The 72,089-nt window shown below is 41.4% G+C and overlaps 1 protein-coding gene across 1 annotated transcript; it reads right to left on the bottom strand.

Moving 5' to 3' along the window:
- Window positions 1-17,156: 17,156 nt before the first annotated feature.
- LOC118581722 lies at window positions 17,157-68,312 on the bottom strand. Its single transcript, XM_036184204.1, has 13 exons — window positions 68,177-68,312; window positions 66,919-67,005; window positions 65,488-65,607; window positions 64,259-64,401; window positions 63,569-63,763; window positions 62,781-63,099; window positions 35,919-36,040; window positions 33,716-34,179; window positions 32,553-32,640; window positions 29,696-29,787; window positions 25,803-25,970; window positions 21,700-21,794; window positions 17,157-17,325 (listed from the first exon to the last, which is right to left on the bottom strand). The coding sequence occupies exons 1-13, from the start codon at window positions 68,310-68,312 to the stop codon at window positions 17,249-17,251; spliced, it is 2,106 nt and encodes a 701-aa protein (XP_036040097.1). The 3' UTR covers window positions 17,157-17,248.
- Window positions 68,313-72,089: the final 3,777 nt, after the last annotated feature.

Here is a 72,089-nt window from a genome sequence, read left to right as displayed (position 1 = left end):
GCTTGGCTACCTCTTTTGCACCCTATGTCTGACTTGCTCCACATCTCACTGGTGTAATCTGTGCTCCTGGATTCCTTCTCTTCTCTCTCTCTCCAGAAATCCTGCCTGTCATCTCCTGCCTAGCTATTGGACATTCAGCTCTTTATTAAACCAATCAGAAGGTGCCTTGGCAAAGATACATCTTCACAGTATATAAAAAGATTATCTCACAACAGTGATTATGTTTCTCTTTTGATAGCATGCAGAGTACCATCCTATACCAAAGACACTAGAATGTAGCAGTGAAGGCTCTATGTAGGCACCAGCTGGACTTCTCCATGTTCAAAGATGTGTACAAGTATTGTCTTCAGCAATGGGCCTTGCTGTTTGTGTAGAACAACCTATTGTATTGGCACCAGCCTGAATTGTTGGGGATTCCCATGGGACCCCTTTGGCTAACAAGTCAATTAGATGGAACCCAATCTCAGTACTAGAGGTTTTATTTAGTGACAAGCCTTCATATATATACACACATTTCTACTGTATTAGGTTTCCATACTACCCATCAAAAGGCACTTAATTTTAGCTCTCTCTCCCATATTCTCCCTCATGCCCCTTCCCCCCCAAACTTATTCCATTTCAGCCCCACCATCCATTACTATCTATTCTATTTCCCTTTCCTAATGAAATCTGTTCCCTCTAGTCCCTTATTTTATACCTACCCTCTGTGGTTCTGTAGATTGTATCTTGGTCATCATTGACTTAATAGCTAATATCCACATATAAGTGAATATAGACCATATTTATCTTTCTGGGTCAAGGATACTTCACTCAAGATGCTTTTATTCTAGTTCCATTCATTTAACTCTCAAAGCAGTTTTGATTTGCATTTCCCTGATGGCTATGAATGTTGAACATTTAAGTGTTTCTCAACCATTTGAGATTCTTCTATTGAGAATTCTCTTTTTTGATCTGTATTCCATTTTTTAATTTGATTGTTTTCTTGATATCTACTTTGAATTCTTTATATATTTTAGAATATTAGCCCTCAATCAGAAGCGGAGTTGGTAAAAAAAATTTCCCATTCTGTAGGTTGCCCCTTTGTTGAAATGACAGTGGCCTTTGCCTTATAGAAAATTTTCAGTTTCACGAAGTCCCATTTATTAATTATTGGTTTTAATGCTGTGCTAATGGTGTTCTGTTCAGAAAGTCTTTTCCTGTACCAGTGAGTTGAAGGTTATTCCCCACTTTCTCTTCTGTCAGGTTCGGTGTATCTGGTTTTATATTGAGGGCTTTGATCCATTTGGAGTTGAGTTTTGGCAGGGTGATAAGTATGGATCTATTTGCATTCTTCTACTTGCAGCCATCCCGTTTGACCAGCACCATTTGTTAAAGATGCTGGCTCTTTTCTAGTGTGTATTTCCGGCTTCTTTCTAAAATCAGGTGGTCATACTTGTGTGGATGGTCTAGGTCTTCAATTCTATTCTATTGATCAATTTACCTGCTCTGAGGCAATACCATTATTATTATTATTATTATTATTATTATTATTATTATCATTCTCCACAGTACAACTTGGTGTGGTGATACCTGCAGTTTTTATTATTTGGGATTGTTTTAGATATCTTGCAGTTTTTGTATGTATGTGTGTTTCCATACGAAGCTGAAACTTGTCTGTTCAAGTAGAATTGTGTTGGAATTTTGATGGGTATTGTGTTGAATCTGTAGATTCTTTTTGGTAGAATGTCCATTTTTATTATGTTATCCTACCACTCCACAAGCATGGAAGATCGTTTCATCTTCTGATATCTTCAATTTCTTTCTTCAATGACTTGAAGTTTTTATTATTCAAGTCTTTTCCTTGTTTGATTAGAAATACCCTAAGATATTTTAGATAATTTGAGGCTATTATAAATGGTATTGTTTCCCTGATTTCTTTATTGAACCATTTCTTGTTTGCATATAGGAAGGATACTGATTTTCATGAGTTAATTTTGTATCCAGCTACTTTGCTGAAAGTTGGTTTTCATTTTCCAGGTGGAATGTTTAGGGTCACTTAGCCAGAGCATCATCTGAAAGTAAAGATACTTTGACTTATTTCTTTCCAATTTGTATCCCTTTGATCCTTCAGTTGTTTTATCATTACTCCAACTCAGACTTCAAGTACTATATTGAATAGGTATGGAGAAAGTGAACAATCTTGTCTTGTTTCTGATTTTGGTGGAATTGCTTTGACTTTCTCTCCATTTAAGTGGATGTTGGCTATGGGCTTGCTCTAAAATGCCTTTATTTTGTTGAGGTATGTCCCTTGCATCCCTAATCTCTCCAAGACTTTTATCATGAAGGAATGTTGGATTTGGCCAAATGCCTTTTCTACACTTAATAGGATGTTTCTGTTTTTGTCTTTCTGTTTATATGATGATTACTTATATCAATTTATGCATATTGATATGTCCCTGCCTCTCTGGGATGAAATCTGCTTGATCATGAATGATCTTTTTTTTTTAAATGTGTTATTGGATTCAGTTTGCAAGTATTTTATTGAGCATTCTTGCATCTATGTTAATATGGGAAATTGGTCTGTAATTCTTTGTTAGGTCTTTATGTGTTGGGTATCAGGGTAACTGTTAACTTCATAAAATGAATTGGGCAATGTTCCTTTCATTTCTATTTTGTGGAATAATTTAAGAGTACTGTCATTAGCTCTTCTTTGAAAGTCTGGTAGAATTCTGCACTTGAATCATCTGACCCTGGGCTTTGTTTTGGTTGGGAGAATTTTAATTACTGCTTCCATTTCATTAGGAATTATATGTATGTTTAAATTGCTTAGCTGGTTTTGATTTAACTTTGGCAAAGTAGTACCTATTGGGAAAATTTTTTCTTTTATATTTTCTAATTTGATGGAGCACAGGTTTTTTTAAGTATATCCTTATGACTCTCTGGATTTTCTGGTGTCTGCTGTTATGTCTCCCTTTTCATTCCTAATTTGATTGATTTGGATCTTCTTTCTCTGCCTTTTAATTTGAAAAAGCATTTATCAATTTTTCTCAAAGAACCAACTCTTTCATTGATCATTTGCATAATTTTGTTATTTCAGCCCCGATTTTCTTTTTTTTTTTAATCATCTACTCTTGGGTGTGCTTACTTTTGTTCTAGAACTTTCTGGTGTGTTATAAGTTGCTAGTATGAGATCTCTCCAATTGTTTTCCGTAGGCAATTAGTGCTAAGAACTTGCTTGTTAGAACAGCCGTCATTATATCACATAAGTTTGTGTATGTTGTATATCCATTTTCAGTCTAGAAAATCTTTATATCTGTCTTGACTATTTTTCACTTAGTAGAGAGTTGTTCAGTTTCCATGAATTTGTAAGCTTTCTGTTGTTTCTGTTTTTGTTGATATATAGCTTTAATCCGTGGTGGTCAGATAAGATGCAGGATATTATTTCAATTTCCTTGTATCTATTGAGACTTGCTTTGTGTCTGAGTATGTAGTCAGTTTTGGAGGAAGTTCCATTGGTTACTGAGAAGGTAAATTCTTTTAGTATTTTGATATAGTGTTCTGTAGATATGGTAGGTCCCTTAGATTTATAACTTTAATTGGCTCCAACATTTCTCTGTTTAGTTTTTGTCTGGGTGACCTGTCAATTGGTAAGAGTTGGGTACTAAAGTCTCCCATTTTTAGTGTGTGAGGGTCAATATGTTCATTTAATCTGTTGGAGTGCTTTTTATTCTTTTTTATAAACTTTGGGACTCTTGTGTTTGGGGCATAGATGTTAAGAATTGTAATTTCATCTTGGTGGATTTTTCCCTTGATGAGTATGTAGTGTCCTTCTCTATTTCTCCTGACTAGCTTTGGTTTGAAGTCAATTTTCAGATATTAAAAAGGCTATAACAGCTTGCTTCTTAAGTCCATTTGCTGGATCTTTTTTTCCAACCCTTTACCCTGAAATGATTTCTATCTTTGATGTTAAGAGGTGTTTCTTGGATGCAGCAGCTGGACAGATTCTGTTTTTGCATTCATTCTGCTAGTCTGTCTTTTTACTGAGGAATAGAAAACACTGATATTGAGAGAGACAAATGACTAATAGTTGCCAATTGTTGTTGTGGTAGTGGTGGTAGTGGTAATATGTGTATGTGCACATGCACATGCACATGTATGTACCCACTCCCTTTCTTTTGACATTGCTGGTCTAGAATTATTTCCCATGTGTCCTTGGATGTAATTAACCTTTTTAGGTTGGAATTTACATTCTAACACCTGCTGTAAGACTGGATTTGTAGATAGATATTTCTTATTTTTTTTAATCATGGAATCTTTTACTTTCTCTTTCTATGGTGTTTGAAAGTTTGCTAAGTATATATGTTAGTTTGAATGTAATTGGTCCCCATAAGCTCATAGCAAATGGTACTATTGGGAGGTGTGGCTTTGTTGGAGTAGATATAGCCTTGTTGGAGGAAGTATGTCACTGTGGAGGTAAGCTTTGAGGTCTCATATATGAGGTCTCAAGCCATGCCCAATATTTCATATCACTTCCTGTTGCCTGCATATCAAGATGTAGAACTCTCAGCTACCCCTCCAGCACCATATCTGCCTGCATGCTGTCATGTCCCACTATGAGGACAATGGACTGAATCTCTGAACTATAAGCCACCCCCAATTAAATGTTTTTCCTTTATAAGATTTGCCATGATCATGATGTTTCTTCACAGAAATAGAAACCCTAAGACAGTATGGTAGTCTGGGCTAGCATTTGTGGTCTCTTAGAGTCTGCACCACATCTGTCTAGGCCCTTCTGGCTTTCAGGGTCTTCATTGAGAAGTGTAACTCTAATAGGTCTGACTTTATGTTACTTAGTCTTTTTTTCCTTGCAGCCTTTAATATTATTTCTTTGTTCTACACATTGAGTGCCAACAGACTTTCTTTTTTGTTCTAATCTGTTTGGTGTTCTGTATGCTTCTTGTACTTTGACAGGCATTTCCTTTCGATTGGGGAAATTTTTTTCTATGGTTTTTCTAAAAATATTTTCTGGGCCTTTGGCCTGGGTTTCTTCTCCTTCATCTGTTCCTATTATTCTTAGGTTTTGTCTTTTCATAGTGTTCCAAATTTTCTGGATATTTTGTGTCAGGAGTTTTTTAGATTTAATATTTTCTTTGGCCAATGTATCCATTTCTTCTATTATGTCTTCAGTGTCTGAGATTCTCTCTTCCATCTCTTGTATCATATTGGTGAAGCTTGCTTCTGTGGTTGGTTCAAGTTCCTAAATTTTTCATTTCCAAATTTCCCTCAGTTTGAGTTTTCTTTGTTTATTCTATTTCCACTTTTAGGTCTTGAATAATTGTATGCATTTCCTTCCACTGCTCATTTATGTTTTCATAGATTTCTTAAAGAATATGCCTCCTCTTCATGGAGCTCTATCATATACATAATGGCTGTTTTAAGGTCTTTTATTTTTGCTTCAACTATGTTGGAATAATCAAGGCCTGCTGCGGTAGGGTTACTAGAGAGACCTTTGCCTAGTAAAGACCTATTGTCTAATGATGACATATTGTCCTGGCCACTGATAGTATTTTTGTGCTGGTGTCTAGGTATCTAGGATTGGGAAGATTGTAATTCTAGGTGCTGATATTTAGTACTGTCTTTGTTGGGTGCGTGTTTTCTTCCTTTGTTTCTGTTTCTTAACTCTTAGGAGAGTGTGGTAACTATATATTGCCTGTTGAAAAATCTTCTGGGGTCCTGATACTGGCAGGTAGGGGTGTGTGGGGGGGAAAGGGTTCCAAGTAAAATATGCTTCTGGCTATTGGACCTGAAACTTAGGAATGGGGATGGGCTGGAGGTGGTAGAGAAACTTCACAACAAGGAAGAAATCAGGGTGTTCCACCAAGATCTGCTTAATTAGTCCCTGGAAAATGGGGACAAAGAATGAGTAAAGACCACAGAAGAAGGTCTGCTACAGAGTTGGGGATGAGACTGTGGGTTGAACTTAGAAGAACAGAGGGATCTGTAGTTAGTCTACATGTTTCCATGGTCAGAGTAGTATGTGGGTTCCCAGAGAGTGCCTGCTGGAGTTGGGGGCTGGGATAAGGCAATGAGCTGGGAGAAGGAAGTTTGGAAGGGAAGATCTATGATCCACTGGATATGGATTCAGAATGAGGAAGGGAGTCTGCAGCAGGTGATCTTCTGCAGAGCTAGGATGAGACTGGAGGATTAATTTCAATGGGCAGAGGGAGAGGTGAAGATGTGCAGTTAGCCTGCCTGCTTCCCTGGCTGGAGTGGCTTGTGTGTTCCCAGAGAGTACCTGCTGGCGTTGAGGAAAGAGACAAAACATATAGCACAGGAATGGAGGTTAGGAGGGGAAGACCTGTGTGATTCACCAGAGACGAGGTGCGGGGGGGGGGGGGGGGGGCTGCCACAGGTATCCTGCTGCAGAACTGGAGTGAGAGCAGGGATTGGACTTAGAATGGAGGTAGAGGTGAAGATGTACAGTTAGCCTGCCTGCTTCCCTGGCAGGAGTGGCCTGTGTGTTCCCAGAGAGTTGGAGCTGGGATAAGTCAACACATGGGGAAAGGAAATTTGGATGGGAAGATCTGTGCGATCCACTGGAAATACAAGCAGGACGGGAAGGGAGGCTGCAACAGATGTTCACTGCAGAGCTGGCATGAGAGTAGGGGATTAATTTGGAGGAGCAGGTGATTAGTTTGGGAGCTGTTAAGATCTGCAACTAGCCTACCTGTTTCCCTGGCTGGAGTATGATAGTGGCTTTTTCATTTGACTGCGTTCAGGTTTGCAGAAATACTATCATACTATCTGAAGATTTAAAAAAAAAAAATGATTTAACTTTTTTTTTACTCTTATGTCTCTATATTATCAAGCATTAACTAAAGACTTCAACATAGCATTGCGTGATAGAATAGGGCCCCATGACAACTTCTAATTCATGCTGGTGACAGGCTTAAAATATCTCCTTCCTCTATTCTGCCCATGGCCCTGTGCTGTGTGTACATATGGTCCTGACTTCACCAGTCAAGGCAGCTTCACTTACCAGGTTGTAACAATGGGTGGTACTTCTGAGACCTCTTCTGGCAAAGGGTTTTTCATGTGCTTGTCCTGAGGAAATGAGCATGGGCATGCAAGGCATGGAGTGCCACCTTGTGGAAGTAAGAATTTAGTACATCTGAGCAGTGTCTTCCACCTTAGTTGCCTTGGTGTGGGTAGAGCTGAGTCATCCTCACCACAAGCACATTTCCTCTCCCAAACAGAACCCCAACCCCAGTCAAGGAAAGGCACACTCGCTATCCACTGAAATCCACACTCATGTCTAAACCTGAACCCTACAGAACTAAATGTCACTATGTTCTGTCTAGTCCAAAGGAACATTGAATTCCAAATACTGAGCTAAACGTTCTCACTCTACATGCCATGGTAGAATTTAGTCATTATCTTGAATCCCACAAATGAATGGTATATTATCTAATGAGCTAATATGAAACTTAATTGTTTATGGTTGTGGGACATCAAGAAGAAACTGCCTGACATGGTGGTGCAAGCTTTTAGTCCAAGTACTCATGGAGAAGGGAAAGGGCAGGCAGGTCTCTGGGAGCAGGAGACCAACCTGGTCTACATAAATAGCTCCACACTAAATACAAACAGAGAGAAATTCCTTCTGTTCCAGAATACATTTTTCTTTAGTAAAGAGGCACCCCAGAAGAACTTGTCATTGCAGATATTATGCAAGTGTTGTGCTCCTCCTGGGTGCAGAGTATAAGAACAAACTTCATCATTCCAAGAGAACATTCATTTCAGAAACCTAGCAACCAGTGTAGTACAGACAAAAACAGAAACAAATAAAACAGTATAAAAATGTAAAGCCCACACAAACTAAGTTTTACATGATATTCTGCAAGCCACACTAACTGAATAATGTAATATTGTTAGGAGAGTGAGCAGGTTAGAAAATTCTCACATATTTGGCTTAGAAACATAATTGTTCACATATACTGCAATATTATTTTATACTATTTTACAAAGATTGTCTATTTTTTAATTATATCATGTTAGGCATAATTATGACCTGGTTAAATACATAATATATTTGCATTTGTACATGAGATAGCTGTAAGGATCATGTCATTACATCACCAGCCTGCAATAGCATCCCAGCCTAAAAAGCGGGTATGCCCTCTCTGTGCCTCATCTCTCCATACTCTCTCCTTCCATACTCTCTGCCCTCCACGTGGTCTCTCTCTCTCTCCCCCTCTCCCTCTCCCTCTCCCTCCCTCTTCCTCCCTCTCCCTCCCTCTCTCTTCTAATAAAGCTCTAAATTATCATGGCTTGTAATTTTTCCACCACTGCAGCATCCAGTGCTCTCTTCTGTTGGCATGGCCACCATCTGGTGCCGTGACTTGGATAGATCACTGGGGACCTGCTGCCACTTGCTGCCGCCTCCTCCCCCATCCAGCAAGAGCAGGAGACACGAGTGCATGCGTCCCTCACCTCCGCTGGACCCCCACACAGTTACTGCTACTGCTACCGCCATGATTCTTCACCATAGTGAGTGAGTCCGCCATTCTTGCGCAGCTGTAGTCTGAGCTATATTCTTTGCGACTGACACCCCAGGTGTTGTCCTTGGGCTGCGCTGGCAATGGCAGACACATTTTCACTCCTGACAAGGGGGTCAATGCTGTCTTGCATCCACTGGTGGACCACCTGCAGTGCATGCCACAGTCCTTAGCATCCCTTGACAGAGAGGATGGCTAACTTGAGCTGATTCATAGACCTTTTTTCACTCCTCGGGGATGCCTGAGATTGGAGTCTGATTCCAATTTGTTATTTTAATTTTTTTTCTCTTGGCTACAGCCATGGGACAAAGGGGCAGATACATTTACCACTTACATTGGCGGATACCAGTAAATTTGGCCGCATAACAGCTTCACGGGAACTTCTGCCAGTGATCGGGCAAATAAAAGAGTTACTTTATCCCCAAGGGTTCTGCTAAAGCTCTGAACCCTTCTCCCTCTCCATTTCTGCCTCTGCCACATGTAACCTTTTCTGTCTGACTTCTGCTTGCAGTGGGTGGGCTCAAATGGGCGGGCTTGGATGGCTTTTACTGACTCTCACCCTAACTCACCTTAACTCCACCCACTCATTCTCAAACTGCTTTGGGAAACAGAGATGAATCTGTAAGCAGCTAAGATCCATACAAATAAATTTACAATAGTCAAGATGGCTCTTAAGCCAAAAATCAGCTAATAGCCTCAGGCAAGTCTTCCAAAAGGATCAGTTTATAGTCTGCCTCCAATCATTAAAAAAAAAAAAAAAAAAAAAAAAATTTCAGGACACAGAGCAAAATCTGTCTCTTGTTCTCCAGACCTCCCTGACTAAAACTTAAGCATCTAGACAGCAAGGTTCCTGACCCCACAGACAAAAGAGTCATCTGTGGCATTTAAGGTGTGCCAGGGAAGAGATAAAAGCCTGAAAACAAAATTGCCAAGTGCTGGCACTCTCTGACTCCTGAAAGCTGTTGGGTCCCTGTTTTAAGTGAGAAAAAAGGCCACAGGATAGCAAATGCCCTGCCAGGCCATCAACAGCCTTGTTAAAAGTGCCGCCTAGAAAGACAACCAGTCAGCTGACTGCCCCCAGGCACCAAGACGCATGGGTACACCAAGCTAAGACCTCCAGCAGACCTAGGCTTGGCTACAGACATGTCAGGGAACCCAGAACAAAGCAGGGAAGTAATCTGTTTCTTTCCTTCTGGACACCAAAACCACTGACTTGGTCCTGGGCGTTTGGGGATGTCACCTCTCCTTTCTCTATTGTCGGGTACAGAGGACAGCCTTACCCATCTCACCAGATTTAATTGCACTTTCAGAGTTACTTAATGAAAAAAGATTTTCAGCTAAAACAGGAGCTTTTACTTCATTGTCTCACTCCAGATCTACTGCCTATGTTTCTCATGTGCACACAGACAGGGCCATGATCTTTGCCTTGTCCCTAATTCAAAAAGTAAGTTTTCATGTACCACAAGCTTTTCTCTTCCCAGTTCCCTGTTCTAACTCACTGTTCAGCTAATGGTACAGGACCACCACAGAACTGGAGTCCAGAGATCATCAAATAGAAATGGTAACAGTTAAAAGGTATTTACACCCCCAGACCCAAAAGTGTCTGGGGGCTACAAAAAGACTTTAAGGTAAACATCTATTACTGTGAGATGCTTTTAACAGTTGATCACCTGTCTCCTGAATGCTGAACTAGTAAAGGAAACAGGTACCTTAAAATAATCTGTCTCTGATAAAGCTTAACATGTTTCAAAATCCACCTGGACAGACCAGATCTACCTCAGAGAAGTGCCAACATAAAATAATAATGATTATTTTCTCTCTAAGCTTTTTTCTGTATCACCAGGATCTTGTCAGACAGAAGGTTCCCAGCCACAACCAAGAGGGATACATGTCTCCAGAACAATGGATGGCAGACGTATCCCACAACATCTACCTACCTCAAAAGACTCCCCTTCCCCATTCCCCAAAGAGTCAACCATGTCCAACAGTCAGCTGGAAGCAGTTTTTGAGAGGAACGATGCCCCTATTCCCATCTACCTGCCTTTTTTTTTTTATTTTAATAATAAGCAAAAGTCTGGGATGTAAGGATTATGTCATTACATCACCAGCCTGTGATGGCGTCCTAGCCTAAAAAGCTGGCATACCCTCTCTGTGCCCCCTTTCTCCATACTCTCTCCTTCCATACTCTCTCCCCTCTGCACGGTCTGTCTGTCTCTGCCTCTGTCTGTCTGTCTGTCTTTCTCTTTCTCTTTCTCTCTGTCTCTCTGCCCCCCCATAATAAAGCTCTAAAAGGTAACCATGGCTCGTAATTCCTCTGCCTCCGCAGCATCTCTTCTGTCGGCATGGCCACTGCAGGTGGCAGCTAGCTACAAGCACTACCACATAACCAACAATAACTATATTATACGTAGGCATAATTATAACCTGGTTATTGTTTACATTTGAAAATTAATCATGGCATAAGGAGATATGATTGTGTGTCAAGTTGACAGGGGGTGGATTTGTAATGGCTATTCTTGGTTGTCAACTTGACTATGTCTAGAATTGACTAAAACCCAAAAGTGGAGAAACACACCTGTGTGGGATTTTTGATTAATTTGAAGTGGGAAGATTTGCTTCTAATCTGAATCTTTAAGGTAGGAAAACACATCTTAAATCAGATCTTTTGAGGTGGGAACACCCACCTCTAATCTGGAGCCCTCCTTTTGCTAGAAGCCTATATAAAGACATGGGAGAAGGAAGTTTTTGCACTTTACCTGATTGCTTTTGCCTCACTAGCAAAGCCATTCCTTCACTGGCATTAGAACTTACTTCTTCAGGATTCCAGCATATACTGATGGCCAGCTGAGGCATCCAGCCTCATGAACTGAACAACTACTGGCTCCTTGGACCTTCCACTCATAGGCAGTCATTGTTGGATTATCTGGACCACAGCCTGTAAGCCATTCTAATAAATTCCCTTTCTACAGATAGAATATTTTCTATAAACCTTGTTACTCTAGAGAACCTTGATTAATACAACCACTCTTGGTCATATACCCAAAGGATGCTTCATTCTACCACAAAGACACTTGCTTAACCATGCTTATTGCTGCTCTATTCATAATAGCCAAAAACTGGAAACCTAAATGTCCCTCAATAGAAGAAAGGATAAAGAAAATGTAGTACATTTACACAATGGAGTATTACTTGGCCATTAAAAAATGATATCATGAAATTTACAGGAACTAAAAAAATCATCCTTAGTGAGGAATCCAGACTCAGAAAGATTATATATATTCATTTATTTGTGTATATTTGTTGTTAAGTCAGTGATAACCAAACTATATTCCATAGAACCACAGAGGATAGGTATAGAATAAGGGACTGGAGAGAACAGATAGATCTCATTAATAAAGGGAAATAAAACAGATAGTTATGGATGTATGAGGGGCTGGAAGAGGATGATCAAGTGGGCAGGGGAAGGGGATGAGGGAAGGCGTATGGAGAGAGACAGCTAAAATGAAGGGCCATCTGAAGGGTTGTATATATTTATTATAAGTAATATATACTATATATATATATATATATATATATATATATATATATATAAATACAATATATACTACCCCTCAAATGGCCATAATATATATTATGGAGGCATATATATAATTAAAACAATAATATATCATAATATGTAATTATTATAAATGTATTGTATATTATTATATATAAATATTATATATATTATAAAGGCAATCTAAATGAAATTGCCAAATAATGGCAGAGACAGGGTTTCAACTGGCCACCTCTTGTCACTAAATGAAACCTCCAGTACTGGGATTGGGTTACATCTAATTGAGTTGTTGGCCAAAGGTGTCCCATGGGAATCTCCAAACAACTCAGGCTGGTACCAATACTATAAGCTGCTCTCCACAAACTGACAGCAAGGGCCCATTGCTGAAGATAACACCTGTACAAATAAATCATTGAACATGGAGAAGTCCAACTGGTGCCTATATAGAGCCTTCACCCCCCTACATTCTAGTGTCTTTGGTACAGGAAGGTGATCTGTACACTATCAAAAGAGAAACATAATCCCCAAGCCAACCACAAATCCTTTCATCTACAATGGTGCCCTGCCTGCAAGATATGCTAGGGAAATGGTGGCACAAGTCTTGTGGTAGTAACCAACCAGTATCGTATTTGACTTAAGGCCCACTACACAAGATGGAACCCATACTTGATACTGCTTGGGTAAACAAGAACCTGAAAGTATATAGCCCAGGGACCTAGGGGAAAACCAAACACTAAAAAATAAAAAGAAAAAAAATGTAGTGATAAAATGACTCCTAATGATATTCTTCTATACTCACAGATCAAGTGTCTTATTCAGCCATCATCAAAGAAGTTTCCTCCTTCAGTAGATTCATAGATACTCACAGGCAGACATTAAACAGAGAGTCAGAAACCTTGGAACACTCAGCCCTAAATAGGATGTATCCATCAAATCCTTCCCCTCAAAGCTCAGGGAACCCCTCAGAGAGGATGGAAGACACCAAGAAAACAAAGCCCTCTAAATGAACATGAGCAAAGCTTATATGAACTCATAGAATGAAACAGCATGTACAGGCCTGCACCAGGTATCACTTACTCTATATATACTTACATAAACACATATATATGTACATGCGTATACGTGTGCGTGTACGTGTTATGGCTTCCAGTTTAGTGTTTTTATGAGATTCCTGAGTGAGTGAATAAGTGGGTCTCTTGATTCTTGTTCTTCCTCTTGGGCTCCGTTCCTTCTGTTTGTCTTACCCAACTCCATGTGATAGCTTTTATATCTTTTGTTACATTTGATTATCCCTTAGAACCCTGTTCTAACTAGAGAAAGGAGGGAAGTAGATCTGGATGGAACGGGAGATGGAGAGTAGCTGGAAGGAGGAGGGGAACCATAATCAGAACCTGTGATTTGAGAAAAGAATCTATTTTCAGTAATAATGAAGAGGAAAAGGAAGGAGGGGAAGGAGGAAGAGGAGCAGGAGGAGGAGGAGGAGTCCTCTTTAGGTTGGGGTGAACAACTTTGTAGTCTCTTTTCCCAGCAAGCAACTCTTGCTATGTAAATGAGGGTATTTCTGTGGTTGCAGATTATTCTAATTGGCTACAGAACCTTCTGTGGCTCTTCTTGGATAGAAGTACATCTGGGGTTCTCTAAGGAATGCTTTTGGGACCATGGTGAAATTAGGACCTGTACCCCATCTGTATGCCGCACCTCAATTTTATGTCTATGTGTGTTCTGCCTGATTGTACTAGTGGGTACACCTCATGAGTTCTAGGTGCTGCCAGTGGAGACCAGAGGAGGGTGGTGTGTATCCTGGAACTGGAATTACAGGTAGCTGTTAGCCTCTCTGTGGGTGCTGGGAAGCAAACCCAGGACCTCTGGGAGAACAACCGGTGCTCTTAACTTCTGAGATCTTTCCAGCCTCCACCCCAAGCCCTCCCGGCTCTCTTATAACCATAGCTTTTCCTGCACACTTAGGCCTTACCATCACCTCTTTGCCATTTACTGTTGGCATTTCAACTGTAACCCTGTAACCCTGGAGCTACCTCAGACATTGCTACGGTTGTGAGTATCATTTTGTTTCATCCATGGTCTTCTCACTCCAAAAGGCAGAATAGAAGCAGCAGGGCTGTGGTGGGTTGAAAGATAATGCCCCCACAGGAAGTGGCACTATTAAGAGGTATGGCTTCGTGGGTGTAGGTGTGGCCTTATTGGAAGAAGTGTGTCACTGTGGGGGTGGGCCCTGAGATTCCCTATGCTCAAGCTACAGTGTGACATATAGTTGCTTCTGCTGCCTGTGGATGAAAATGTTGAACTCTCAGCTCCTTCTCCAGCACCAAGTCTGCCTGCATGCTGCCATTTCCCATCATGATAATGGACTAGACTTCTGAAACTGTAAGCCAGGCCCAATTAAATGTTTTCCTTTATAACATTTACAATGGCCATGGTGTCTCTTCACAGCAATAGAATAGTTACCTTGTAGGTTAGCAGATATCTATAAACCATTCTAATGTGTTTTTCTAAAGCATTGGATACAAACGACAGGTGGGTGGCCTGCCCAGCCTGTTATGCATTTCATTTCCTCAGGAAAAAATGCATGAAGACTCATTTACCACAAGAGGTCACCCAAACACCACCTTTAGTTTTTTATCCATTGAATTGGAATGGCACAGGGCTGTAGTCAGCCCGTTTCTGTGCTGGAGCTTCTTGATAAATTCATTAATTGGCTTTTTATGTATGAGGGGTGGAGAAGGTATTCCAGTGTATGTGAAGGTTAGAAAACAAATGCAGGTGTCTTTTCTAATATGTGGGGCCCATGCAACTTAGTCAGCCTCATTGTCAAGTAGATGGTGGGGTGGGGGATGCTGAGGGGGTGGTCTGGAAGTTATGGGGAGAGTTAAAGAGGCCTGGAGAGGCACCTGGGTCCCAGGTGGATTATAAAGGCCTTGGCATGGATTCTGAGAGCCCAGAGTGAGGACTCAGTGCCCTCCAGAGGCAAGACTGTAACACCTGCTGAGTCACACAGTGGGATGCCTCTGTGTTTTTCAAAGCATAGTAATAGGGTATCTCAAGCATTCTATTCTCTGTATAAGGTGTAGAATGGAACAAGAGAATTACTCATTTTATTTGCTAAAGATACTCTTAAGTTTGGATAAAACTGCAGGAAGCAAAGTTGGAGAGTTTTCAATCTCAGAACTAGTTTGTAGTTTGGCTCACCTTCCTCATTTGCTGTAGGATTTGGAGAAAACCCCTTAACCTCTGCCTGACATTCACCCAGTTGTGGATATAATTGCAGTATCTCCATAATGTACAAAGGGTTAATACAAAAAAGCCTAACACTTTACAAACAGCAGTGAAAAATGTACCAAAGATGCAAATCAAAGTTGTAGATTTTTGAAATCTGGTTTAAATAGATCATGCCTTCTATGTAGCCTGTGCTTCCACAATCCCAAACCTGCTGTGGCAACCTCCTAGGCAAAGGGATTACAGGCATGTATCACCAACAAAGCCTGAAAACTGAGTTCTAGTGGCCTTTGTCCTTCCCTACCCTCTGTGCCATGCTTTAAGGGAATATGGACTTGACTCCTCTAAGTTTCTTTAGAGAGAGGGTTTATATCAGATTGTTGGATATGTCTCTAAACCATTGTGGAGACTAGAGAAGTAGAGCTGTAGGTCCAGTTGAACCAATGATTCTTAAGGATTCTTAAGGCTGTCCAGTGATGAAAGCTCTAAATTCTCTCCAATGGAGACTTCTCCCCCAAGTCACACACCTTTGCTCAGAGCTGCCTCCTAGGATATTTTCCATGTATTCCACCTGAAGAATTAAGTCTACCTTTGTAACCAGACATTTTATGTCCCCAGCATTTGTTCCCAAATACCTGGCAGTTGCTTCCCCAATTACCATACAGAGGCTTAATTATAAATGCTTGGCCAATAGCTCAGGCTTATCACTAGCTAACTCTTACACTTAAATTAACCCATAATTCTTATCTATGTTTAGTCATGTGACTTGGTACCTTTTCTTAGTATGGCATTTTCATCTTATTTCTCTACATTGGCTGACAACTCTCCAACTCCATCTTCCTCTTCCCAGAATTCCCCTAGTCTGGCTCTTACTCTCAATTTCTTCCTGTCCAGCTATCTTTTTATTAGCAAATGAGAGTAATACATATAGTTTACAGAAGGACTGTTCCATAGCAACTTTAGAAAAGATAATATCTGTAGCCATGTAGGGCCTAGAGCCTGAATCACAAGAGCAGGTTACCTGTCAATCTTCCCATGTCCATCATCAAATGCTGGTGACCACAACCTAGCTAGATCTTTGGCCTGAACTTGTTGCTCCTTCTCTGAGGTTTGTTCTAATACAATCAAGTAGTATTAGAAAAATAATCAAAAAAGCCCAAATTACCTATATTATTTTCCAAATAGATTTCCCTAAACCAGAACAATTCCTGAAAACCCAACAAACACACACAATGCGATTAGCACAATAACAGGATAACTAAGGCTGGTGGAGGTGGAGAACAACTTCACAGGGTCATTTCAAACACAGGATTTTAAGGTCTAGGGAATTTCATTGACTCTCCCAAGGCGATTTTCACAGTATCTATTACTAAAGGGTCTGGATTCTGTCCTTCTATACTTTAAATGGAAAAATAACAACAAAAAATCTAAACATGATTTTCCATTGATAGCTATAGTATTACAGATAGTACCCAAATATGCAGTCCCTTGAAATTTCTATGTATCACTGTCTTCAGAGAATACATTTTAATACATGACATATTTAAAAATAGAGCATGGGCTTAATGCCTCAGTCTAGCAAGGCCTGGAATGTTTCAAATTCTGAAATAAGTTTATTTGTTCTTGTTTTTTATAATTAAATAACATACAACAGTCATTTTTGAGTATGAAATTTCCATTTCTTAGTCATGATTATTCACATATAATCACCTTGTAATAAATCAAACTGCACTTTAGGCTATACAGCAGACCCAGTTTCCAAACCAAAGCAAAAATCAAACAAAAAAATTAACTATTAGCATAGTAACAGGGACTGCTAGAAAGCATGGGAGGCTTCTACAGTCACATGTAGAAGAAACCTGTTCTTTCTCTGCTGTGCTTAAGCACATATACAGATCACTACAATATGAGAAGCCCAATGATACACTCAGGTTTTCTTAAAACTTTCTAGAATAGGATACATGTTTTCAAATGCTTCGTAGATCTCAGAACGCTCTTTGGCACCTATAAAGAAATCCAAGTATATATAAAGTTTAACACAACAACAACAACATCTTTAATACTAAAATTGCATTTCACCATGTTCAATTACTGTTTATTTTGGGAAATGGTCTAGCTAAACAGCCCAGGGTGGCCTCAGAATAGATCCATCTCTGTCTGCCTCCCCAGTACTGGGATTACAGGATGTGCAGTTTTGTGATGGTTTCTACATGATGCCTCTTCAGTAGTTCACAATAAGTGGCATTTCTTTCTAATAAAGAAAAGTATTGGAGGAAAGGCACTATAGCCACAGTCTCTCAAAAATACATGCCATAGGGCAAAGATTCCTTTAGTATTTCTCTTCTCTGTGGATATTGTCTTCAGTCATACAGGGCTCAGTGAAAATATAGATAACAATGTTGTGCAAGTGTGCTACAACATTACATAAAAATGACATCCTCAGCACTTGTGACCTTAGCTAGTAGCAAAAAATGACTTCCTTGTATCCACTCATTTTTTGGTTAGTGTCTTGTTTTCCTAGTATCAGACAGGGTAGAATCATTCTGAGTTTCTAATTTTGATACATAGGGAGAAATTAGAGGGAGGATTTATTCCATTTTCATCCTTAGAGTCTTAGCTGTCAGCAACTGTTAACCAGGGTATTACTGACAAGGACTTAACAGCACTAAAAACAGATTAGACACTCTCCCTTGAGAAATATCAGCCAGTTCCCACTTGTCTCTCACCAACAACCATCAATCATCACTCTCTCCACCTTCAAAAGTTGATAGAGACAACCCAAAGAGTGTTTTGGATTGGTTCTTATGTGAATTTAGGGCTTCAGCTAAATAGGAATTAGTATCTGACATATCTGTGGGCAGTAAGCAAAGAAAGGAGGTTAATGGAAGAAACAATAAAAACTGTTAGCACCAGGTGTGGTGATACATGCCTATAAGCTATCACTCGGGAGGCTGAAGCAGGAGGACCATGCCCTCCTGAGCTACACAGCTGACCCTGTTTCAAAAACAACCTTTTGGTATGTGAGTAACTTGGAGTATCTGGAGTCATAGGAGTCTTCCTTCAGAGAGGCAAAGCTTGAAAGAAAGGAGGAAATCTGAGAGTGGGTATCTGGCTCAGCTCCAGGCCTAATGAGGGCGAAGATCCAAAAAGAGGACCGACTAGAATTCAGATCAGGGATGAGCTGTAATACCTTTATTAAAGGAAAAATCAGCTGATAGTCCAGACATGGGAATTCAGCAACCTCTGCGCTGCTAGAGGGAATGTAAGCTGGGTTCAGCTCCCAAGTTGGGGTGTTCCTCTAAAGTTAAGGAATCACCACACAACCCAGCAATTCCACACAAGTAAACTCTTCACAAAACCAAAAGCAGGTATACAGTGCAGTTATAACAACAAAGAGAGACAGCCTCAGTGGCCATCAGTGGATAAAAACCCAGTGTGTGTACACAATAGAGTATGGCTCAACCATAAACAGGACAAAATTTGGACATGCCTCAACACTTGAAACAAATCTAGGCACACACCCCTCCCACAAAAGTGGCAGGAATGGTTACATTTAGATGAAACATTCAAAATAGGTAAATCCATGAAGACAACAGACACAGGTGCCTGGCTGCTGGAGAACATGGAAAACTGTTCAGTGATATGGGGATTTATTTGGAGCCATAGAATGTTTTAGAACTGGAGGTAATGGTATAGTCACACTGCATTACAGAACTCTAAATGTTCTAAATGCCCACTTTCCAGTGGTTAAGTTTGTTAGATAAATTCCATTTTTAAAAACCTTAAAGAAGTAAGGAGGAAGTCCTTATAAGTCTAATTTTTTTTTTTTTTGGTTGCCAATGGCAAAATTGTATTTATTCCTTGCTAAGAAGTTTGCAATTTGTAGGTCTGCATCCTGAAAGATGAAAAAATGAAGATGAAGGTTACTAATAGAGGAGAGAAACTCTGCACCTTTGGGGTGGGAAAGCCCCCAAAGTCTCATCAAAGTTAGAATATTGAAGTTTCCCTTTCTAAAGGGATCAGTTTTATGTAAACCAAACAGTGAGATGGGGACAGCAAAAGTATAAGGCTACTGACAAAGAACTTGCCTCTGCTTTGTGAACACCTCTATCTGGAAGAGGCCTCTTGCCATCAGAAAATGGCATGTGATAAGTGATACAAGCATGCACAGCAAGGCAAACCCCATGGCAAGACATTCTTTTTACAGTTCTTTGAGGAACAGGGCATCCAGGTCTAGCATTTGAGATAAACACTGATTTGCTTTTTCCATAAGGTTTTATATAAAATACTGTATCTAAGAACACTTCATTCAAAGATGAATAACATACCATCTGGAGACCTCTGAGAAGCAGGAACTCAGCCAGTATTTTACATTAGCAACATCTGATTTCTGACAACAATTTCAACAAATGATTTCTAACACAATGGAGTATACAGTTCCCTTATTTCATAAATGGGGGAAGCAAGGCCCAAGAAATTAAAGTTACCTAAATCATAAAGCAGCAATGAGGGAGGCATGCAACCAATGTTCCCTTCTTTACACCAGAAGCCATCAAGCTCATTGCCACTTGTTAAAACAAGATTTTCTCAAGTTAGTACTTGATCTGGTGCTGGGTATCAGACCCAGGGCCTTTTACATTCTAGGCAAACCCTTTTCTCTCTGACTGTGTCCCAGACCTCATCCAACATTTCCTCACTAAAGTATAAACATTAAAGGAAAAATAATTAGTCTCATAATCCAATTAACAATAATAAAAGCCCCTACCTTATTGCAGCAACAGCACCAACAGGGTGACCTCAGCATTTTAAGTGGTTTACCATGACTTTTCTGTGTGCTTCAATGACTGCCCCTTTGGGATACACACCATTCCTAACCCTGACCATTGAGGCAGCAAGTGTGCCTGATAATACCAGGAAAGGACCAGCTTTGAAATTCTGTAAGAGCCCAAATGGCAGCTGTACCACTAACTTTGCAATCATAAGCATCTCACCTGACCTCTAAGTTTCAGGTTCCTTACCAGAAAGACAGCAACCCTTCTCTTAGAATAGTGAGGGGATTATGTGCACTAATGTTTGTGCAAAGTCCTTTGAAAAATCATAACATTTCACAAAAATCTAGGCAACTTTATTGTCCTTGAAGAGCATACGGCACACTGGATGGTTGGTCTAAGAACATATGGCTTATCCTCTGGTCCAGTGAAATCCAGTGCAACATAATTCCACCACCTGTCTCCATAGGGCTAGATTGCTGCCAGATGGGTATTTGCATGCACCTGGTAGGTACCCAAAATTAAGGGACCGTCACTTAGACATCAGATTTATGAAAACATCTCCATATTTTAGCAAGATGATACACCAACCAGCAATACAATGACTTGAACTAGCCAAGTTGTGGGAGCAGGGAGGGGGCTGTCTTGCTAGCTAATGCTAGTTGGTGGCCTGGAACTATGTAGACCAGGCTGACCTCTTTCTCAGAGATTTGCCTGCCTCTGCTACCCAAGCACCGGGACTAAAGGCAATACCCACCATACCCAGCCTTCTGTGCAATTTTTAAAATGCTGCTGGAAGTTTAGTCAAAAGATGTTTCAGACACACTATTGGAAGGAGGGCTTGATATAGAATATATTGTAGATGCCTTTCAAAGAACTTGGAAATTTATGCTCAGAACTTTGAAAACAGCAGTATACTTAAACAAAAGTTTGACTTCTGAGCACTTGCACTAATAATTCTCCACATACAAAAGTAGTCAAATGTTTGTCCCATTTATAAGTAACAAACACAAAGGATCATAGAAGCATCTGACAATGAGGGACAAGTTTATTTAGTAACCTGTGAGAACAGGAGGCAGGAAGTGTAGGGCAGCTGGTATAGCCAGTGTACGGACTATAACTGTTTAGTTGTGACCCAAGAATGACTTCTATACCTTTAAGTGATTGGGAGAAAATAAAAGAGTACTATTATGTGACACGTTTAATCCATAGTCACCTAATTCACAGTCCAAAGCCTCTATATGATGCCAGTTCCAGCAGAAACGCTTGGGGCCACAAAGTCTAAATATTTAGCGTTTGGCCTTTACAGGGAATATGTACCAATCCCTGCCTTGGGAACATTGTGGATCTTTATTAAAAGCCTCCTTAAAGAGTTAGCTTCATGTGTGATAATAGTTGATATAAAGCAGAATAGCAAGATGAAAATACACACTAAGGAATGATATGTGAAAATGTATCATTTTAGGAATTGAGATCTATGAGTGATGCCATTTTCCCTTTTTCTTTCCCCTAATATAGCAAAAAAAAAAAATACCTTGTTATGGAGGAAAAGCAAAGCATACACAGAGCTTTACATTGTATGAACATGAGATAGTAACCTTAAACTTACCTGTCAACACAACTTTTCCAGATGCAAAGATGAGCAACACCACTTGTGGTTTTACCATCTTATAAATAAGGCCAGGAAACAGTTCAGGTTCATAACTGAGATGTGAAAAGTGATAGATTGCACTATTATTCACTACATTCAAGATCCCACACATTAAACTTCATACCATAGTTGTAAAATGTGCCATTTTACTAAAAACCTCTTAGTTATCTTGGCAAGAGTAATATCTTGAGTGTAGACAATTTTTTTTCAGCTAAGATTGAACACAGAACCTCACACATTTTAGGCAAGTGCTGTGACACTGGGCTACAACCTTTACCCTGAGTGTAGACACTTAAGACATTCAAAAACAGAATTTTTCATCGAGCCTGGCCTGGTGGCTCATGTTGGGAATCCCAGGATGTGGAAGGCCAAGCGGGGATTGAGAGATTAAGTCTGGACTACATAGAGAGACTGTCTCAAGGACAATTAAATTTTGTTTCTTAAACAGGGTACCCCCATGTGTTTCCAAAACTGGCCCAGAACGTGCTCTTCATCGCCCAGGCCGCCTTGAGTTTGTGGTCTTCCTGCCTCAGCTTCCTGAGTGCTGGGATTTCCATTTCAGGCAGACACCATCATGCCAAGCTTTTGTCTGTTTGTGTTGGCTTTTGGTTTGGGGTTTTATTTTTGTTCTTGTTTTGAGACAGGGTTTCTCGGTGTAGCCCTGGCTGTCCTAGAACTCACTCTGTAGACCAGGCTGTCCTCAAACTCAGAGATCCACCTGCCTCTGCCTCCCAAGTGCTGGGATTAAAGGTGTGTGCGACTGCCACCCAGTGACCATGCCCAGAAGAGCTAACTTTTGGTAGTTTCTCTCATTTGTAAACCACCCTAGATTGTTAGAAATTGAGATTAACTTTTGGCATCAGATCTGATATTTGAAGATCTTGTTAAATGTTTTCTGCCTTTCACCACTCAACTAAAGCTTACCAGTAGCAGCATATAGACACATTTTTCTGGATTTTCCAAGTTCCCAACAATAAGAACATTTTTTGTGCATTTATAAATTGCTAGACATTTTTAGCATATAGAACCTAAAAGAAGTTCAAGATCACAGTTACTTGTCTTTGGACAGCTGCTATACAAAGGAACCCAATTGCATTATACCAAGTATGTAAAGTTCACGATTTGTTCCTATAAGTAGTCATTCACTCAGACTTACTAGAAAACATATGCTGGGTCTCCATGGAGCAAAGGATAGGGCTTAAGGATTGTGTCTCCATGTTCCATCCCAGAGAAGGGCACAGGGCCATAGAAATGGTTGAGATGTCTCCCCTGGAGACGTTGGGAGGGTAAAAGGAGGGTACCAAAATACAACCATTCAGAGTAATGGCTCATGGAGAACAATAGGAGGAAAACAAGACACCTGAAAAATGGCACACTAGGATCTACCCAAACCTTCAGGTGCTTGTCACTGCGGTTCTTCCTCTACACATGTAGTTCTTCAACCAATCAAATCATAGCAGCCCTTACTGGAAAAAGAAAGGTGATCACTTCAAGGTGGTGACACTCCTGGAGAGTATGGAGGTCACTTCCAAAAACATGTTTTTAAGTAAAAGAGGGTTGAAGCGCAGAGGAAGGGGGAAGGACAGAGACCATCCAGTAGAGACTGAATAGCAAACATCTGATGATTCCTTGGCCAGTTCAACCTTGAATCGTCTTCCAGTATCACCTGTCCAGGAGCACTTCTCTGACTCTCCAAATCTACATGACACAAAGCATCCTACTCAGGGTCTCATTGCACACAGAGCAGCCTTAGCTCCATAGTGACTTCCACAGTTCAACACTAACACTGACAGTTTGTCTTTATTTTAGTCAATGAACCCTCTGTGGGCAAGGGACTAAAGGTGCATAGGTGGCCAGTAGAACCTTACCATCTACTACACAATACTCACCTGGATTTTAGACCCCTAGCGAGTATTTATTGCCAGCATATTTCTGAGTTTAAAACTGAAGTGGAAATGTTCATAGAAAGCTATAAAGATGATTGTGACATAGATTGGTAGTGAAGGTAGCAAGGGAGAGACTGTAAGTGGTGATGTAGCTCAGGGGTAGAGCACTTGCTTAACAAGAGGCTTGCGGCCCTGGGTTCAACACCCTGGACATGGTGATGCATACTTATAATCCTGGCACTAAGGAGGCTAACACAAGAGAATTGCTACAGTGTGAGACCAGCCTGGATTACATAACCAGACCTGGTTTCAAAACTAAATATAAAACTAGGACACACCTGTATTGGATGTTGAAATGCCCATTCCAGACCCTAAATTAAAGGTGAATTTGAGATTTTTAACATAAGACGCACTTGACCTGATCATGACTGATGGTGTGATGTTTCTTAAGAGCTACAGAAATCCCTTTCTCTGCTTAGAAAAGTATCCTTAAGGCTCCCAGTGTAAAGAGTAGGCATGCACGTGCGTGTGCATGGACATGCATAGGCACACGTGCATGCACACACTGCAGTTGAGATCCATATCCTGTGGATGAAGACCCAACAGAGTGCTTCTGTGGGAGGCCAGCACAAGACCAGAAAGAGACAGTCTCTGGAATACAAAGTACACTTTCCAGCCAGACACAAAAAACTTAACTGAGCTCATAAACCCAACTAAGAACAAGAGACTGATGTGGGCCTCTTCTAGAAGATAAAAGCCAGGTAGCTGACTCTGATCTTGCTCTTCTGGTAGTTCTGTGTTTCAGAAAGGGAAAATGGTGACAAGTGACTTTTTTGCTGTCAACTGCAATCTCTCTGTATTGAGAAAGGAAAGGAGAGAAGGGAAGGGTGTTGCACACAACATGTGGAGCCCCAGTGGCCTGAAAGGAGAGCAAGGAGTCTACCTCAGCCTTGCCGAGTTGAGGTGGATCTCATCCATGTGTTCTGAGAAGGGAGACTGGAGACCTGTGGCTTGAAAAACTGGATGATAAAATAAAATGTCTGTGTTCACATATTTAAAAATGGAGTATGTACTTGTCTATAAATCAACTGGTGTGGGTTGAAGAAAACACCCTGGAGGTGATGTATATTGCATGAGGAAGAAAGGAAGCTGTCCACGGAACTGACTTTTGAAAAATGAAAAACATGGCAGATACCATAGCCACTCAATAAGCAAATTGATGGGGGGAAATAGGAGGAAGAAGAAAGCACCACCCAAGGTAAATCTCAGAATAAACTGTAGCTTGGCAGTTAAGAAAAGTCTAGACATTTTAAACTTCTGCTGGGTTGGATTGGAAAGGGAAGCCAGCAGAACCCCTTCCACTGTTCCTTACCAGCTTGACTGAACAGACTCACTGTTCACTCACAAAGGAAGTAAAGGCTGGAATGGGACTTTACTGACCGAGAGAGTAAAAGCATCTGCCATTCCACATCAGGTCAGCTGCTTTGACCCAGGTGTGTATCCAGGGGTGGAGGGTGTGGTGTTGACCTCTGAAGCCTGAGCTGCCCTCTCTGCGGGTCAAGCTGTGGCCAGGGAGCCAGTCTAGCTGTGGAGATTAGGTTTAAAGAAGCCAGGAAGACTAGAATGCCGCCTTAGAATAGAACTGCTATAAACACAGCACCGCTCGGTCAGTTACAGCTACACAAAGACACCCCCTCCCAAATGAAGATGGCTAGACAGGACCACACTCGGAGGCCATGCCATAGCCATCCTTCCTCCTCTCCAATTCTTTCTCCACCCCAGCTGTCAGCCTTACCTCTCCACTTCTCCCATTGCCATCTCCAGAGCCACTTGGGTCTGTTTTACAAACCTAGTCAATACAGAGCTTCAGCACCGATGCTGGGTGTGAACTTTGCAGGATTGCAAGCCAAGTCTCTTCTGGTGGAGCTGCCCAATCACAGGTATAGACTGAAGTTGTAACTTCACTGTGAGGACCACTGTTTCAAGACCCTGGGCCCATATCGTAACCTTTGAGGACTAGAGCACAGCATCTTACTCCATTTATCTACCCTGCCTTCTCCTCTAACTTTTTTGGTGAGTCATCACTGTCTCTGACAGCTATCTTGTATAAACAGCCTGAATTTTATAACCGCTACAGCTTAGCAAGTGTGAGGTTAAGCTTGAAAGCCATCATACCTACTGAACTGGCGGTGGGTTAGAGCCAAAATCTCCAGCCTGACAGGAAACTTCACATCGCAGCTTCCCACTATGTTCTGAATTTTAAAATTGAAGAATCGGACAGGGAAGCCAAGCTTCTGCACCACTCGAGCATACTTTCTGGCTGCCAGTCGAGACTCCTCTTCACTGGGGAGACGCAAACATGAGTCAAGACACTTTCACTGTTTCATGAGGTAGAGTCTGGCTCTGTAGCCCAGGCCAGTGGGTAACTCACGCAATCTTCCTGCTTCAAACTCCCAAATGCTGGGATTATAGGCATGCATTATAACACCTAGTAAACTAATAGCATCTTATTCACTCTGTCTCTTTCACTATTTGTGTTGCATTTGTAGCCTGTGCTTCTGACCATATCACTACTACACGTCCTGGGTTCATCTTTCAATGTACCTATGAGACCGCAGGCTGGGGTATGGCTCAGTGATAGAGCACTTGCCTACCATGTGCAAGACTCTGGGTTTGGTCCCTGGAAGGATAAGAAGGATAAAGTGAAGTTCCATGAGAAGGACCTCCTTCCCATATTTTTGTCTGTAGTATTTGTTAAATGTCTGGTACAATGGACAATTAGTTGTTGAACTGACCCAAACCTGTTATGACTGGCCATCTCTCATCTGTAAGGAACTTCTACTTGTTTGAAATGTTATTTGAAAAATTAACTACTGCACTATTTCTCAATGTCTGTCCTCAGACCCAAAATCTTGTTAGAGGGGTCCTGACCCAGGAGTGACCTCTGACACACAGACACTTGTCTAGGAATGAGCAAATTGCTGTTTATAGTCTTCTAAGTGCTTCTGGTACTTGCTACAGCCTGAGAACTGCCCTGGTCTAAAAGTGTGTGAGCCACTTGAGTAGGTACAAAAGTAAGTACAAAGACACGCACAAAAGTAACCAACACAAGGAAGAAACATGCGCCCAGTGAGTGGCATAGACTTAGCTCTTTAGGAGACGAATTGTCAAAAACAAATTTAAATTCCTTAAAACTTGCCCCAGTTTTCTCAACTTTTTCACCCAGCTGCTTCATACTCAGCATGAGGGGGAAAACGTGTCCAAACTTGCAACTGCGATCAACCCCAAATCCATGTCAGGGAATGTGAAGTCCTAGGATTGGGGCCTGTGGTAGTATTCATTTGACACTGTTCCTTTGCCCGAACAACAGGGCTCCTGGACAGGGGCCACTGTGAGTGTACTATGTGAACACAGCTCTCCTGGTGGAGTAGACTCATCTTTGAGTTGTCAATCAGCAGTTCCTAAAAGAAAAGCCTCCTTGACTCAGCTTGCCCGAACAAGCGAAATGTTGGGGTCTCTTCTCTAGATCCCTCGAGTCCTCTTACTGGAATTGTGCCATGAGCATTACTTCAATTATCCTTATCCCCCACCCCACCCCTGCCCACTTCCCTGCCCACTTCTAACTCCTGACATGGCTTAGCAAGACTACGTCCCAAGTCAGCAATGGAATTAAGACATTTAGTCTTAAGTACATTTTCACTGTAAATTTCAAATACGGGTTCCTATTTTAACCACAGCTCAAAGTCTACATATATAGTTACTGTGCAAACATTAGAGAATAGATTTAAAACCCTAAAGTTTCATCACAGGTGGCAAGAACTATTTAAATTTTGCCTTTTGCACATATCTCTAAGCAAACATGTATCTTTCATCCTTATCATTACAGAAAATAGGTTTGGATAGAGTTTGGATAAAATACTGCTCTCTGTATAAACCAAATGCTCACAACTCATTATGCAAAACTCAAGAACCAAATAGATTCAGATAACCTGTGTCTCTATCTGAACTCACAATTACCATCTGAACTTGACTTCCAAATTCTAGAAAGATACAATGTATGTGATATGAGCACATTTTACAAACTTAGATAAACTGACAATTTTGTCTGCTCCCCAACCAATCACATGATGTGACACCACTCAATGTGTAGATATAGCTAGAACAATTTCACTTTGTGACTTAAATCAAAAACCTCTTACTAGATATTTAATATGGATTCCCAATTTTAAACTGTGCTAAAAGAACATTCCTACATCTATCTTGCACAGATGTCCTATGATTACTTAGAAATGGGGGTTTCTGGGACCATCAATCCATAGACCAGTAGAATAGAAGGCCAAGAATCCCATTTAGATACACACAAAATACTCAATCAAGAGTATGGGGCCAGAGTGCACTCTTCAGTAAGTGTTACTTGAATACTGATTGGTGGTTTGAAAAAAAACTATCTTAAACTGAAACAAAATTCCAAATCTGCTTTATCCAATTAATTTAAATTTTTATTTCCATTTCTTAATGCTACAGTAACTAGTGGCTGCCACAGTAGGCAGCAGAGGTACAAGGTACTCCCTTTAAACAGAGCATGCTCTAGACCCGTGGTTCTCAACCTCTGGGTCATGACCCCTTTGGCAAAGTTCTATCTCCAAAAATATTTACATTATGATTCATAACAGTAGCAAAATTATAGTTATAAAGTAACAATAAAAATAATTTTATGGTTTGGGGTCACCACAACATGAGGAACTTCATTAAAGGGTCACGCATTAGGAAGGATGAGAACCACTGCTCTAGACGAATCAAAAAGCCACTATCCTTTCTCTATTAGTTCTTATATAATGTAAGACATGAAAAAGGCTAGAAAAATATTGGAGGTCAATATTTATATCATGTTCTACAGGTAGAATGCCTTTCCAAATAAGATTCCAAATGATCAAACATAAAGGGAAAAACAAGAATCAACTATATACCAACAATTTTGTGTTTTAAAAATCTCCTTTAAAACATGATAAATAGTAATCTGGAAAAATATTTGCAGCATAAAATTGAAAAATACTTAAAATACAAAAGGCTGTCACCAAAAGACAAATATCTCTTGGATATTGGGCAAAAGATATAATATGCATTTGACATGCTTGTGAAGAAGTGTTTAATCTCATTAATCATGAAAATATAAACATTGTCAAATTTTTTCAATAAGTTAAGCAGATACAAATAAGCATATTGGCAGCCCACGCTCATAGGAAGAAGGAATGATTGGTGCCTCTGTAGCTGAGGGTTGAGATCACCTCTCAAAGGGGACTTGCTGTCTATCTGACACAAGGAGGAAACCAGCTCTCTCCTACCAGCTTTATGCTGAAAGAGCAAACATCAGTTCAGGACTTTCTCTGTACGAGACCCAGGAAAGAGAAATCTTTCCAGAGATGCCTCCTGAGTGAATGCTTCAGAAACATCCCATTTAGAAAGTTCTACCTTCTTAAGTGCAATGAAAAAAATCCACAATAATGTCCCTAGGCTTATGATATTTTGTTATGACTGAGGAAAAATTACATATGTGTGTGTATATATGTGTGTGTGTGAACTTGCTTTTAATAGATTTATGTTATATATAATATACATGTGTATTTAATATATACATAACATACATATATGTATTAAAAACAAGTTCCTATAATCAGTTAAGTTCCTTGAACCTTAACCAAACATTGGGGATTATAAAGTTTGGGATATAGCTTAGTATTAAATGTAAAACTAAGAACTCTTTTGTTTGTTTGTTTGTTTTTCCAGACAGGGTTTCTTTGTATAGCTTTGGAGCCTGTTCTAGATCTCACTCTGTAGACTAGGCTGGCGCCAAAATGACAAAGATCCACCTGACTCTGCCTCCCTAGTGCTGGGATCAAAGGCACATGCCGCCACTGCCACCACTACCAGGCCAAGACTAAGAGCTTCTAACCCCACATTAACTATTTGGCAGAGAAAAAGATGTTGCTCCTACTATGAGTTCTCACACAAATGCTTTTCTTACATAGTAAGTTGCCTGTGGGGTAGGAATGGAAACTTCATCCTCATACCTTTTGGCTCCTGTGCAGACCACTTTCCCAGAGCTAAAAATGAGGGCTGTTGTCCTTGGCTCTCGGATCCTCATTATGACTGCAGCAAACCTCTGCACATCAAAGACAATGGGAGAATTAGTCTCTGCTGGGGGTTAACAGTAGCCCAGTTAGAAAGTTGGGCTATCTATGAAAAGTTGGGGAAACTGAAATGGACAAGGAGAGCCAAACAATGTCTGGATCTATTCTTCCCACTTTAACAAAAATTATAAAATGTTATTTTACAATTGTTTTTAAAGTAACAGCTAAAATTAGAGTCCCTGTTATATTTAAGATCTAATGCTAAGGACTTTTAGATTTTCTCTCATTTATACATATAACAAGACTAACAAGTTCATTGTTGCCCTCATTTAATAAATAAGAAATTAAATATTTAACCTCCAACATTATCAGAACTTGGTAAAGAAATGATACAAAAACCACAACTAGTTGGATTTACATTGACATATTTCCTTTTTCTCTTACAGAATCCTCAAAAAAAAAAAATAAGAGTAAGAAGGCAGATGATGAGCTGAGGATATGGCTCTGTTGGCAGAGTCCTTGCCCAGGACACATGAAGCCCAGGATTTGATTCCCAGCATGGAATAATTCAGGTTTGGTGGTGCACCTGGAATTCCAGCCCTCTGAAGGTGGAGACTGGGGCCAGGCAAGGGAGGAGTTCAAGGTCATCCCTGGCTGCATTTAAAGTTTGAGGCCAGTTTGGAATACGTGAACTCTCCTCTCAAAACAAACAAACAAAAAAATGTATGACCCTGATGCTGTACATGCCTATAATACCAGCACTCGGGAGACTGAGGCAGGAGGATTCTAAGTTTAAGAATAGCCTAAGCTACATAGATAAATCCTATTTCAAGACAAAAGCCCACCACAGAAAAGAAAAGAGTGTTATTATGTATGCTATTGACAAGATTCTAGAACATACCAAGGCAACTAAAATCAGAACACAGTATGAATCATGACAAACATGCCAAAGACGAAGAGAAAGTCTGTTTCCTTCTCAACATGTGGTCCCAGGCCTGCTCATTGATAAACCCTGCAAGGACACTTAGGCCCCTGAGACCAGTCGGCCTACCAGCCTACCAATATTGGCATGGCACTAAATGACTTGATCCTCTTATTGGTCCTACACACTCTCTTCTCCAACTTTACCCATCAAGCCAAGAATGAAATTGAAGTGGGTCCTGTGCAAGACAACCTCTTGTGGGGGCCAGCTACTCCAAAAGATCATGGATCACTTCAAGTTCAGACAACCAATTGCAATTTGAACTGGAAACACCAAAAGTCCCTGAGTCACCACCAGAGAGTGGATAAGTCTTCATTAATGCTTCTCGTGTGTTTACTAAATTGTACCACTTTCCCTGGTATTCCTTAAAGTAAGAGATAGAAATATGCATACCTTCACTATATGATCCAAGCAAACAGACTTATAATCCTGCCCTAGCTTTTCAAGCGCTGGGATTATGGGTGTACACCACCTACTTTGTTTTCTTTTGGTTTTTTTTTGTTTTTGTTTTTGTTGTTGTTGTTGCTGTTATTCCTTGAGATAGGATCTCACTTTGTCACCCTGGCTGGCCTTGAACTCAGAGATCTGCCTGCTTCTGCCTCCCAGTCTTGGGATTAAAAATATCCACCATGCCTAGCAATTGTTATCTTATCATCCTGATTTTGTTAAGATTTTAAGGTAACTCAAGCACCACCCTAGAATTTGCATGTATAGTACAATTCCAGAAAGATTCTATACATTCTCTCCCACAAAAGGGGGGGGGGGGCTGAAGATGGTGCATAAAATATGCATAAAAAAGATTTTTCTTCCAATAATGTAATCCATCATTGTTCCCACCATAAGAATTCTACCTCACAACTGTATTTCTTTTCTTTTTTTCCCTTGAGTGTATGTGGGGAGTGGGGGGAGGGGGCAGTTGTTTGAGACAGGATCTCACTATGTAAGCCTGGCTTACTTAACGCACTAGTAGACTAGGCTGGCCTTGAACTCCCAGAGGCACCCCTGCCTCAGGCTCCCAAATGTGTGCATCACCATGCTCAGCCTCACTAGTTATTTCTATTCATACTCTAGCCAGGGATGTAAGACATAAAAGGGAAAGCTATCTTGTATTTGGATAGTACATACATAACACTAAATTCAGATGTCAGCAGAAGCAAACGCTTGATCTACAAAGACTTGATTCACACTGCCTCTCCTGCTATCGTAATTCTTTATCACCTGGCCTTCCACCACTGAATCCAGGGGATTTCCAGTGGGTGTGAGGTATTTGCTCATCATTGTACTCCTAGTACAGGGCTTAGCTTCGAACCCTGCCTTCCTCTACAAAGTAAAGACCCTGAGAAATCATTAAATGTTGAGGGGGCTAAAAAAATTCCAAATTCTATAAGTAAATAAGCCAATGAAGACAGCATGCCTGTCCTTGGTGAGACACAAGGAACAGTTTTATTAAACAGCAGGCACAGGTGGCCAGATCTCTGTGAGAACAAGGCCAGCTTGGTTACATAGTGACAAAAACTGAACCATCACAGATGAGATGACAATCCAAGAAAGCCAGTGTCACTGGACTGAGAACTCTTCCTGAATGACAAGGGAAGATCTAGTTTTAGGACTGTTCAATTATTGCTTTATTCTGCACTGAGAGTGAATATTCTTAAAACTTCAAATTTTTAAAAAATGAGATAGTTAACCTAAGTTAAATAAACCTTTCCCTAAGAATTTATTTTTAGAAAATAAAGAAATGAGCCAATGTCAATCATACAAGGAACAAAATCTAAGAAAAATATAATGGTTGAGAGGGACAGGAAGGACTCTTACCTTAGGGTTATATTCTGTGTTTTTGGCATTCAGAGCTATTTTCCTCAGATCCAATTTACAAGCCAGATTTGCGGTGGAAACTACGTTCCTGAACAAACAAGCCAACCCAGAGGATCATAACGATACAGTTTCAACACCAACATTACTTACTTCATTATCTTCATAGGCTCTGCCTTAGCAACTCACTCCAGAGAGAATTCTCAGCATGAAAAGCAAAGTAATGTGGTCCTTAGTGAAGTGTAACCCCCAACGTGCTAAAACTCACATTTTCTTACATTTCATAACTAAAATTAAGCTTTAAAACTTCACTGTATGTTATTGGCTATTTTTTGCCTTTTTAGGGGCCAGCCACCCAGCTCCCCCCCCCCAAAAAAAATCACACACAGAGACTTATTCTTACTTATGAATACCTAGGCTTAGCTTGCTTAGTTTCTAGTCAGCTTTCCTTAATTTATCCCATCTACCTTTTGCCTCTGGGCTTTTCCCATTCTCTTACTTCTGTAAATCTTACTCTTACTCCATGGCTTGCTGTGTGTCTGGGTGGCTGGCCCTGGAAGTGCTCCTCCTTCTCTTGCTGCCCCTACATCTTAGCTTCTTCTTCCCAGAATTCTCCTTCTATGTATCCTCTCTGCCAGCCAGCCCCACCTCTCCTTTCTCCTGCCTTGCTATTGGCCAGTTCTTTATTAAACCATCAGGTGTTTTAGACAAGCACAGTAACACAGCTTCATGGAGTTAAACAAATGCAACATAAACACTCACACACCTTAAAATAATATTCTACTACAATTGTATAATTAAAAAAAAATACTATCCCAGAACCAAATCTACAAATCCAAAAGAGTTTGCAAATCAAACTCAATTTTATATCCTTTGTGTTTATCCAGCCCTAACTACCATCATTAACAACATCAGTGCTCTGGTATAAACAATACAATCTTTTGAGAATGTGTCTGTTAATCTTGACCTCCTCTTAGGGGACTAAGAACTGGTTTTTCCTTTCATAAGTAACCAGACTGCCATTAGTTATGACCCATTAAGAACTGAAAAATAAGGCAATCTGAAATTCTCCTCCTTACCCCATTATCCTGAAATTAGTTCTCATATTCTGAAATATAAACTATGCACCTAGAAGCATCCCTCACTTTAAAAGCAAATACACTTACTGTAATTGAGGCACAATTCCAGAGCCTTCTGGAATGGGATTCATTGGTGTCATGGACACTATGGATGCCACAGGTAAGGCATTGGGGTTTAGTTTTTCTGGAGAGGGCTGGTTGGAGTCAACACCATCAGGGCGCAGATGGGAATGGGAATCTAGTGAACTGGGGCTATTCAAGCTCAGCCCACTGTCCTCCCAACCAGTCAACAGTAACTGGTTTTGCTGATCTTGAGTTTCACAACTTTGCTCAGTTTCTTGCTTGTTTCCAATGACAGTCTGGTCTTTGTTTTCTTGGGGAAACTCATCTGGTAAGAAGCTTAAATCCACAGATGAAAAATCACTGGATGTTTCTTTGACTCTGTCAAGATGTGAATTAAACACAGTCTCTGGATTGGATGGATTAAGTGGGTGCACATCTAAAGGCGCCCCTGGGCTGAACAGTTGAGACACAGCTGGAGGAAAGTCATCCTAAGCAGTTTGAAAAGCAAAATAAAACCAACCAACAGGTTACACCAACGGGACTGCACTATGGCAGGAAGTCAATGGCTTCTGTCTGAAAGGCAGTAAGTACCACCAAGATTCTACTACAGAGTTCCAGCATGCTTAAGCGTACATCTTAAAGTTGGAAAGGTGGCCCATAAGAGTATTGACTGCTCTTCTAGAGGACCCAGGGTCATGGCACCCACAGGGTTGCACTCAGCCATCTGTAACTTCAGTTCAAGGGATCTGATATCCTCTTACACACTCATCCACTGGGCACCAGTCATGCACAGTGTGTATACATACATGCAGACAAAACACACACAGAAAATAGAAACAAATAAATCCTTTCTAACTATATCTTAAAATATAGAAAAGGCATTCATCATACAATGTTTTTCCTGCTTCAGTTATAGCCTGCTAAATTGTCCCTAACTCCAGCAGTGAGAAGTTTAATTGAACTCAAGATACCTATAAAATTTAAGAGCAGCTGCACTCTACTAGTTAATTATAAGCATCACTTGACTTAAATGCTCTTTTGGTCTTAAATTCACATTTTAAGGATTCTTCTTTTTTACTATTTTCTTCATTATGTATATGTGTGAAGGGAATATATGTACTACTTGAGTGCAGGTGCCTAAGGAATCTAGAAGAAGGCATCAAATCTCCTGGAGCTGAAGTTACAGAAAGTCATGAGCCACAGACATGGGTGCTGGGAACTGAACTCAGGCTGTCTGCAAGATTGGTACTTGCTCCCAACTACTGAGCCACATCTCAGTGGCCCCATAAAATCACATTTTAGAATAAGCTTGTGAATATTGGGACACAGTCTTAATTGACTGATCAGCACTCAGTAAAGATTCAGCATTACTTTTTTAATAAAAAGAGATTTAAAAATTAAATGAATTTAGAACAGATAGGTAAGTTACTGAGAATTAAATAGTAAGAATATTTTAAATTGATATTTGCTTTGTTTTGGAGATAGGGCCTCATTGTAGCCTAGGCTGGCCTCAGCCTCTATAGTGCTGGCACACACCTTTAATCCCAGAACTCAGGAAGCAGAGGCAGGTGAAGCTCTGTGAATCTAGGTTCTACATAGTGAGTTCTAGGACAGGCCAGGCTACATAAAGAGACCTGTCTCAAAAAAAAAAAACAAAAAACAAAAAACAAAACAAAACAAAAAACCTGAGGAAGGAAAGAGGGGAGGGGGGAGGAAGGGAGAGGGAGAGAAGGAGGGAGGGAGGGGGAGAGAGAGAGAGAAAGAGAAGGAAGGAAGGAAGGAAGGAAGCAAGGAAGCAAAGAAGCAAGGAAGGAAAAAAAAAGTTGCCTAAAAAAAAATCTTAATGAACCAAGTGTGGTCATAGGTGGTGGACTGATCCTGTATTTCCAGCTATTGTGGTAGCTGAGGCAGGAGCATAGCTCGAGCCCATTTGTTCACTATCGGTTTGAGAAGTCAGACACCCTGATCATGGCCTGATCCTAGCAAAGCAGAAGCACTGGAACCCGAGGTGACCGTAGGCAGCATATCCCTTTACCACCTGAACCAGGTCATCTAACTCCATAGCTAGGGTGTCTGATTGGCAACCCTAGTTACCTTGCTGAACTTACAAGTTCAGATGAAGGGCCTGGATAATCGAGTCTGCCTCCTAGGGAAGATTTAGCATTTCAAAGAGATTCCCCAAGCCAACACCATCCCTGATTCTCAGCAATGTGGCTGCCAGGCTCACCTGGACAGTATACGGGTCCAGAAAGAGGTCCAAGTACATGTCCTCCTCCTCCATGAGGGGAGAGCCCACCCGGCAGAGCCAGAGACAAGCAAAGGGATCGACGTCCAAGCAAGTCAAAGGAGCTTTGGTGGAACCAGCTCAGCGTTGGGCACAGGTGCCCTTTATCAACTTCAGGCTGTTCACAGCCAGGCGGGGCCAGCTTGGTCTACCCCTTCAACAGATGACGTGAATGAGCTGAGGAAGCAGGTGAGACACAGAGAAGGAGCTGATGAGCCCGGCGAGGCACAGCTGGTGGCACCCAGAGGCAGTGGAGGGCTGCTGAGTTGGCTGGAGGAGCAGGCCGGGCTAGGGCCACTGCCACCACGGGGCCTGTATGTGTTGCCCAGCCTCCAGAAGAGCAGCATAAAGTTAGCGAAGTGCACAGGGAGAAAAGAACGCTTTTTCTCTTGCGCTTTTTCTTGTTTCCTTTCTTCCTTTCTCTTTTCCTTCTTCCCCTTCCCCCTCCCCGGCCCCTCTTCTCATGCTGCTCAGGCTAGCCACAAACTGTCCTCCAGCTCCTGAGTGCTGGGATTACAGGGCACACCACCACACCCAGAGTTTCTCAGGCAGGGTACTTTTACTGTTAGTCTCTGTTGGGGTGTGCATGGATATGCACACTACAGCGCTCATGTGACGATCTGATGACTGTTTTCAGGGGTAGGTTCTCTCCTTAAGCATGTCGAAGGAACTGGAGGCTCCAACTCAGAGTGTCAAGCTTGGTGGCAAGCACCTTTACCCATTGGGCCTTCTCCCCCACCCAGATGCCATCCTTCTTTTACTGGTTTTCACCTTCGTGTCGCTGGCAGAGTTTTCCCAATTACAGAGAATTCACCTACAGCTGCTGTTGCTCTGCAGTTAGGGTCCAGACAACTCGAGAAAATAATGCAAAACTCAATATCCAGAGAAGATTTTCTTTCTTGAAATCTTTAATTTGACTGTCTTGGCTTAACTGTGCTGAATCGTTCTAGAAGCAGACATCTTGATGTTAGTTCTGCTGGGAACAGGACTCCCAACCTCTGAAAGAGCAGCAAGCACTTTTACCAGCTGGGCCATCTCTCCAGCCTCTAAAACAGATTCACAGTTATGTCACATAGTATACGGCAGACAGAATACTGAGGTGATTCCCCAAATCCCTGTCCTAGTGAACCAAATGTTTGCATACCTCCCAGTTATCCAAAAGCAAACCTAGGTGCTCTTGGGTTTTGCCAATATAATTAAAATTCCAAGTCTGTCATTTGGAAAGGGAGAGGATCCTGGCTAAGGCTGGCCTTACTTGCTGAGCTGCCAAAAAGGAATTGGCTGCTCTTTGGGAGGGATTTCAGAGCATGAGGTGACCTTGCCATGAGGAAGATTCTTCACTGCTGCCTTTGAAGATGGTTGGAGCCATGGTACAAAAGATGTGGATAACTTCTAGGCCTGAATGTGGGCCACATTTGATAGCTAACTAGCAAATGAACACCTCAGCTCTACAGTTATAAGAATTAAATTTGTCCATCAAAAAGGAAGGATCTTTGAAATGGCTTCTTCCTAAAGCTAGATCAATCTCTAATCTCTGTGTGTTGTTGCTGCCTAGCCCATACAAACAGCACAGAATACTGGGTTTTGTTCGCCATTTTCATATAAGCATGTTCTACTCTTCAATTACACAGTACCCCATTGTTCTCATGCACCCCACGCTGCTTTCCTTCACCTTGGTAGCTCCTTCTACTTTCATATCATCTCTGTGTTTTCTAAGCTCCATATACGACAGAAAACATGTCACACTCACTTTTTGTGTCCGGCTTTGTTGTATACCTGTCTTCTTTGATTTAACACAACCATTTCTAATTTGGTAGTTCTTCACAAGTCCTTTATGCTGCAGGAAGGACTCTTCAATAATATATCTTCCTCGAAGTTGCCCAGAGGACTTCCTGGAGATGTAACTGGCTTTGAGTCACCTACATTTCTATACTTAATCCCAATAAATGTCTATGTCACTAATTTGGACATTTCCCCATGAGTAAATGCTAATGGACCCAAGCTCATGCTGGTCACACGCAGCTCTTTGGGCTACCAGCACCCTCCCTGCTTGCAGCTAGCTTATTACTCTCTTTACCTGGTTATCTCCAGTTTAGTACATAAGATGATTTTGTTCTTCTTTGTGGCCAAATAATGACCTACTGTGTTCCTGTGCGTGCGCGCGTGCACACACGCGCGCACGCGCACACACACACACACAAATCCTTTCTTTATTTATTCATCATTGATTGGCACCCAGGCTGATGTTTAACTTGGTTGCTGTGGATACTGCATAGATATGCAGGTATTTCTCTCCTGCTGTGTCTCTATTCCTTCAAGGATGAACACAAACTGGATGATATGTAAATTCAATTTTTAGTTTTTTTGAGGACTCTCCATGTTGCTTTCCATAGGGGATGGATAAATTTACATTCTCAGCCAATGGTATATAACCACCCCTGCATTGAGTCCTTACTAGTATTTGTTGTTTGTTTTTCTAACTATAGCCATTCTGACTAGAGTGAGGTAAAAATCTCAAGATAGTTGGGGTTTTGTTTGTTTGTCTGTCTGTTCTTTATTTGCTTGAGATGGGGCCAGACTATGAACCTCTGCCTGGCTTTGAACTCACAGCAATCCACCTGCCTCTGCTGGGCTTAATGGCGTGTGACAACATACCCAACTCAATGTAGTTTAGATTTGTGCTTCCCTGATGCTAAAGATGGTGAGCATTTCCCCTTGTTATTGGAAAGGCTATCTTTGATTTTATGTTTAGCAGTTTTCCTGGTTACATTATCATCAAATTTTGAGTCTATACAAATGTGACTTTATGAGATGATAATGTTGTAAATAGCTAAGTGTGTGGTGATTTGTTGCTCAGCAATGGAAAATGAGTTATGAATAAGCTAGGCATTGTGGCTCATGCCTAAAATCCCAACACATGATAAGAAGTAGGTTCAATTCAAGGCCAGCCTGGGCTACAGTATACCCTGCATCAAAACCCCAAAACAAAAACAAAACAAAAAAAGTTATCAGTAGTAATCAGAGACAAAGGTTTGTAGTAATCTGCAGCTTAAGTGACAAAGTAATTGATAAGCCAATTTTGATAAAAACTTGATAGGCAAATGTTCCTTCTACTTTAATCTTTGTAATTTTTGTACATTTGAAATTATTTTAAATGAAAAGTTTCAAAAGAAAAGGTTAATGACTGTCTTTTGGGGTGATTTCAGTTGTTTTGGTGAACTCTTTGCTGGGGATAAAAGATTGGCATGGTTCCATTGAATAAGAGCTAATTGCTAGCATCCACAATAGGCCCCCCACACTAGGCTAAGTGCCTCACATATCTGGTGTAGTGGGAATTAACAAGGCAATTCCACGTAGTTTATCTGGTAGTTAAAAGAAAGAGGTTTATTTCAGGGTAACTTACAGCCAGTAAAGAAGTCAGTTACAGGATCCAGGAGGGGTGAGGTGCAGTTCAGCATGGTTCTCTGGAGAATTCTGCAATCCAGCATCTAGGATCACCAGCAGCCAAGAGGGGTTTTGTCTTGGCCATGCCCCAGGGGCAGATCATAGGCAGGTGTGGCAGTTACCTGCTGCCTCACTAGGGGTAGTGCTTCAAAGTCAAAGCTGGAACAGCTAACCACTACAGTCTGGACTCACTTAAGTGTCACAACAAAGCTGGGAGTAAGTACTCTGCCCATCTTCTACATTGCCATGAGTTGAACCCAGGGCCTCATGCACACCAGGCAAGCATTCTGTCACTGAGTTATACCCCAAGTCAGTAAGCACCCTCATTATCCCCATTCAGTAACTGAGTATACTGAGCCTGTCCCAGTTTATAAATTCCTGTTCACAGTGACTGACTCTGGACCCATATTCTCTGCATGGTCCTTTATCAACAGTCTACTCATGCCATATTAGATTGATACTATGTCTCTTATCTCTCTTGAGTCTGGCTTATTTTTGTTTAGGAATTTATAATATTTTGTACTTCAGCAAAAAGAAAAGAATGAAAAAATAGAAAAAGGACAAACAATATGGAAACAAACTGTCTCCAAGGATGTAAAGTTACTTTATTTGTTTTGTTTACCTTTTGCTAAGGGCAAGCTCTCCATCTGAATTCCTGAGGAAGCAGAGGAGTACCAAGCTAAGAGAATGGGCTTTGGATTCAGTGTCCCTGCACAGATATATGACTGATGGAGTTCAGTCCCTCTGAGCTTGTCTTTCCATCTGTGAATAGAGAATGTTTAAAGCAATTACCACTAGGCACGGTGGCACACACCAGTCATCCCAGCAGTTGAAAGGTTGAGGTAGGAAGATCATGAGTTGAAAGCCAGCCTGGGCTACATAGTAACACTCTGTCTCAAATCAAACACAGACGAACAAAATAGCTGCCCCCAAAATTAATGCATGAAACTTTTAGTTCATTGCCTAGCCATTCACAGGGGCACAGGGAATTGCAGATATATTTCTAGGAAACACATCATCTTACTAAAGCATATCATTTTCTTCGTCCCAAACTTAAAAAACAAACAAACAAACAAACAAAAAAACCTGCAATAGTTTGTAATAAAATACAAATTCCTAAGCATGGAATCGGAAACAAACACAAAATGTCTCCAGAGCACTGTGGTCTCCAGGCACCACTTCCTGTCTCTAATGCTCTCTGGTGGCTCCCAGTCACCTCTCAGGCCCCCTCCTTAGGAACTTTTCTCCTCGTCTGCTTCCACAGGATCACCTTCCCTTGATCTCCCACAGCACAGTCATCATGTGTTTTCTTCTGGATGCCTGCATCATGTCACTCCAGCTCAGGTGAGTGTGAACTTTGTTTCCCCTTGTCCTGTATTTGACCGCTTCCTCTTCCTTCTGCATGGAGCATTCCTTGAAGCATGGTAAACCAGGCAGTCTTCCTAGACACCCACCCTGCCTGGAATAACTCCTATCTGACAGGAATCCACAACAGCTCCAACACTTTTAGCTGCATTTTGCTTATAGAGGGGCCAACAGGAAAGAGCTGGAAAACAACAACTAGATTCCTTCCTTCTGCCTTTTACCCAAGCAGCAACAGAGATGGGGCTCCTGGGTCTCTGGATGCTTAGCTATCCTTCTTTAGCCAGCTCTTAGCCGAAGAAGAAATAGAAATCCACCTGCTTCAGAGACCAGCCAGGGCCCCTTCCTCCTCTGAGTCAGCAGGTATTGAATCAAGCTGCCATGTACTTACCTCAAAGACCCACAAAGCAGCCAACTCATTACCTGGGCAAAGAAAATCAAGAGGGCAAGACCAAAGATGGGCAGCTGAGGAGCTGCCTTCTTTGGGAGGAGGTGGTGAGCCATGTTGCCTCCCATTGCTCATTATTTATACTATTCCCTGAAAGTGAAATTGGGAGCCAGATGTCAGCTTCCAGGTGTTTCTAACGGCTAAGCTGGCTGTGCTTAGCTCACCTTTCACGGTTTAGTGAAAATAGTCTCAAATGCCATCCCATATGCTGCAAGTAGTTGAGCTACTTTCCAAGGACCTTGAGAACTCTTGCACAAGGGCACAAGAAAGAGTCCATACCCCTCTCCCTCTCTCTGCTGCCACTTTCTAAATCTCCCCACTTCTGCCTCCTACATGCCGTCACCCTCCGGCATAACCCAACTACACACTGGACTCTTCCACGAACCTCCAGTCCTTAAGGGGCCACCATTCAGAGCTGTGTTGTAAATGTGAATACTTGAGCAATGGTGTGTGTGTGTGTGTGTGTGTGTGTGTGTGTGTGTGTCTTAGGTTTTCTATTGCTTTGAAGAGACACCATGACCATGGCAACTCACATAAAGGAAAACATTTAATTGGGGTGGCTCTCTTATAGTTCAGAGGTTCAGTTCATTATCATCATGGTGGAACATGGCAGCGCACAGGCAGCCATGGTGCTGGAGAAGTAGCTGAGAGTCCTACATCTTGCAGGCAATAGGAAATGAACTTAAATGCCAGGCAGTATCCTGAGCAAAAGAGACCTCAAAGCCTGCCCCCACAGTGGCGCATTTCCTTCAACAAAGCCACACCTCCTAATAGTGTCACTCCTTATGAGCTTATGGGGGCCAATTACATTCAAACTAACACAGTGTGTGTGTGTGTGTGTGTGTGTGTGTGTGTGTGTGTGTGTGTGTAATTCTGTATGTGTGATATGTGTACATGGTATGGTATATGTGTATGGTATGTATGGATGCTGTGTATGTGATATGGTGTGATATATGTGTGTAGTTTTATGCATGTGTGTGATTTATACAATTATATATATATGCATGTGTTTGATGTCATACATTTGTGTGTGATGTGGTATGTATGTGTGTGGTGAGGGTAGAATGGTATATGTGTATGGTAATGAGATGTGTGTATGTGGTATAACACATGTGTGTGCTAGTTTCCTAGCTATAGTAATTAAGTACCACAAACCTAGTGATCTAGTCAAGAGGAATGCATTGTCTTGTGGTTTTGGAAGCATCTGGAAATAAGGTGTTAGCAGAGCTGTGCTCTCGAGGCTCTGTTCCAGGTCTTTTCTTTATCTTCTAGTAGCTCCTTGGTTTGCAATGGCATAACTCCAATCCTCACATGTCATTCCTTCCTGTGTGCCTTTGTCCAAAAGTCATCTTTTTCTAAGACAACAGTCATATTGGATCATAGGTTCACCCTATTTCCCAAGGACCTCATCTTAACTCCATCTGCAAATACCCTGTTATCAAAAAAAGTGTATATTCAGAGTCACTGAGCACTAAGATATCACCATAGGAATCCTGAGGTACAACTCAACCCACAGTTGGGTGTTTTCATGTATCTGTTAGGGTTAGGGGTTGCATTAGTTACTTCCGTGTTACTGAGAACAGACACCTGACACAAGAACTTCAAGAAGAAAAGACTCACTTGGGTGATGGTTCCAGGATGGGGTTCAGTCCATAGACACTTGGCTTCCTGAGTATGCACCTAGAGTGAGGCAGAACATGGGAGTGGAGATGGCAAAGGAGCTTTTTCACCATGTACCAGGGGGAAGTGCTGGGGAAGGGAGGCCTGGGGTAAAATATGGTTCTCAAGGATGCACCCTCAGTGACCCTCAGTACTCTCTCACCAAACTAAAGCCTTGGCCCTCAATTCATATTCTTAAAAGTGGCCAAGGACTAAATAGATTTGTCATTTGTATGCAGACTATCTGATTCTCCTGAGAGATACTACACTATTTTGCATTTCCACCAACACTATTGAGAACACCTGTTTCTGCACAGACTTGCTAAGATCATCAGTTGATAAACTTAATTTTAGATGTGTGCCCTTTCTTTATATTTTTTGCAGTTTCATTAGACTATAACTAACACACAATAATATACTGTCACAATTTCATGAGCTTTGCCATGCGCATATATCTTTACAATTATTATTTACAATCAAATAAATTTATCCATCTGGCCCCAAAGTGCCCCTTCTTCTTTATGATTTATTTTCCCCTCCATACTCCATCCCCTAGCTCAGGAGTTGTCAAAACTTTTGCTTCTTCTACACCCTTGTTGCCAGGTTCCAGGGAATACCTCCTACCATTACAGAGTAAACTAAAAGAGGAGAAAATGGATTGTGAGATCAGGGGGTAAAGGGAAGATTACCCTAAGTGTACAATGAAGAGATATCCCAGCTTTGACCTGCTGTAAGGTAGACTGAAGACCTCAGCATGGTGAGCAAGGCTGAAATCAGCACAAAGACTAATTCTTAAATGTTTTGATTGGAGGGCTGGACAGATGGCTCAGTGATTGACAGCATATACTACTTTTCCAGAGGACCTGAGTTTAGTTCCCAGCACCTACCTCAAGTATACCTCACAACTGTCTGTCACTCCAGCTCCAAGAGATTCAGCCTCATTTCTGGCCTCTACCATGGACCACATACATATACCCACATACAGACACACAGCTACCTACATAGGTATTAAACATAAAATAAATCTTTCAACAACAGCAGTTAAGTTTGGGCTGCACAAGTTTACACTTCCACCAACAGTGAAGGAGTGTTCCCCTTGCTTGACATCCCCTCCAATATAACCTGTCATCAGTGTTTTTGATCTTAGCCATTCTGACAAGTGTAAGATGGTTATCTCAGAGTCTTTTTATTTGCATTTCCCTGATGACTAAGGATGTTGAGCAATTCCTTAAATGTCTTTTAGCCATTGAGATTCTTCTGTTGAGAACTCTCTGTTTAGCTCTGTAGCCCAATTTTTAACTAGAATATTTGGTACTTTGATGTCTAGTTTCTTGAGTTCTTTATATATTTTAGAGATCAGCCCTTTGTCAGATGTAGGGTTGGTAAAGATTTTTTTCCATTCTGTAGGCTCTTGTTTTGTCTTATTTACCATGTCCTTCACTTTACAGAAGCTTTTCAGTTTCAGGAGGTCCCATTTATTAATCGTTGCTCTGAGTGTCTATGCTACTGGCATTGTATTTAGGAAGTGGTCTCCTGTGCCAATGTGTTCAAGGCTACTTCCTACTTTCTCTTCTGTCAGGTTCAGTGTAACTGGATTTATGTTGAGGTTGTTGATCTACTTGTACTTGAGTTTTGTGCATGACAATAGATATGGATCTCTTTGCAGCCTTCTACATGTTGACATCCAGTTATGCCAGCACCACTTCTTGAAGATGCTTTCTTTTCCCCATTGTATAGTTTTGGCTTCAAAAATCAGGTGTTCATAGGCGTGTGGATTAATGTTACAGTCTTCAGTTCGATTCCATTGACCATGTGTCTGTTTTTACTCCAATACCAAGCTGTTTTTATTACTATGGGATCATGATGCCTCCAGAGGTTGCTTTATTATATTGGATTGTTTTTAGCTATCCTGGGTTTTTTGTATTTCCATATGAAGTTGATTATTGTTCTTTCCAGGTCTGTGAAGAATTGTGTTGGGATTTTGATGGGAATTGCATTGAATCTGCAGATTGCTTTTGGTAAGATTGCCATTTTTACTATGTTAATCCTACCTATCCATGAGCATGGGAGATCTTTCCACTTTCTGATATCTTCTTCAATTTCTTTCTTCAAAGACTTAAAGTTCTTGTCATATAGGTCTTTCACTTGCTTAGTTAGACTTATCCCAAGGTATTTATATTATTTGTGACTATTGTAAAGGGTGATGTTTCTCTGATTTCTTCCTCAGCCCATTTATCTTTTGTATATAGGAGAGATACTGTTTGGGGGTTTCGTTTTGTTTTTGTTTGTTTGTTTTTTAGTTAATCTTGTATCCCACCACTTTACTGAAGGTGTTTATCAGCTGTAGGAGTTCCCTGGTAGAATTTTTAGGATCACTTATGTATACTATCTTATCATCTGCAAATAGTGAAAATTTGAATACTTCCTTTCTAATTTGTATCTCCCTGATCTGCTTTGTTGTCTTATTGCTCTAGCTAGAACTTAAAGAAATATATTGAATAGATATGGGGAGAGTGGACAGCCTTGTCTTGTTCCTGATTTTAGTGGAATTGTTTTGAGTTTCTCTCCCTTTAATTTGATATTGGCTCTTGGCTTTCTGTAAATTGCCTTTATTATGTTTAGGTATGTTTTTTGTATTCATGATCTCTCCAAGACCTTTATAATGAAAGAATGTTGTATTATGTCAAAGGATTTTTCATCATCTAATGAGATGACCATGTGGTTTTTTTCTTTCAGTTTGTTTAAATGGTGTATTACATTGGCAGATTTGTGTATGTTGAACCATCCTTGCATCTTTAGGATGAAGCCTACTTGATTATAGTGGATAAGTCTTTTAATGTTAATTGTATTTGGTTTGCCAGTATTTTATTGAGTATTTTTGCATCAATGCTCAAGAGGGAGATTAGTCTGTAATTCTTATTCTTTGTTGCATCTTTGTGTGGTTGGAGTATCGGGGTAACTGTAGCCTCATAAAAAGAGTTTGGCAATGTTCCTTCTGTTTCTATTGTGTGGAACAATTTGAAGAGTATTGTTATTAACTCTTCTGTGAAATTCTGATAGAATTCTGCACTGAAACCATCTGGTCCTGGACTTTTTTTGGTTGGGAGACTTTTAATGACTATTTCTATATCCATAGGAGTTATAGGTCTATTTATATTGTTTATCTGGTCTTGATTTAATTTTGGTATGTGGTACCTATCTAGAAAATTGTCCATTTCTTTCAGATTTCCCAATTTTGTGCAGTACAGGTTTTTGAGGTATGAAGAATCCTGATGATTCTCTGAATTTCCTCATTGTCTGTTGTTATGGCTCTCTTTTCATTTCTGGTTTTGCTAATTTGGATGCTCTCTCTATGCTGTCTGGTTAATTTTGATTAGGGTTTGTCTATCTTATTGATTTTTCTCTAAGAACCAACTCTTTGTTTCATTGATTCTTTGTGTTGTTCTCTTTGTTTCTATTTTATTGATTTCAGCCCTCAATTTTACTATTTCCTGGCATCTATTCCTCCTGGGTGACTTTGCTTCTTTTTGTTCTAGAGCTTTCACATATGCTGTTAGTTGCTAGTGTGAGATTTCTCCAAATTCTTTATGTGGTCATTTAGTGCTATGAATTTTCCTCTTAGCACTACTTTTATAGTGTCCCATAAGTTTGGGTATATTGTACATTCATTTTCATTCTATTCTAGGAAATCTTTAATTTCTTTCTTTATTTCTTCCTTGACCCATTGATGATTGAGTTGAACATTTTTCAGTTTCCATAAGATTGTAGATTTCTATAATTTTTGTTGTTATTGAAATCTAACTTTAAGCCATGGTGGTCTAATAAAATACAGGAGGTTATTTCAATTTTTTTTTGTATCTATTGAGATTTGCTTTGTGACTGAGTATATTGTCAGTTCTAGAGAAAGTTCCATGGGGTGCTGAGAAGAAGGTATATTCTTTTGTGTTAGGTTGGAATATTCTGTAGATATCTATTAAGTCCATTTGAGTCATAATGTCTGTTTGTTTCCTTATTTCTCTGTTAAGTTTCCATCTGGCAGACCTGTCCATTGATGAGAGTGGGGTGCTGAAGTCTCCCACTCTTAGTGTGTAGGTTTTGATGTGCAATTTAAATTTTAGTATTGTTTCTTTTACATTTGTGGGTGCTCTTGTATTGGGGACATCAGTTCAGAACTGATACTTTAGTTGGTGGATTTTTCCTGTGGTGAATATATAATGTCCTTCCTGATCTCTTTTGACTGAATTTAGTTTGAAATCCATTTTGTTAGATATTAGGATAGCTATACCAGCTTGCTTCTTAAGTCCATTTGATTGGAAAGTCTTTTCCCAGACTTTTACTCTGAGGTAGTATGTCTGTCTTTGAAGTTGAGGTGTGCTTGGTGTATGCAGCAGAAAGATGGATCCTGTTTTCATATCCGTTCTGTTAGCCTGTGTCTGTCTATAGGCAAATTGAGTCCATTGATATTAATGACCAGTGATTGTTAATTCCTGTTATTTTTTTGGTGGTAGTGTGTGTGTGTTTCCCTTCTTTGGGATTTGCTGCTGTGGGATTATCTATTGTCTGTGTTTTCATAGGTGCATCTAACTTCCTTAGGTTGGAGTTTTCCTTCTAATGCTTTCTGTAGGGCTGGATTTGTGGATAGGTGTTGTTTAAATCTGGTTTTGTCTTAGAATATCTTGTGTATTCTGTCTATGGTGAATGAAAGTTTTTCTAGGTATAATAGTCTGGGCTGGCATCCATGGTCTTTTAGTGTCTGTATAACATCTGTCTAGGACCTTCTGGCTTTCAGAGTCTCCAGTGAGAAGTTGGGTGTTAGTCTGATGGGTCTGCCTTTATAAGTTACTTGGCCTTTTCCCTCTGCTGCTCTTAATATTCTTTGTTTATTCTATATGTTTAGTGGTTTGAATATTATGTAGCGAGGGGACTTTTTGGGGGATGTAGTCTATTTGGTATTCTATTAGCTTCTTGTATCATCATAGGTATTTCCTTCTTTAAGTAGGAAAGTTTTCTTCTAGATTTTGTTCAATATATTTTCTGTGCCTTTGAGTTGGTATTCTTCTCTTTCTTCTATCCCTATTATTCCTAGGTTTGGCCTTTTCATGGTGTCCCAACTTTCCTGGACATTTTGTGTTATATGATTTCTTGGCTTTAATGTTTTCTTTGACTGATGAATCTATTTCCTCTATTGTATCCTCCATAGAAGAAATTCTCTCTTCTATCTCTTTTATTCTGTTGGTTATGCTTGCATCTGTAGTTCCTGTTTGTTTACTCAGATTTTCAATTTCCAGCATTCCCTCCATTTGTGTCTTCTTCATTGCTTCTATTTCAATTTTCAGGTCTTGAACTGTTTCCTTCACCTGTTTAATTGCTTTTTCTTGGTTTTCTTGGCTTTTTTTTTTAAAGGGATTTAATGATTTCTTCTAATTTTTTGTTTGTCTTTTCCTAGAGGCAGGACCTTTGGCTTTTTTTCCTAACTAATTCCCCCTTTTAAGAAACTTTAATTTCTTAAAAGAATCACCAAATCTGCTAACAATGGCAATTCAGATGATGGTGAAGTGAGGTAGCGACCTAGCATGGCCGCAGCCCGAGAAGGGAGCTTCAGGGAAAGCTACAAGCCACCCACTGGTAGAGAGAGAAGAAGCCAAAGAGCCAGCAGTGTGTGTGTGGAAGAATGTGCAAAAGCCGCTAACTCCCTGTGGGTTTTGGAACCCACAAGCCTGTAGAGTCTGCTGTAGAGAAGCTACAGAAAAGAATCCCAGACTTTCTCAGAGGGCTTGGGGAAGAAAAGGAAAATCTAGCTGTGAGAGTGTGACTCCAGCCACGTGTAGCCCCAGCCTGAGCCAGTGGCTTTGTGCCCCACAGGTTGGATGCCAGATGTTGTATGAATTCTAATTGGTCTTACTAATGAAAAGCCAGATATTGGGGTAAATGCTGAAAGATCGGTAAAAGAGCCAGCCACTAGAGAAACTTCTTACCTCCACTGAACCCTCAGGCCAAAGGAGAGGGAAGTTGGTTTTGTTTTGTTCTTTTTTTTTTTTTTTTTTTTTTTTCTGTTATCAGGGATGGAACCAGAACCTGCTGCATGCTTGGCAAGCACTCAACCAGCTGTAGTACACCACCAGCCCTTTTTTAACATCTTATTAGATGAAATCTAATCCCAGAGCAGCTGGGATTACAGGCCTGGACTACAAGATCTTCCACAGGTGAAGCTGAAGAACCACACAGTCAAAAAATCAAGAAGGAGCGAGGAAGCAGACTCTGTTGATCCTACGTGGCTGTGCATCTTTTTTCCTTTTTGTTATTAATATTTTTCATTTGTTTTACATACCAACCACAATGTCCCCTCCTTCCTTTCTTCCCATTGCCTCCTACCACCTCCTCTCTACTCCCCTCCACCCATTCCTCCTCCATTCAGAAAGAGGCAAGCTTCCCATGGAACTCAACAAAGCATCTCATATCACATTAAGGCAGGACTAAGCTCCTTCTCCTGCATCAGGGCTGGGCTGGGCGAGGCATGGGAACATGAGGAATTAGGTTGGTCGAGTTGGGGGCAGATTGAGGGGGAGAGTGATGAAAGAGACATCTTGATAGAAGAAGCCATTTGGGGGGTAGGGAGAAACCTGGTGCCAGGGAAACTCCCGGGCATGCACAAGGCTGACCCCAGCTAAGACTCCTAGCAATAGTGGAGAGGGTGCCTGAACTGGCCTCCTCCTGTAATCAGGAGGGTGCCTAATTGTCAACAGAGATACTCTATCCAGTAACTGATGGGAGCAGATGCAGAGATCCAGAGCATGGCTGAGCTCCGGGAGTCCTCCTGAAGAGAGGGAAGAGGGATTGTACAAGCAAAGGGTGGTGGGGGGTACATCAAGATCATGACAGGGGAACCCACAGAGACAGCTAACCTGAGCTATTGGAGCTCAGGACTCTGGACCAACAGCTAGGGAGTTTGCATGGGACTGACCTAGGCCCTCTGCATGTGGGTGACAGTTGTGTAGCTTGCTCTGTTTGTGGGGCCTCTAGCAGTGGGATCAGGACCTGTCCCTGGCACATAAACTGGCTTTTTGACTTTACAACATACCTCACACCACTGGCCTCACCTTAGCCCAGTTTGCTTTCACATTAGCTCCACTAGGGGGCGAGAAACTACCACCTTGTACCTCCTCTTCTCCTCCTCCTGAGGCCACAGACATTTCTAAATGCGTGAGGTAAAATTAACTCAAAATCAAAGAATCATGAATATGAGATGTTCCTGGCAGCACTTGTCCATGGTGCATCTTACATCTTCACTGCAGCCTTGGTTCTGAACATGGGCATGCACAACTTGAATTGCACTTAATTGTCATACCATGTAGCGCCAGCAAAGACTGCCTGAGACACAGCAGCTCAAATCTGAGACTATTCCATTAGGAACTGTAGTATGGCTTTACTTTCTCTTTGTAGAAACATAGTGGTTTAATTATAGAAAACTGAGACGTTTAATACTTTCCTACCATCCTTTCTCGATGGAGATTAGTATGTTAGTTAGAATGTTCCACTAAAAGAATGCTATTTGAGTTGCTTATGAGTTTCATAAGCAGTTGTTAGATGAAGTTTGGCTTGGGATGTGGACAGAATTTGTAAGAATTTCCGAAATAGTCTTGAACATAGGATACTGTCTGTGTGTGTCTCCTAAGTGTAAACTCTTACTTTCCCACACAGGTCTCCTGTTCTACTGTCTTCTGGAATAGATGATTTTGTGTCATTTTTTTTTCTTTTTATGTACCTTTTCTTGTCCCCATCTGGAATGGTTCTTTGTCCGTCATCAGAATTTATCTATTTGGCCATCCTACCCTAGATTTTCCTAGGAAATTATAACCTTTTGTCTGGAAATTAAAGGCTTTATTTTGAAATAATTCTCTTCTATACTTTATCTGAAATATGTTTTTAAACCATTGGCTTGGTTCTCTCAATCTTTGAAATTCTACCAAGGAAGACAGAGCACGTGGACACCATCTCCTTTGCTTCCGCTGCTATCATGTATACAGAGATGAACTTGAATTCCTTTCTGACGGTCCTCCAAGGCATTTGTCCTCAGCTTTTTAAGTGTTAAAGTGGATGGAATAAGACTGACCAAGGGGGTCAAGGACAGTTAACTGTTGCCACCACAGAAGGATAGTTTCTGCAGACATAGGGCGGTTTTGTGGACGGCACTAAGTTTCCTGGCAGTCATTCTTTTCTGTATGCGTTGCCTTTTGAGCCTTTTTATTTCCTTCTAGAACCCAGCTCTATTCATTCCTGACTTGGAACTCTGCAGTTAAGTTTCAGATGTCTGCAGTGACTGATTTCTTTATCTCCCTCCCTGCTTCATTTCAAACATCCTAGATGAGAAAGACAGTTTATGCATCACCTTTAGGTGTGACCAATGTAGACGTCTACAATCTCTTTGCTTGCTTGATGTTGTTGTTGTCCTTATTGTTCACTAACTCATTTGATTTAAAAAAAATTCAATATTTTTTTCTTCCTTCCTTCCTTCATTTCCTTCTTCTTTTGATATTTTTGAGAAAGAATCACTATGTAGCTCTGGCTGTCCTGGAACTAACTACATAGACCAGACTGGCCTCCAACTCACAGAGATCCACCTGTGTCTGCCTCTAGGGTGATGGGACTAAAGGTGTGTGTCACTACACCCGGCTTTTCTTCTTTAAGAAAAGGTTTTACTCTGGAGTCCAGGCTGGTCTGAAATCCACCAGGTAGCACAGTCCAGCATCAATCCCCCTTTACGCCTGTAAGAAAAATGAGACGGAGAAGTAAAGACTCCATCCCAACAGAGAGACTGCTTTATTAGAACAGTGAGGGGACTCAGCCTTTCTGCAGAATAAAGAGTATATTTAGAGAGGCTGGAGGATGTGTGTGTGTGTGTCTGTGTGTGTCTGTGTGTTGTGTGTCTGTGTGTGTGTCTGTGTCTGTGTGTGTGTGTCTGTGTGTGTGTCTGTGTGTGTGTCTGTGTGTGTGTCTGTGTGTGTGTCTGTCTGTGTGTCTGTGTGTGTGTCTGTTTGTGTGTGTGTCTGTCTGTGTGTGTGTGTGTGTGTGTGTGTGTCTGTCTGTGTGTGTCTGTCTGTGTGTGTCTGTGTGTGTGTCTGTCTGTGTGTGTCTGTCTGTGTGTGTCTGTCTGTGTGTGTCTGTGTCTGTGTGTGTCTGTGTCTGTGTCTTCTTTGTGTCTGTGTGTCTGTGTGTGTGTCTGTGTGTCTGTGTGTCTGTGTCTGTGTGTCTGTGTGTGTGTGTGTGTCTGTGTGTGTGTCTGTGTGTGTGTGTGTGTGTGTGTGTGTCTGTGTGTGTGTCTGTGTGTGTGTCTGTTGTGTGTGTGTGGTGTGTCTCTGTGTGTGGGGTGTGTGTGTGGTATGTGTGTGGTGTGTCTCTGTGTGTATGGTGTGTATGTAGTGTATGTGTGGTGTGTGTGCATGTGGTGTGTTTAATGTAGTGTGTGCTGTAGTATGTGTGTGTGATGTGTGTATGGTGTGTCTCTGTATGTGGTGTGTATGTGTGTGTGGTGTGTTGCTGTTCGAAATGCTTTTTTTGTTTGTTTGGGTTTTTTTTTCTTTTTCGAGACAGGGTTTCTCTGTGTAGCTTTGCTCCTTTCCTGGAACTCTCTCTGTAGCCCAGGCTGGCCTCGAACTCACAGAGATCCACCTGCCTCTGCCTCCCAAGTGCTGGGATTAAAGGTGTGCGCCACCACCGCCCAGCAATGTTCGAAATCTTAAATGGCCTTGTAATAAAAAAACCCAGAGTCAAATATTGGGGGAAATACTGAAAGATCAGAGAGACAAAGGAACAAGCCACTGCCACATCTCACCTCTTGGACTCCTCAGCCTGAAAAGCCTCTAGTTCCTGTCTCCTCACACCTTATATACCTTTCTCCATTCAGCCATATTACTTACTTCCTAGTGCTGGGATTAAAGGTGTGTGCCTCCACACAGCTGTTTCTCTCCTAGACTGAATCAATCTCATGTAATCCAAGGTGGCTTTGAACTCAACTCACAGATCCAGACAGATCCCTGCCTCCCAAGTGCTAGGACTAAAGGTGTGTTCCACCACTGCCTGACCTCTATGTTTAATCTATTGGCTTGTTCTGTTCTCTGATCTTCAAACATATTTTATTAGGGTACAATGCATCATCACACACACACCCACTTTTTGTCTAAAATAATAAAAGAAGGTTATAACTAATATAAGAAAAATTATATACAATAAGTATATACAATATATACAGTCAAGAATTGCACTAACAATGTCCAGTCCATTAACAATTGACAAATGCAGAGAAAATACTCCATTATTTTCCTGTTTTGGTGAATTCAAAGTGTTGTACCTAATTCACTTTCTATCCTAACTTGTATTACCAACACAAAACTATTTTTAATGTCTTTCAAACTTACAGACTTTATATCTCTTTAGTGTGTGTGATGTGTGTGTGTGTGTGTGTGTGTGTGTGTGTGTGTGTGTGTGGTGTATGGTGTGTGTGTGTGTGTGTGTGTGTGTGTGTGTGTGTGTGTGTGTGTGTGGTGTATGGTGTGTGTGTGTGTGTGTGTGTGTGTGTGGTGTGGTGTGTAGGGTGTGTGTGTGTGTGTGTGTGTGTGTGTGTGTGTGTGGTGTGGTGTGTAGGGTGTGTGTGTGTGTGTGTGTGTGTGTGGTGTGTATGGTGTGTATGTGTGGGGGGTGTGTGTGTGTGTACTTTGTTTTTATAGGTTTCTTAGTTAAGAGTTGTTTTGACTGTCAGAAGAAACTTTAGAGTTTTGAACAATGTTGGAACTGTTAAGATTAGGGAGGCTTTTAAGACAGATTTTTGCATTGCACAATGAACATGTGGCCAGGAGTGGGGTGTTAGAATTTAACATAATGTGTTTGAGTGTCATGTTGACAAGGAGTAAACTTGAGATGGAGCATGCTTATTGTCAGTTTAGCTGGATTTAGAATCACCTAGGAGATACGCCTTTGGAGATGTTTGGTAGACTGTTCCAGAGAGGTTAAACTGGCTCTCCTTGCTCTCTGCAATGGGAGGTGTGGAATCGCAGTGCAAGCTGCTTCTACTTTTTGCATTCTCTGCCATAGTGTACTGTAAGCTCAAATCATGAGTCTTCGAGAAAAACCTTTCCTCCTTTACATAATTTCTCATGATGCGTTTGGTCACCACAAAGAGAAAAGAAACATCTTTGCAAACTTGGGGACTCAGTAGGTTATTTAATTTCGGATTTTTCATATATGAAATGACATCAGTTCTTGCTCCACTTCCTTCACTAGGTTTACCTAGACTACTGGTGACATGGTTGGGCGTTGATTGTTTGTTTGTTTGTTTGTTTGTTTGAGACAAGACTGTACTCTGTAGCCCAGGTTGGCCTGGAATTCACTATATTGCCCAGGCTATCCTTTAATTCATGAGCATCTTGCCTCCAGCCTTCCAAATGATGTGATTGCAAGTGTGAGCTACCATATCTGATTGGGTATTAGGAATTGAGCCTTTTGTGATCTCTGGAAACTTGTTTTTTTAAGACAAGAGGTTATAAATGCATTGTTTTATTTTGTCTTGTTTTGTTTTGTTCTTTGTTAGACAAAGATCAGGCTGCTTTACAAAGTCATCAAATTATACAAAAGCTCAGTATTTCCAACTTTGCTGGCCAGATGTCCAGATGTTCTCTCTCTCTCTCTGACATCAGCCTTCCTATAGCATTCCTAAAGCAGCCATGGATGATATGTTAGCAAGGACACAACTATTTCCTAATAAAAATTTAACACAAAAGAAGCAATGGTTCAGATTTTGCACATGGGCTTTCCAGCCTCAGGCCTAGTGCTCTGTATTTTTAAACTATTTCATTTTTATAAAACACTTTGAGAAGATCCACAGAAATGTGGCCATGGTCCATATGTTGATACCGTAAACCATCATCTGTAATATAGTGCTTTGGTAGAGTGGTCAGCATAAGAGTACGGTCCACCCCAAAAGCCTTCCTGAATGCAGTGAGCATTTCCAAATAGAGATCATGGCTGGATGCCTCCTAAATACTGTTTACATCCTGAACGGTATCCTGAGATGAGAACTGGCTGTGACAGATCCTCTTCCTGTCAACACAGGCCCTGCACATCATCTTACCTCCTATTTCCTCAATGCTGAGAACATCTGTTGTAGAGGAGAACTCAGAAATGAAAATGGACTTCACTGACTGGGAAAAGATGAACCCCAATACTGCTGGGTCAGACATTTGGAAAAGTCCACATCAGAGACAAAGCACAGTACTGAAAGTCGGCACGGGGTAGTTCTGCGCCTGGTTTCAGTTCTTTACCACAGACTTCTCATCAGCTTCCCCAGCTGATGAGTTAGACAAGAGAAGTCCTAGAAGGGAGAAGAAAGTTTTGCTACATGTACCCAACAGCTCAGGTGATAGACAGGAATCATTTCCACCCAGAGGTTTGAGGTCTTGGGCTCATCCACAAAGAGACAGCTCTATATTCTTCTGATGAATCTTCCACCATCCATTCTGCCCAAGCAGGTGAAGGGGCCCCATGGTAAAAGGAAGGGCTTTCTGAGACCAGGTTGGAATTTTCATGGAGGAAGAGACTTGAGTGTCAGCTCAAAGATGGCAATGAAAGGAGGCTTTGGGTCACATGACTGTCCAACGTGTGGACTGTGAAGGGTAAGACCTGCAATTTGTCACAGGCTAACCTTGTGGCTAGTGCACCTCTGTTTTACAATATTTACTGTTATTGGTGTTTTTCTGCTATGTCTTATTTCACCATCCTAAATCCCAGAAAAGTCCCACTTGATAATCTCTTCCCATAGACTCAGCCAGAAATCCTCTGGAGACAGGCCCAAGCCAGCCTTCTGTGACCTTCACTCATTCAAGTGAGGTTCCTGGATGGAGCATAGGGGTGGCTAAGGGGTGAGAGGATGAGGGATGGATCAGGCTAAGGACCTCTAAGGGTGCTGGGGTAAGCTGGGGTTTTTCTTTTGCAAAGATTAATCCTATCAGGAGAGAATAAGAAAGATGAGCTAAAAGTAGGCCTTTGCAGAGAGGGGCAGAAGATGCATATCCAGTAAATGCAATCTAGTGCAGAGAAGGCAGGCATGGAGCTCAGGAACCCTCTGAACACTGAAGGAGGCAACAACCTGACCTTCTCTCAGCTCTACTGGAAGGCAAAAACATGTTCACCAGAGGGTGCCCCTGAGTGTTCACTGCCACCATCTTGGAGCCAGAACCTTGATATGCTGCCTTGTGTATCTCACAACAACTCAGGAAGAAATTATTAATATGTCATTGTCCAGGCAGTAAAATTAGCCAGAGGTGGGTATGGTGGTTTGAAAGAAAATGGCCCCATAGGCTCATAGGGAGTAGCACTACTAGGTGTGGCCTAGTTGGAGTGGATGTGGCCTTGTTGGAGGAAGTGCTTCACTAGCGGGTGGGATTTAGGTCTCAAGAAGCTCAAGCTGGTTCACTTCCTGCTGCCCGTGGATCCAGATGTACAACTCTCAATTCCTCCAGCACCATGTCTGCCTGCATGCCACCATGCTTTCCACCAGGATGATAACGGATTAAACCTCTGAATGATAAGTCATTCCAATTAAATGTTTTCCTTTACAAGAGAGAGTTGCCATGGTCAAGGTGTTTCTAAACAGCAGTAAAACCCTAACTAAGACAGGGGGTTACTTGACCCAGGTGACATGTTAAGAATGTCTGTTTTGGAAGACAACTGTCACAGAATTATATGGAAAACACCAAGTCTCATTTCTTCCCAGGCCAAAGGAAGCAATGAGGACCAAAGGAGATAGGAGCATAAGGGTGACCCGATCCTTCCCATTCCTGTATGAGGAGGCTGTTGTCATTGATTTGCTGTTGTTCCCTGGTGGCTGCTACTGCTGCTGCTGCTGCTGCTGCTGCTTTTGATTTTAGTTGTATGGTTGTTGGCTCCTGAGTAGAGTTGTTCCCCACCTGGGAAGAATCCACTTCACCTGCCTGTTGGGTCTGTTCTGATACCTCCTTGTCAGTGTTGTGATCTCTATGATGTGAAGTTTCTCAAAATGTAGCTTTCAGACTAGCAGCAGTAACAGCTCTTAGGAATATATTGAGAATATAAATTCTAAGTCCTCAACATGGACCATGGACCTCCTGCATCAGAAACTCTTGGGTCTGTTTTATACATGAGCTTCTGTGTTATAGTGATACACATGGAGGTCCAAAAATACTGCCCTATAGGAAATAGTAACAATCACCAGAGCCTAAAAAGCATATGTGCCTCAACCTTGGCCTTGGGAAGGAAGTTTGAAGAAGAGAGCAGGGGCCAGAGAATGAAAGTACTGCTACTATACAGGCCCATGGTAGTGAGGGTCCTGTCAGGATATGATGGCTGAAAAACAAAGTGAAGTTAAGAGCAGATTTAAGAAACACTACTTAGGAGGTAGAAAAACACAGTACTGGTACTGCCAAAGCAATGTCTAGTCTCAAATTAGACCAGCTGAATATGACCTAAGAGGTATGTGAAATCTAGGCATTCATGGTTTGTGTATATATATGTACATTCTCAGTGCTCAGTGCTCAGTGCACAGCCAAGGCTGAGAACCATTGTTTTAGGTTAGGCCACTCAAAGGTTGACTTCAGAGTAGCATCATGGGACCTTGGAGATAACCAGGAAGACAGAACGTCAGGCCCAGCCAGACCTACCAACTACAATCTGTGGGTGATTCAGAGCATAGTAAAAGGTAGGAAACTGAAAGGCTTAGTTTAACTCAGTAGCTCTCAATCAACCTGCACCTGCCTTGTGAATTCAGACTCTGGGACTAGAAAAGGTTCTAAGGTGATTCTAGCATAAGCCAAGGACTGAGATGCTCAGATCTCTTGCAATCCAAATCACTGAAGTGAATTAGGATCTTACCTAGGGTGAATCATTCACACCATCAGCACAGAGCATCCTAATACATTGGGCACTGTGCTATGGGTTGATGAGATAGGACCACGGGCACTTGTAAGCAGGTCTGAATAATTAGTACAAAAGCCAGAGAGGATGCAGTCCCATCCCAGAAAGGAGAGCTGCAGGGAGGAAGCAGCAGGAGGCTCCACTCCATTTTCTGGGCAGGAGACTAGAACAGTCCACTGAGTAACCAGGTAGAGGCTTTGTGCTTATGCATGGGAGAAGTAAGATCTTAAAATAACTCTGCATTGTAATTGCCTGACATAGACACATTATTGTGTGGTGTGGGTATTGTATTATCTCATCTGACACGGTACACCCAACTATTGCTGATAGTCTTACCAATCATTGGGGTATTCCTCTTTGACCTAGTACAGAGGGAACCCCTTGGCCACTGTTACGGCTAGTCCTGTCTATTTAAAAAGATTAAGAGTTAGGGAAAAGCATCTGTGGATTTTTGAAGGAGCCCCTGAAGTGTCTATTCCTTATTGTATCATGCTGGGCTCCGAGTACCCTCTGCCTCTGCCCTTCCTATATTCTTCCATTGCTTCTATCTTGGCTCTGTCCTACCCTAAGCATTGCTGTTGGCATAGTGTCCACTAGCTAATGGATGGAAAAGGGTTAAGAAGGACAGTATTCTGTTCTGGGTTCTGTCTATAGTTTACACTCTTTCTTAGCTTGGACTAAGTCCTACTCATTTAAATAAGAATTTTAATCCTTATAGTCCTTTCTTGATAGGTGCTTTTAATAGTCTTCCCATTTCATAGATGAGAACACTGAGGTTTGTTGTAGGACCTGAAGCTGTAAAGTCAAAATTTTTATTTTAATCCACACATCCAAATCTAGATCCCATGTGCTTACACCTAAGAAATTTCTCTTGTCCCACATAAAGACAAAATTTAGAGCCTAATGGAAGAGTTCATTGCTCTTTACTTAGAGTCCTCTTGCACTTTCCAGCAGTGATAGCCTAGCAGGGCAGCCTTTCTGAGCTTTGGCTTTAAATGCAAAAAAAAAAAGGTATAAAAGAAAGATGAGAGACTGCTGAGCTCTGCAAGAAGACCATACAGTTCATTTGTTCAACAATTTGCTGAAATGACTTTAAGGCCATCCATACCAAATATGCTTTAATGCCCACCCCTGGGAGACTTGCCATAATGAGGATCTGAGAAGCAGCTTGGGAACCCTGATCTCATTTCCCAAAATGGGGTCCCAAAGGGGATCAGAATGGTAGTTTGTTGAAACTACGCTGCTGGTAAGTAACTCAAACCAGCTAGGCCCCACTTCCTGAAGGTTCCATTACTTTCCAAAAGAGTATCACTCTTGGGGGAATATGTGTTCAAAACCAGTCTGTGCGATACACTTCAATTTAAGTTATAACACAAGTATTCTAGAACATAGTGAATGATATGTAGATTTTCAATAGAAAACATCGCATGTCTGTATCCACAAAGCTTTTGAACTCCTTGCATATTTTCTTTCTTGGTCCATCAGTCCTAAACTGTTAATATTATGCTGTCAATTTACCCAATTTTATCCAAGTCCCCAGACTGAAGTATTTGTCTTCAGTTTAGCCTCAGTCCTGACTTAGCATCATGAAAGATGGACTCTCATTTGGAAGCATGATGATGAACTGAATAGATAACAGCACACCCCGTCCTGTCAGCCCCGGACTCCCTACCCAAAGACCTTTTACTGCATGAACCACATACATTTAGATCACATATAAGACCCTGAGATGATGTTTTCTCTTGCAGCCTACACATTCCTCCCTGACAGTAGGGGAGTAACGTATTGAAAATAACAGAGCCTCTCATTTGGCCTGGGTTCATTTGAGGGTAGCTATGTGCCAACACAAGCTGAAGATGTATTGAGCCATTTTTGTGAGATAATTAAGTCAAAACCAAATGCAGCTTGTCACATGGAACACAGACTACCCAAGGCTGCTGAGGAGTTGAAATAACAGGGTAATTTCAAAATATTAGTAAGTGCTAGTCACTTCCTGCTTCATCCAGTGAAGTGCTACTATCAAGGGACAAATTCAGACCCATGACGGCAAGATGACACCAGAGATGGAAAGATGGAAGTAGCACTAATTTACTCTTGAAAGAAGCTCTGGTCTGCATCTGGTCTGCATCTGGTCTGCATCTGGCCTGCAGCTTGTAATCTAAACTCACTGCAAATCCCATTATTTGAGATTCTGCTTGGAAAGCCTCTGTCTTCTCTATGCTAAACAAACTACAAAGCAATGCCTTTCACAGAGGATAAAATTATCATATACCAGATCACAAGATCAAGATCTGCCCAGCTACAGGGAAGCCTGGGAAAGTCACCAAGACAGTATCTCAGAATAGTTTATGCATGGTGATAAAGCATTTCCAGCCTGTACAAGTCTCTAGGTCAGTCACAGCACTGCAAAACAAATAATGCATAAAAATATAAAAACACTAAATATGTTTCCCAATGTGTACTATAGAATATAGATAGCTTTTTTTTTTTTTATAATTCCTACCACACATTGAAGGTCTTTCATACATCCTCTTATTTATTTGAAAAGTCAAAATCTGACCTCACTATTTTGTCAGCTTAAACTTTTCTGTGTGTTATTTCTTTGGTTTATAATGAGAGAATTAGCATAGTTATTTTTTTCAAATAATAACCAATGACATGGTTTAGCCAACTGAGAAATTAAATAAGTGCTATCTGAATGAAGCATGGATTGAAATGCAATGATATTATTTTTCTTCATAGGAATTAATTCATAATGTGATGAAATCAATGTGGTTAAAAAGTGCTAAGTGGCAATTAATAAAATGTTTGTTGAGTGAATTAATTCAATGTTGTATAAAGGAAAAAAATTTTTAAAAATGTTTAATTCTACTTCTCTGTGAAGATAGGGCCTCAGGCCCATGAAGCTATAGATAGTATCAACATTTAAACTCTCCTCCTTGACTACATGGCCTAAGGAAGGCCTATGATGGATGTCTGAAGCAGTGGATAGTGTCAGAAGTTCAAGTCTCCTTCTTTGTGAGGTCTAAGGTCTATGATAGATACTTGAATCTATAGATGGTATCAACAGTTAAACTCTTCTTCTCTGTTGAGGACAAGGTAGAAAGCCTATGGTGGATAGTAGCCACATTTAAACTTTCCTTCCATATGGAGACATGGTCCTGGTCCTATGGTAGAGGTGTGAAGCTGTGGATAGCATCTACAGTTAAACTCTCCTTCTCTGTGAGGAATTTGTCCAAGGCCTATGATGAAAGCTATAATCTGTGGATACTATCACCAGTTAAATTCTCCTTCACTGTGAGGACATGCTCTAAACTCTAATGTGGATTTCTGAAGCTGTAGCTGGTATGCCATGTTAAAACTCCTTGTCACTGAGGAAGTGGTATAAAGCCTACTGTGGATAAGTAAAGCTGTGGACAATATCAACAGCAAAATTCTCCTTGTCTGTGAGGATATGGTACAAGGCCTATAGTAGATGCCTGAGTTAATGGATAGTATCAACAGTTAAACCATCCTCTCTATGAGGATATAGTCTGAGGACTACAGTGGATGTCTGAAGCTGCAGATAGTATCAATAGTTAAATATTCCTTCTCTAAGGATATGGGCTAAAGCCAAGACTGGATAACTGATTTTATGTATACGGGATAGTACCACCAATTAAACTCTTCTTCTCTGTTGAGGACATGGTCTAAGGCCTATGGTGGATGCCTGAAGCTGTGGATAATATCATCAGTTAAAGTCTCCTCTGTGTAGACATAGTCTAAGGAAGGCCTAAGGTGAGTACCTGAAGCTGTGGATAATATCAGCAGTTAAACTCAACTTCTCTTTGACACCATGGTTTAAGGCCTAGGTGAATGCCTGTAGGTAGCTACAGATAGTATCAGCAGTTAAACTCTCCCAATCTGTGAAGACATGGTATAAAGCCTACAGGTAAACTCTCCTTCTCTGTGAGGACACATGTAAGGCCTCTCTGATGGATGCCTGTAGCTGTAGATAGTATCAAATCCTATACATGCTGCTAGGCTTTTTCTATGCATGCATACCTGATTCAAAGCTTAATTTTTCAGTGAATGCATTATAACTTGTCATTATATTTCAGCAATTTCAGCATCTAATTTCCCCTCCTTTCCTATTACATTGAAAACTTTCACCTTTTTACTCAAAGAAAGTACTTTATAGTTCTCCTTGGTGTTATCTGATCCCTAAAATTGACAGCATCACTGAGAACACTAGGATTATGAAGTATAGTAAGGGTTAATTGAATGCAAGCACTGGGATACCGGGAGAACAGATCCAGCAATTGAGACAGCTAATAAGTAAGCAACAGGCAGATGGGATATACAATGTGGATACACTGGACAAATGAATGATTCCTAAGTTAGGGGGATGTGAGATTTCATCACTCTATTTGGAATGGTACACTGTATGGGAAACTCACGAGTTATCTATTTCTGGAATTTTCCATTTAATTATCATACAGTATTTATAATCATACAAATTGGGTGTTTAAAGGCACTGCAGAGGGATAGTTATTTTGATTACATATATTTCCCTGAAATGTTAAATCTTGGTTTTCATCAAGTGCTGTTTGTTTTAATTTGGGTGTTAATTGTGGAATTTTTTTTAAGCTCTAAGCCAGCAGATGAGTCAAAAGAGTATCTAAGCTAATATGATCATCAGTATTTTCAGCTAGATAGTGATTGCTATAGCTCACTAGTTGAAAAGGGAGACTGGAGACTGGGTAAATAGTTGGCTTTTAGTTTTAAGGTAACACACGTAGGGTCTGTCTTTCTAACAGATACAGAATGGCAGATAACAGGGGGATAGGCTATCTTCATCAGGCTTTCCTGGTTGCAGACCACGGCCTTTGAATGAGCAGGGATCTTCTACATCAAAGTATTAAATATATTGTATGCATCCCTCAAAGTTAAATGCACACAGCCTTCTCTCCAACTTCCAGCCTGTGCTCCAAGTTCCCAGTCTGATTGTTTTCCCTGCATCTGATCCTGCTGAGGATCTGGAGCTGGATCTCTTCTGACTGGAATGCCCCGCTGAGTGTCAAGGGCTCTGCTACATGCCTTCAGGTCTCCTTGAAGCTGGCTCTGCCTGCCAACTCTTCCAGACCCTTCAGTCATTTCTTCTTCCCATCTGTTCACACTTGATGTCCCACCTTCCTCCTGGGAAGACTGGATCAAAAGTGACTTGCCATGCTCCAGAAGCCCTGGGGCCCCACTGAGACTTCCATGTTTGCATTTGCAACTTGATGAGTTTCCCTAGAATCCATGGAACTCCCACGTGTTGCACGACTGATCTGAGAGCCTAGCAACACTCCAGATATCTTCTTGGAGAACTAACTCACCAACAGGTTGGCTCTATCATGGAAAATAGAATCATCCAGAGGAGGTCAGATAATGTTCTAGAAAATAGGAAACCCCTTTGAGGCTTGAGGTTGTTTTTCTCCATAAAGTTATTTCAGCCTAGAAATTTAAAGTTAACTATAAACACTTTAAAGAAATAAATCACACACACACACACACACACACACACACACACACACACACACACAATCAAATCCCCACACTTGCTGATTGAAGGTAGCATTTATAAAGAGAAGTAATTCCTATTTGTTGATTGGTGTCAGGCTGAGATCAAATTCTGCTGTCATAGTTGGTCTGGCCACTGGCCTATTGTGTTTTCAGTCTTCAATTTCACTGAGATCCACATTCGCATTTACAAATTTACAAATTCAAATTGGGTATTTTTCTGTTTCCCCAGCTCCTTTGTCACTCCTACAGGCTGCCTGGGTTTGCTGCAGGTGTAGATAAAGTACCCTCGATTGGCAGCTGATTCCAGTGTGAAGTAGGAGCCGGCCTTCTCCTTCAGGAAGGTCAAGGGCAGGAGCTTCTTAGGGTCTAGGGACTTCAGGTCTTTAATTTTCTTTTTGAAATACAAAGGAAAATTTATTAGTAGCTGCTACAGTTTGGACCTAGAACTTCCCCCAAAGTCCTACATGTCGAAGTCCCCATGGGGCCATTGGGAGCAATGGAAACATTACAAGGGCCTACTTGTTGGGCAGTGTGCCCTCAAAGGGAATTGTGGGACCTCAACCCCTTCTCCCTCTTCTGCATCCTAGCCATTAAATGAACAGCCTGTGCCCCGTTACCCCCACATGCTTCCACTGTGGTGTACTACCACAGGCCCCAGATCATCAGGGTCCATTAGCCAAGACTGTAACCAAAATCTGTTTCTCTCTAGAAGGTGATTATCTTAGTTGTTACTGTGCCTGAGAAGTGGCTAACACATGACCAGGCTACTTTTCCAGGAAAGAAGTAATTTCAGGCTGGTCTTTGCTAAAGTTTAGGTTGTTGGTCTTAGCACTAAGGAGTTCTATGTCCCTGAGCTAGAGGACAGGGGGATTTCCTTAGCTCTTACCTTTAATTTTAATGAAGGACACTTTGGTTTTTTGGCTTTGTCACAGCAGAGATAGCGTTCTCCCTTAGATACAGCCAAAACAATCTGATTTGCCTTTGAGCTCCTGGTATTTCTTGTGGGTAAAGTTGACACATAAAAGGTTTCTGGGAAAAGAAAACTGGGTCAGCTCTAGAATAAAAACAGTGTCTTTCCCCACCTTGGTCTGCTGGCAGTGGTCTGGAGGGTGCCTGGACCAGTCTACTCTGGTGACCAGCCTAGCAAATAACATAGCTGTCATCATAGAGCCTTTGTCCAGTGACAGATGGAGGCAGATACAGAGATGCACAGCCAGGTACCAGGCTGAGCTCTGGGAATCCAGTCCATGGGAGAGAGCAGGGATTCTGCAGGCAGGGGACGTCGAGATCATGATGGGAGGACATGCAGAGATGACCGGCCACACTAGTGGAAGCACATGAACTGTGGACTGGTGGCTGTGGAGCCCCCATGGGACTGGACTAGGCCCTCTGGATACGGAAGATGGTTGTTTGGCTCGAACTGTTTGGGGGGCACCCAAGCAGGGGGATCAGGATCTGTCCCTGCTCTATGGGCAGGCTTCTGGAATCCGGTGCCTGTGATGTGACACCTTGGTGCAGTGGGAAGGGACTTGGACCTGCCTGGGCTCAGTGTGCTGGGCTCTGCTGACTCCCCATGGGAGACCTCGATTTGGGGAATGTGGGGATGCAGGGTGGCTTGGGAAAGAGGGCTGGGGGGTGGGAGGAGGGAGGAGAGGGGGTCTGTGGATAGCATGTGGAGTGAGTAGAAAATTTCTTAATGAAGAAAAATGAGAAAAAAAAAAGTGTCTTTTCTGCCTCCTCTTTCCTTTTCTTTTTTATTCTGTTGACATTTCAGGCACAGCAAGCTTGATAAATCCCCACACTCACATTGATTCAGGAGCCTTGAACATTCTGCTTCTCAGATCTCCCCTCTCTCCATCTCTGGTTTTGATCACCCCCCCCCCCCCCTGTCTGCAGAGACTTCTTTTGGTTGGGGGACATCTTTGGTTTCCAGTGTCATCTCACTTGTTCAAGCTCATCACTGGTCCAAACTCACCCCCAGCTGCTACCTGAAGGTAGCACTTCCTCCTTTTAAGAGGAGGAGGAGCCAAGCAGTCCCCTTGAAGAAGGGCAGGACCCAGGGCCTGTGGGGTAGCACATATCATCTCCATTGGGTAAAGAAAATTTAAGGGTCACCTCCACGTTTGCAGCGCTTGTCTGGAACCGCCACAAGGGTATTGCCTTCCAGGACTAGGATCTGCTGGTTTGTATCGCGAATAAAATGTTTACTTGGGGAGGGAGACTTAATTCTTGGACCTGGAAAACAGTAACAGAGGTTCCAAATAGTGCACCAGTCTGAGTCCAGCTGTGAACCTTTGCTTTGTGCTTCAGGCTCAGACACTATATAGTCTTCCTGTTATTTATTTTTTTTTCTTTAACCTGAACTCACTCTTCCTGTTATTTATTTATTTATTTATTTATTTTCTTTAACCTGAACTCACTGATAGAGGAACTTTTGGCCCCTTGCAGCACTGAGACCATGCTGACTCGGGAACAATCACCTCTCTTCAATCAATCACCTCTCTTCAATCAATCATCTCTCTTCAATCAATCAACTCTCTTCAATCAATCACCTCTCTTCTATCATTCACAAGATAAGTTGCTAAATTTCTTCAAATATTACTTTTCAGACTAATAAAATGAGGATTAGACAAGGTAACTCTCTTTCATGGGGTTGATCTGAAGAATGGATGCACTTTAAAAGCTCGTCATTATTCGTAGGGGTCACAATATTGAGAATTTGCTTGTCTGAATCCTCTCCCTGCTGGGTCTGGGCCCTCGGCTGGGCCACAATGCCATGGATCTCTGTGCATCAGGTGCCCGAAGTGCTGGTGGTGGGGACAGTAGAAGGGTAGGAGTAAGAGGGTGGGGTAGGGGTAAGAAGGCGGGGCAAGAGGCAGCAGGAAGCAGCAACTCTGTCAGGAAGGGAGTGGCAATGGGAGATTGCCAGAGGGAGGTATCTGCATTTATTGAGACTTCCTGTGTGGGCAGAGCCAGCTGCAGCTGGGGCTGGGGATTCCCCTGAATATGGATTTGTTGTGGGCAGAGAACTTGTTTGTGTTGCCATCCCTATTAGAATAGATGACTCGTCCATAAGTGACAGAGGTCAGATTTTTCGTGAGGGATGAGTGTGAGCCAAATGCAGGGCTGATAGCTGAATCTACTTAGAATAGCAGATGGCAGTGTAATAGGTCATCAGGTGCACTATATAATTATGTATTATATGCATACAATCACACACACACATGGGTTTATCCCTTGCCTCAAAAACATGATGCTTTTAACTGGCACCCCCAATTTGTACTCTCCTCTCTATTGTCTTCTGCCCATACCTTCCTTCCCTGTGACTTGTGCTCAGCCTGCTATCTGGTTTGTACTTCTTCATTGAAATCTGCCCATTCACTAGGGCACCAAATCTTGTATTAATTCTCAGGGTTTGTTCTATTTGAAAAGTTAAAATTTTGAAGTCTCAAAGGAAAGGAAGGGTGCCACACCACACATTATTTAGATGTCATCAGAAAGAGTTGCTTACTTTGTTGAGGAGACTGAACAACCCACCACCCCTACCTGCCACCCCAGGATCCCTTGGAAGATCACCTGAATGGTTGGAAATCGTAGCAATGGGGCTGGGATCTGACAGCAGAGAGCATTTTGCTGTAGAATCAAAGACAACAGATTAGCAAGTCAATTCCATCAGCTGTTCATTGGACTGTGGAATTATTTTATTCCTAATGTCTACAGTTTCTAAATCATGCAGAAGGCATACAAATGCTTTTAAAAGGATTCTACATTCATTACTTTTGGGAGGTTCTAGTTTCAACAATGTGAAGTAAGATTATTTTATAGCATGAATTCTCAGACATAGTTTCTCAAAATATTTTGATAAGAATCACAAAACTTAGGGGCAGGAGAGGTTGTTGGTTTCTCTTTCAGACGACCTGAGTTCAATCCCTGGAACCCACAAGAAGGTTTATTACTGCTAGTAACTCCAGTCCCAGGGGCATTGAACGCCCTCTTCTGGCCTGCACAGGCATTGCACACATATGGTATACTGATGCACATGCAGGCAAAATACCCATACACATAAAGAATTATAATTTTCTAAATCACAAGAAAATATATAATTTATTGACCTAGCCAGCTTCCTCTTGACTAAAGGGTGATATGCTTTGGTGATATTTTGTTTGTTGTTTGTGTTTGTTCGTTTGTTTTTAAAAAAGAAAGTCTGGGGGCTGCCAAACAGTGCCCTGGAAAAGCAATGCTTTCAACTTTTTCATCTGAACATGTATATCTAAACTTGGTCTGCAGGGCCAGCAAGGTATCCCAGTGGGTAAAGCACTTGCTGACAAGCCTGGGAGCCTGAATTCGAACCCTAGGTTTGGTGGCAGAAGAGAACTGATTCTCTGCCCTCCACACATGCACCACAGCACCTGTCCTCCTGTCCAATAACTTAAAACAATGTAAAGTAATAAAAAAAAAAATACTCTGTGTTTGCTGATGATACGCCCGAGGTTCTGAACCGTAACATGTCTATCTCCACCACTGTCCTTGTCTATCTAATGTCCTGGAGGAGTTTCTGCAGCTGAGATGTCTTGCAAGTTGGTCAGAGAAAGCATAGCTTCTGTGGGTGGCTTTAAGAACAGTTCCCTGTGTTTGGAGACCACATTTTGAGGCCAGGGAGAGGTTAAAGAGGTTTCTTACCTTCTGGCTCTGTATGGGACTCAGCCTGGTAAATGTTCACATCCGAACAGCTATGTGAAGATGCCATTGCCTGAGCAGAGAGTGGACACAGTGGGAGAGGGAAGGGAAGGCAGGCCCGACATACATGGGCGAATGTCGATTACAGAAACTTTCAACCTGAGGAAGTCTCCTCTCACATCTCTCGTACCTGCAGGACATAGCCCTGTCTCCACTTCAAAATACTCCCTTAATGTCACGAGACCAGCTTCATTCACATTCATGGTGTAATTCTAGGTTACTTTTACTTACAAAGGTAATTCTGGGTTTTCTTTTAAACGAACATTTACTTTTGGACATTTGTTACATTGTGCTTCCTATGTGAGTTTACTTTTCTGGAACCATGTAGAGTTCTTCCTGAATGCAGGTTCTGAGTCAGATGGCCTGGAGGTCCCGAAATCCTGTATGTTTTAGTAGCATCACAATGCTGCTGCTGCTGCTGCTGCTCTCTGAAAACTCAACTACTGGTGTCCTGGAATAGATCAGGCTCACAGTTATACTTGTGTTGTAAAGTCCAGGATCTCACTTCCTTGGAGCTAAATGGTATGTTGTAGTTTAAAAAAAAAAAAGAAAAGAAAAAAAAAACAACCTTGGGCAATCCTAAGTAATAAAAGAACCGCCCTGGAGGTGTCACTATCCCCAATTTCAAGTTGTACTACAGAGCTATAGTGATTTAAAAAAAAAAAAAGCATAGTATTGGCACAAAAACAGACATGTTGATCTATGGAATTAAAAACACAGATATAAATCCACACACATAAAGAAACCTGATTCTTTGTAAAGAAGGCAGAAACACACACTAGAAAAAGAGCATCTTCAACAAATGGTGCTGGTCAAAGTGGATGCATGCATGTAAAAGCATCCAAATAGATCTACCTCAAGACCCAGCTCTGCCACTCTTAGGCATATACCAAAAAGATGCTCCATCCTACCCCAGAGACATTTGCTCAACCATGTTCATTGCTGCTCCATTCATAATAGCCAGAAATTGGAAACAATCTAGATGTTCCTCAACAGACGAATGGATAAAGAAAATGTGGTACATTTACTTATGCAGAGAGTGAGAAACTTTGGAACATTCAGCCCTAAATGGAATGTCTCTATCAAATCCCTCCCTCAGGCCTCAGAGAATCCCACAGAAGAGGAGGCAGAAAGAGTATTAAAAACAGAGGGGATGGAGGACACTAAGAAAACAATACCCTGTAATGATATATACCCCAATAAAGCTTGCCTGGGGATCAAAGGACAAAGCCGGCCACTATATTAAACATAGAGGTCAGGCAGTGGTAGCACACACCTTTAATCCTAGCATTTGGGAGGCAGAGATCCATCCAGATCTCTGTGAGTTCAAGGCCATACTGGGAACAGAGGCAAGTGTGGTGACACATGCCTTTACTCCCAGCACTAGGAAGGAAGGAAGATGGCAGGGTATATAAGGCATGAGTAAATAGGAAGTCTCTTCCTTGATGCTGAGAATTTCATAGAGGTAAGAATGTGGCTGGCTTATTCTGTTTCTCTGATCTTTCAGCTTTTACTCCAGTATCTGGCTCTGGGTTTCTTATTAATAAGACCTTTTAAGATTCCTGTTACAATACCCTCTAAATAACATGATCGAAGCTCATATGAACTCACAGAGACTGAGTCAGCATGCATAGGGCCTGCACGGGTCTGCACCAAGTCCTCTGCATATATATATTATGGCTTCCAGGTTAGTGTTTTTATGGAATTCTGAGTGTTTGAAAAAGTGGGTCTCTGATTCTTGTGCCTTCTCTTGGGCTCAAATTCCCATGATGAGACTGCAAAGAACATGAGGAGTTTTTATTGTACTTTTACAGGTAAAGGAACTGAAATTGAGAACTGTCCTTAATTGCAGAGCTAGAATCACATGGCTGAGACATTCAAATCCAGGCCCTTAATGCTTTTCCCATAATAAAGCAACTCCTGCTGGTCATCAGATAGAAATGTTCACACAGTTAAACTATCAAAGTTCCCTGGTTTCCTAAGGACACACAACGGTGATAACTACTGGGGACACAGTTATCCTTGGGCTCACAGATAAGCACAAGGAAAAGCAGGAATGTTAAACCCACAGGGTTGTCTCTTCAAAGGAAATGTACAGCCTGTTTTCTGCCCAGAGGCTGGGAATGGAGGTGGCTAATAGTCTGGGTGACCCCCATGGTATCTATAGGGCCAGGCCACACCTGACCCCCCCCCCAATAAACAGGAATGGAGGTGTTTAATAGCTTGGTGACCTTAGTGCTGTCTATATGACCAAGACCATACCAGATCCTCCCCCAGCCCTTAAGATGTCACATGTAGTCTATCTATAGAACCCATCTTCATGGAAGAGGTGACATGTACTTTGAAAAGAGTTTCCACGTAATTATGCCTTAAGCTTTATTGTGCACATGGGATTATGTTACAACAGGAAACTTTTTCCCCAAATTCTACTTTACTTAAATATGCCTAAAAGAAACTATCTGGTGCCAGACTCTAGAAGTTTGAACCAACACTAGCTACTAAGTTGTGTTGAAGTGGACTTCCTTCTTGCCTCACACTTGCCTTACTCTGCCAGCTGTGGTGGTCACAGAGACATCCCCCACACACAGCTGACATGTTGGGAAGCCTGATATTCTGTGATTCAATCTAGGACAGAGGTCTAGATCTTCCTAAACTTTAAAGTGCATATTATTAACTGGAGCCTTTGTTAAAATGCAGGGTCTGGTTTAGTATGTATGAAGTGGGGGCCAAGCAGCAGTACTAACAAGTTCCCAGTGAACTGAAGTGCAGTAGACCCATGGACCACACACTCAACTCTGGCTGTATATTGGTATCAATGAGGAGCTTTCAAAATTTTAGATCTCTAGTTCTATCTTAGAAGCTGGACACAATTATTCTGACATTGATAAGTTTTAAAAGCTCTCCAAGAGGCAGAGTTGAGACTCAGTGTGATACAGGGTTGGGCTCTTAACCGGAAACCAGTTGGGCTTTTTGATGACCTAGCTTTCAGATAGTTACTCAGCTCTCCACCTAGATTTTCTGATAATACATGAGTCATTGTTATCTCTCACTTTATTTCTTATTCCATTTTAACTGCTGAATTCCTTGGAAATCCCACAGGGAAGTAACTCAAGAGATCTAGACGTTTTGGCTAGAGCAGAGTCTTGGCCTGTTCACACCAGCTGCATCTGCTGTGGGCAGTGGGACACACAAGCCTGAAATCGCCTGTCATATTCAGTCTCATTTTGGATCAGATACAAGCTCCAGCTTAGCTACAGGCATGTCCAGCTTGCAGCTGGTATGTGCATGTGATTAAGGATAACTATGCAGTCCGACGCAAAATTGTAAACTTACAAAACTGTGCTTTTAAAAAAAAGTAATCAATTTCATGGTTCTCAAGCACGAACTTCATAGATAACAATGATGTGTTATATGGTCAAAAAGTTGGACATACCTGATAATGTTTTCTTACCTTGCTATGGGGGTTACACTTCACATTTCTATCAATTATTAGCTTAGAAACACAGTCCCTTAAGTATAGCACTGTAGGGTACCTCAGCACACTCACAAGAAGGCTCTGAGATAAAGTTCTTGGATGAAATATAGACTGTAGACCCAGGTGAAACACACTACTAAGTTGTTTCAATTCAACTCTTAATAAGGAGTATCATCAAATATCTCTTTGGGCTTAAAGGTACTTTGAAAAAAAAAATCCCCAACAGTCAGTTAGAAGTAGGAAGGTTTAGGACACTATGGTTTAGAAGTACTGCCTTTTAACAGTACATTCACAGGTTAGATGCTCTTACAGTGTGATGAGGTGTGCTTGGGGACAGGACAAGACTGATCTGCCAAATGAAGAAGGAGCAAGTGGCACAAGCATACAGAAACTGAGGTAAGTGTGAAGATAAGGAGGGCAGGGAGCTCGTGCATAAAGGCTCTGAGGGCCACCTGACACTGACTCTTGCTTGTAAGGAGTGTGTCTGCTGTTCAATGTGAGCCCC

The sequence above is a fragment of the Onychomys torridus genome, chromosome 4 (assembly GCF_903995425.1).
Source record: "Onychomys torridus chromosome 4, mOncTor1.1, whole genome shotgun sequence".
Lineage (NCBI taxonomy): Eukaryota > Metazoa > Chordata > Mammalia > Rodentia > Cricetidae > Onychomys > Onychomys torridus.
Note: the sequence above shows the minus strand (reverse complement) of the source record. Positions and strands in the feature narration are given on the sequence as shown.

What these genes read in the sequence shown, in the direction of transcription:
- LOC118581722 (XM_036184204.1), bottom strand. Translation starts at nt 68,312, where the DNA reads ATGAATGTGAATGAAGCTGGTCTCGTGACATTAAGGGAGTATTTTGAA. An exon ending in TGGACCCGTATACTGTCCAG is followed by an intron (nt 34,180 to 35,918) that starts GTGAGCCTGGCA and finishes CAAACTGCTTAG; the next exon opens with GATGACTTTCCTCCAGCTGT. An exon ending in GTCTGCACAGGAGCCAAAAG is followed by an intron (nt 25,971 to 29,695) that starts GTATGAGGATGA and finishes GCGTCTCCCCAG; the next exon opens with TGAAGAGGAGTCTCGACTGG.